Source organism: Zingiber officinale, chromosome 3A (assembly GCF_018446385.1).
Source record: "Zingiber officinale cultivar Zhangliang chromosome 3A, Zo_v1.1, whole genome shotgun sequence".
Classification (NCBI taxonomy): Eukaryota; Viridiplantae; Streptophyta; class Magnoliopsida; order Zingiberales; family Zingiberaceae; genus Zingiber; species Zingiber officinale.
The window spans coordinates 6,187,270-6,259,358 of record NC_055990.1 but is presented as its reverse complement, the minus strand read 5'-3'; the positions used below and the strand labels follow the sequence as shown (position 1 = coordinate 6,259,358).

General features: G+C 37.2%; 3 protein-coding genes and 1 pseudogene across 4 annotated transcripts in view; 1 reads left to right on the top strand and 3 right to left on the bottom strand.

Moving 5' to 3' along the window:
- The first annotated feature begins 31,182 nt into the window (after positions 1-31,182).
- Positions 31,183-46,894, top strand: LOC122051100 (probable magnesium transporter NIPA4). 2 transcript variants are annotated; one of them, XR_006131323.1, is made up of 10 exons: positions 31,183-31,327; positions 31,437-31,723; positions 31,858-31,914; positions 32,935-33,025; positions 33,120-33,280; positions 33,363-33,490; positions 33,591-33,728; positions 37,670-37,807; positions 40,410-40,502; positions 46,138-46,187. XR_006131323.1 is itself a non-coding variant. In XM_042612055.1 (10 exons), exons 2-10 carry the CDS (start codon positions 31,594-31,596, stop codon positions 46,479-46,481), a joined length of 1,056 nt encoding a protein of 351 aa, XP_042467989.1. In that variant the 5' UTR covers positions 31,184-31,327; positions 31,437-31,593; the 3' UTR covers positions 46,482-46,894. The 2 variants fall into 2 exon arrangements, 1 of the variants encoding a protein (XP_042467989.1); XM_042612055.1 differs by lacking the exon at positions 37,670-37,807 and adding an exon at positions 46,342-46,894 and having other exon boundaries at positions 31,184-31,327; positions 46,138-46,255.
- A 12,596-nt stretch (positions 46,895-59,490) lies between these two features.
- Positions 59,491-60,204, bottom strand: LOC122053484. The gene has a single exon (XM_042615537.1). The coding sequence runs from the start codon at positions 60,202-60,204 to the stop codon at positions 59,491-59,493; it is 714 nt and encodes a 237-aa protein (XP_042471471.1).
- A 565-nt stretch (positions 60,205-60,769) lies between these two features.
- Positions 60,770-65,461, bottom strand: LOC122053483 (annotated as a pseudogene).
- Positions 65,462-71,809: 6,348 nt separating this feature from the next.
- The window catches only part of LOC122053536 (chloroplast envelope quinone oxidoreductase homolog), a 2,636-nt gene continuing 2,356 nt past the window's right edge, over positions 71,810-72,089 (bottom strand). The window contains exon 4 of the mRNA XM_042615583.1: positions 71,810-72,089. This exon is cut by the window's right edge and continues 521 nt beyond it. Coding sequence (XP_042471517.1) covers positions 71,924-72,089 — 166 coding nt within the window. The 3' untranslated portion in view covers positions 71,810-71,923.

The window sequence follows — 72,089 nt, the reverse complement described above, 5'->3', positions numbered from 1 at the left end:
CTTAAACATCACAAATGTAAAAGTATTAATTGACAATATAAGTTCAATTAACTTAACCAAGAAACCCTGTGCATCATTCAAGAACCAAACATATTGAAATTAGGCACCACTTTATCAGGGATCATGTTACTAAAGGTGATATTGAACTCAAATACATTGAGTCCAAATCAAATTTAGCTGACATTTTCACAAAACCACTCCCTGAAAGTGAGTTTAGCAACTTACGTCGAAAATTAGGGATGTGCTCAATAGACTAGGATTTTTTTATTATTTTCAAAATAAATGTTTTCAAATTATAAGTTAAAATTGTGTGTTTTCAAAACTTTCCATTTTTAGATTTGCAAAAACAGTTTTGGCCTTAGACTAGTTTTAAATCCTTAGAAAGCATGTACCCATAGGACTAGTTTTTGAGCATCTCACCAACACCTTAGGTTTACCTTGCTTGTGTTTGACAAACATAGAAAGGGGTGAGATGCATAGGTCAACTGTCTGGACTTAAGATGCTTATTTCAGTGCATCAGCATAAGTCTGGACGTTAAATACAAATCAGACAGTAATCAGATTAAGATCATCAGTCAAGTCAAGCACTGACTGTTTATAATCACCTTAATCTGACTAACCAAGTGAAAGCTACTATCTTCTGATAGTTAGTTAGTACCTAATTGGTTAGACAACTGTTTAAATTTGAGTATCAAGTTCAGGGGGAGAAATTAATTAAAATTCTGTGTGTTTGAAAAATGCTTTACAAAAAGTTAAATTTAACTAAGTGTTTGAAAAACTTGGAAGTTTAATCCCACCCAATTTAAACTTATTCAGCTTTGTAACATATGCTTAAAAATTAAACTTTCCAAATTTGACTTTTATCAAATCAGCCTTAAAAATTTATTTTGGCAAATTTAATCTTACTTGTTCAATTTTTACTGTGTTTTGAAAAATTGAAGTTGAAAATTTACCTTTATTATAAAAAGTAAATGTTACTTAAACTTGAAAAGAAAATCTGAAAAACCTGATTTAAAAATTTTACACACTTGAAAAGTTAAACTTGATTAACTTTAAATTTATACTTTTCAAAATTCAACTTGTCTCCCCCAAGTCAACTTGATTTTTTACTTGGATTTAAAAATTTTATCTTTGAATGTTGAATCAAACTCAGATATTTTTTTAAGATTAGCTGTGCTTTTTTTTTTTTTACAGTAACTCTACACTATGATTGCTTACCCTTGTTTTTTTGATGAATGCCAAAGGGGGAGGGTTAGGTGGTTAAGTTAGATAAACCAAAATTGAAAACATTAAAACTAACTTTAAAACCGATGTACCTGTTTTTTGCGTTCTTTCACTAACTTAACCAGGTTGTCATTCCATCAAAAAGGGGGAGATTGTTGGTGCGGGTAGCACTAACGGTCTAACCTAGGTTTTGATGAATGACAAATAGGTTAAGTTAGTTTTGTTGTTGTCTGACACTTTGATCGAGTGTGCAGGGGAAGTCCAGACAGGTCGACAGGCTGACCGGATGTCTGGCACGAAGTCCAGCTAGGTCGACGGGCTGACCAGATAGCTGGCGAGAAGTCCAAGCGGGTCGACGGGCTGACCGGACGCTTGGCGAGAAGTCCAAGCGGGTCGACGGGCTGACCGAACGCTTGGCGAGAAGTCCAGACGGGTCGACGGGCTGACCGGACGTCTGGCAGGTAAGTGAGGTAAGTCACTGGAGGGGAGTGACTGCGAGGACGCGTTCCCTGGAAGGGAACATTAGGCGTCGATCCGGCTTAGATCCATTTTGGATATCTAAGTCGAGATCGTGACTATATTCCGGTCTTGGAAAGACGGAATCTAAGTCATATTTTTACTGTCAATTCTATTTCATAAATTGTGCTAACAATCTGTGTTGCAGAATACATATGTAACTCAGACTAACTCTGTTTTGCAGGAAAGAAAGTTTCTGGAAACAGGAGGTCCGGGCGCTCGGAAGGGATCCGGGCGCCCGGAGGTGAATTTTATCCAGGCCGAGTCGTCGCCACGTGGAGTTCGCTGATTAGACCTGCCACGTCTCACCAGGGCGCCCGGAAGGGATCCAGGCGCCCGGAGCAGCATATAAAAGAAGCCCCAGGGATGGAGCTTCTTCAACAATCAATCTGAGAACTCTTCTACTGCTGGTCCTGCTGCTCTACGTGCCTGCGACGCCAACAAAGCTCCGACAAAGTGCTCCTTCGGTTTTTAGTTAATTTCTTTGTCGATATTACTTTGTTTCACTTGCATTTCCTGTATTCATTTTGTAATTATATTCGAATTGCTAGTGATTGCCCAACGAAAGTGGTCAAGGACCACGGGCCTTCGAGTAGGAGTCGTCACAGGCTCCGAACGAAATAAAAATAACTGTGTTCATTTACTTTTCCGCTGCGTAGTTTTACTCGACTTTTTGAATCGATATTCACCCCCCCTCTATCGAACGATCACGGTCCTACAATAATAAAGTTACAGAACTACATGTCAAGAATAACCGCAGTTCATCGAAGTCCAAGCACATCGACATCAAATTTCTAGTGGTTAAAGAAAGAGTTTAGAGTTGTCAGATCATGGTAGAGCACGTCAACACAAATTCCAAGTTGACCTATCCACTCACCAAAGGCTTGGTGCCTATGGTATTTCATACGCATGTTGTGGATATGAGAGTCCTTCTTATGGAAGAAGAATTTATCTAGTGAGAGTCTGTATTTATTATTTTTATATTTGATAATAAAGATAAATATTTGGTTTTGATTATTGTATGTACTTAAAGTCAAAATATTCATGGGATTTTATTTGTTTGTCGACCACTCTAAAATACAATATCATGACTTACTACTGTTGTTTAGCATTTGATATTTATAAATATAATATAGATTTTATTTAGGAATCATAATGTTTAGATCATGATTTGCTATTGCAGTTTAGCATACGGTATTTGTAAATATGATTAGACCATTTTGGGTCACTTAGGACCAGTTAGATATTGACATGTGCTGATCACATTTCATGTAATTTCCATCTATTCATCCACATCTTGATCAATGTCATTAATGACATTAGTATTGTGATTATTGTTGGGGCTTATTATGATCATATACAGTAGGTATGATATCTTTAGTCTTATACCAATGAAGTTAATGAACTAGATTATTAATAGGGGTATCTTATACCTATAAAACTTGATATCAAATAAAGTTTTACTTGTATTTCACAAACAACTCACATATAGCCCAAATAAGAGATTGTTGGATATAACTATCCCTATTCGGTGGACTTATTTATAAATTACACATGTAAATATGATTTGAACTCTTTAAAGTGATCTAACTTATGTTTAGTGAGTTTCGGGTTATTGGATGTGGGTTGAATGTGTAGAACCCTTTAGTATGATCCATTATCATCTACAGACTGATAATAGATTGGTTTCTTATAAAAGAGGAGGTCCCTAAGGGTTTAGGGAATCATCTTGATCTAATTTCTTATTCTCCATCGATAAGAAATTTTACGGCACCGTCATCCCCTAAACCCCTTAGAAGACCTCTTCGTTTTGCTTTCGCTTCTTCTTCTTCTTCTTCCTCAGGGACTATTTTTGGATGACGCTTTTGGACGACACTAAAGACAAGGATAATGCCTTATATTTTTTATATTATGTTTTCTCCTTGTCATCCAAGTTCAGATTGATTGTAAACGACTCTTTATTTTCTAAAAATCAGATCAAGATTCTTGAAACCCAAGGTAAACCGTTCCAATGTGTCCTTAAGTCCTTTAACTTGAGTTTTCAAATTGGAATTTTCTTTCTCAAGTTGTTGGACTTGGGTTGAACTTCCATTTTGAACTGGCTCAGTCAAAGGACTTAGGTTAGTCTCCTCTTTAAGGATTGTTACCTCCTTTTGGAGTGACTTGACTCGGAAGTTGGATTTGACTAACTTACGCATGAGATAGTTAACTAAGTTATGCAATTTATCTATCTGAGAAATTCTTACAGTGGGATTAGGCCATTCAGAAATGGATACGGATTTGTGACTTCTCTCGGATTCTGTTTCCGACTCGCTCTCGGTTTCATATTCATCGACTTGTTCCTGGGTCATAAGCGCGAGGAAGCTCGTCTGTTTGAACTCTTCGTCAGAGTCTTCTGAATAAGACTCATCCCATGTCGCCTGTAGTGTTTTCTTCTTCCTTTGTTTTTTCGTTTCTTTTTTGGTTCAGACAGTTGGCTTTGATTTGTCCCTTCTTGTTGCAACCGTAGCAGGTTACTTCGGACTTCACTTTTGGACTTGATTGCACCAACTTGGACTTAATCACTTTCTTGATGTCTTTCTTGGTGAATCCTTTCTTCTTTTTGTAGAGTTTTCATACAAGGTTGATGAGTTCAGCTGTAATCTCATCGTCATCGTCTTCTGAGTCCGGTTCATCTTCGGACTCAGGTTCAGTTCTGCGCTTTACTTTTGATTCCCGCGTTCTTCTTGTTCCTGTAATCAAAACAATATCTTTCTCGACCCGAGTAGTATTAGTTTGTTCATGAAGCTCGAATTCAGAAAATAATTCATCTAAGTTTATTAAGGAGAGGTCCTTGGATACTTTGTAAGCATCTACCATGGATGCCCACAAAGTATTCCTCGGAAATGTATTGAGCGCATACTTGATTATACCGTGGTATTCCACCTTCTTACCAGTTGCATGAAGGTCATTCAGTAGGTCCTGAATCTATGCGTGAAGTTGACTTGCCGACTCACCTTCCTGCATTTTTATGTTATACAGTTTATTTAAAATTAAATCACGCTTGCTTACCTTGGTATTTGAGGTTCCCTCATGCAGCTCGATCAGCTTCTCCCATAGTTTCTTTGTGCTTTAAAAGGGGCCGACCTGGTTCAATTCTTCTTTAGTTAGGCCGCATTAAAGAGTGCATATTGCTTTGACGCCGACCTCAATTTTCTTCATCAAGGTTGTGTCCCAGTTCTGGCATGATACTGGCTTTCCAACGTTGTCGAGTGGGAGTTTGAGACTAGTTTGGATGATTATCCACATCTCAACTTGCGTCTTGAGGTGGTACTCCATTCGGCTCTTCCAGTAGCCTAAGTCTTTGCCGGAGAAGAGGGGAGGGCGTGCAATGTTATACCCTTCTTGGTGGGTCATTAAAGAAGAATCTCGCACACAAAAAAAAAATAACAAATGTTCCAAGACTTGGTCTTGTAAAAACAATATGTAATTTTATGTTTAAAAAAAGAATCCCCTACTCGATTGGTGGTTTCATCAAATTAAAGCGACCTCGATCTGATACCAATTATAGGATCGAAAAGTGCTAGGGGATGGGTGAATAAGGATGTAAACGAGCCGAACCGAGTCGAACAGTATTAGGCTCGAGCTCGGCTCGTTTAAGTTATATTCGGGCTCGAGCTCGGCTCGAGCTCGAATCGAGCTCGGCTCAAGCTCGAATCGAGCTTTTATCACAAGGCTCGAGCTCGGTTCGTTTTAGAATTATCAAGCTCGTGAACAATTCTAGCTCGGTTCGTTATTAGCTCAATTATCAAAGTTAACGAGCCTAACTCGTTAAGCGAGCTCGGGCTCGTTTTCGAGCTCGTTTTAGAGCTCATTTTTGGCTCATTTTAAAGCTCATTTTAAGGTTCATTTTAGAGCTCATTTTAGAGCTCATTTTTTGGCTCGATTTAAGGCTCGTTTTAAGGCTCGCGAGCCTATAAATGAACATGTTCGCGAGCTCACGAGCCGAATATCCTTAAGCTCGAGCTCCGCTCAATAAAACTGTCGAGCTCGAAATCGAGCTCGAGCTCGGCTCGATAAGATAAACGAACAAACTCGAACAAGTTTTTTACCGAATCGAGCTCCGAATAGCTCGTAAACCGTTTGGTTCATTTACATCCCTATGGGTGAATAATGCTTGTGGTTAATTCGTTCATTTTGAGTAAATATGCAGCGGAAAACAAAGATAGACAATGCAAACACCATGAATTTACTTGGTTCGGAGTATGTGATGACTCCTACTCCAAGGCTCGCACGTGAGAGTACTTTCGATGGGCAATCACTAATCAATCGAAAAGATTACAAATAGAGTTTTATAAGTAATTAGAAATTTAAAGAATACCGATAACTTTGTATAAGAAAATCTTTAGTAGAACCGTCGTCGGAGCATTCGGGCGTCGTAGAAGTGTTTTCTGAGCAGCTCAACGAAGCAGAAGTCGTTCGTTGTGTTGTTCTCAAGCTCTTGGTCAAAGATGCTTTTATAGGCTGTTCTGGGCACCCGGAACCCCTCCGGGCGCCTGGACCACGTGGCTCGGCCACTCCGCGAGCTCCACATTAGCTTAGCGATAACTTTTGAGTTCCGGGTGCTTGGACTGACCCTGGGCGCCTGGACCAGCTCCGGGCGCCCAGACTCTAGACACCTGGACCCCTTCCGGGCGCTTGGACCAGCTTTTTCCAGCCCCTTATTTTCTATAAAATAAAGTTATTCTAGGAAAAAAAATAATATATATAATCTGAAATTTGACAGCTTCTGACTGTTTGGTTCTGACTTTGAGTTTCGTCGAAAGTCTAGGTCAAATCGGCACCTATTGTTCCCTCTTCGGAGAATGCATCCTCATCTACTCCTCTAAGGAGAAGTTACCTGTTGCCAGACCGGTCCTCCAGATCGACTAGACTTTTGCTTTGCGTTGAAGACTTCTGGTCTTCATGCTGGACGTCTACTCCACGACCAGTACAGACTTCCACCTGGTTCGTGACTACCAGGATTTCAACCTAGAGTCCCCGACTCTAGAATTTTGCCCGAAGTGCTCAACCCGATACTTGCTCGAAGTGCTCAACCTAGAGTCCTTCTGACCCTAGGAGGGGTGGGTTCCTTACCTCTAGTGTAGGAGATTTCAGAAGGAGTAATAGAAATCTGCTCAAAAGTAGCTATGGTGGAGGCAAGTGGACATGGGGAGGAGGCACGAGGTTTCTTACGCTTCACAACGAAGGGATCTTCTTGTTCTGATGAGCTTGATGATTCCTTGGGTTGCTCAAATGGAGGTAATAAACCAAGAGAAGAGGAAGGGTGATTGAGACGACGATCCCTTAATAAGTCTTCCCCCATTCTAGTCAAGACTACTCTTGTTAGGCGAGTATTCTTGTACATGAAAGCAAGAAGGATAGCATCAGCTATAAAAAAGAGAAATTCATGTTAGAAACAATATGAAAATGATCAAAAACATATATAAGGAGAATAATCTTACTAAAGGGAACGTCCAAGGTTGTGTCGGTTGGGCTAAGATCAAAGGCAAATAATAAACCTTCGGCGATTAAGGCAGGTAGATTGAACTTTACTCCTTTAATTTCCCATGGAGGAGCGAAGAAGGGGTTCTTCACAAATATCGCCTAATTGGGGAATGGGAGAAAGGTTTCGATGCCAGATTATCAGATATACTGGGGAGAAGGATGATGCATAAAAAAGAAGTTGTCCCGCCATTCTCCTTGAGGTAGAATTCTATGGAATAGAGTGATTTTAGGGTGTGATTGAAACTTAAAAAAGTTATCTTCCACTTGACGAGGAATGAAGAAATGGTGGAACGACCGAGGAGATAAAGGAAAGTCAAGTAAATGAGAAATGACAAAAAAACTAACCATAATAGAGAATGATTGAGGAATGAGTTGATTCAGGGGAAGGTCAAAATATCTGCTAACAAAAAAGGGATGAATAGAAAACCTGAAACCAGATATGACATATTCCCAAAAGATGGCCGCATTTTCTGGAGGAGGAAGATGAGGACGATCCTTGGAAGTAGGGGTGGCTAGGTACGGAGGAAAGTCATAGTTCTATTGAAGCTCATAGGTCTCCTGTTTCGTAAATTTGGAGAAACATTGAGTATACCACTCATCGAAGGTCGACATTGAAGGATTAATAGGAACAAGAAGAATAGCTAGCAGAAAGCGAAGAATAAGAAATATGTAAACTGGAAGAAGATGAAGTGTTAGAGATTTTTCTCCTTTTTCTCTTTAAAAGGCTTAGCAGAGTATCGAAAAAGGTGTTTTAAATAGGAACGTTAGATCGAGGTAATAAGAAAGGCGGGGTCAAAGAGGAACCGTTGGATGGATTGATAAGACGACGGACATAATGGGATAGGTATATTTCAGATGTCATGGACACACGTGCCACTAATAGGAAAATAGTATTGATAATCGATACAAAGGATTATGTTCCTAAGATATTAAAGTCAATACCGAAGTAAAACTTAAAGGTTCCAAGATCCCAAGAAAGACTAAATATTTATAAAAGTTATATGCTTCTTGTATTATAAACTCGGTCAACCATTATTGACCGATCGAATATATATATATGTGTGTGTGTGTGTGTGTGTGTGTGTGTGTAAACTCGGTCAACTATTACTAGCCGATCAAATTCGAAGGTTATTATGAGATATATGTATACATATAAGTATAAACTTGACCGGTCATGAAAGGACAGTCGAGTATTAAGTCCGAGTGAAATTAAATACAGAAGTGAACTTAACCGACCGGTAAAGGGCGGACCAATGTTGTTATCAAGAAATAACGTATAGATTAAAATAAGGATAATCTGCTTGTAGAAGATTAATAAATAATAACCCTAAAAACAATGAAATAAATCTGAGCGAATGTTAAAACCTAAATGAATGTCAATTCTGATTAAAAATAATAACTCAACCCTTCAGTAATGAAATCAAATCAACTGAAATCAACATAACTTTATCTAAGTATGTAAATCTCTAGGTACTCGACGAATAAGGATAGAAACAAATTGTGTAAATAGTTAGAACATCATAAAAGAAGGTTAATATTTAGAATTGTTCTGCATCACAAAAACATGTTGAAAATAAAATAAAAAATTAGATCAGCTTGGAAAATAAATCAGGGCATATGGTATTAAGCAATCTTTAATGATCGAGGAAATTAGCTGGAGGGTTAGAAGTTATATGTCCTTTTTCTTTTAGTTGCTTTATAGCCCTCTCAGCGCCATGAGTGAAAGCCTTGGCGATCGAAGCAGCAATAGGGGCATTGAATTCAGGAGACTCAAAAAGTATTTTTTTTCCTCTTTTCAAATCGGTCATCTTCACCCACTTGATAATTCGCCAGAGCATCTTGAGAAGCTTTCAATTCAGACTCTTTGGAGGAAATATTTGCCTGAGCTATGGTTAGGGATGAACATAGAGAGACTAGCTCAAAATCCTTAGATTGTAAATCATAGACTTTAATAGCCAATTCTGAAGCATGAGCATCCTTCAACGCTTGCAACTGAGATGATAATTAAGCATTTTAGGTGGTATATTTATTTAGTTTGGATGTCAGTTCAGCGTGAAGGTTAGTCTCTAATTTAACTTGAGACTCAAAGTTATCTGCAAAGGCCTTCCATTGACTCAGATTCTTAGATTCTGCCTCAAAAAATTTTTGAGTCTCTTGTAGCTGGGTGGGCAACTCAGATATTTCTCTAGAAGCGTGAGAAGAAGATGCTTCAGGGGTTTGTTGCCTCAATATGTCATTTTCGCAATCCAAATCATACAATTGATGGACCATACTCATATTAATGACCCAACGCTATAGAAGGGAAATTATTAGTAGAATGCATTAGTGAAGAAACAATGGAATGAAGAGAATGTTACCTTAGTTTTCTCGAAAGAAAACTTATCGGCCAAATCAGCAGAGGTGAGCTTTTCAAGCTGTTGGCAGGCCTTTACCCAAATTATAGTTAAAGAACCTCCTAATAATATTGGAAGGATGGAAGAAGATGTGGAGGAGGACAATAAAGAAGTGTGAAGTGAAGGAGGAGAGAAGAGAAGAAAAGGAGGATCCTGCATTTCTTGGTTAGGTAAAGGAATTTGTTTTGGGAATGTCATAATAAACTCTGGATCTGAGCTAGCACTTTGAATGGAAGGGTCTTCCTGTGGTTGAATAGGTGAGGAAGCGAGAATAGGATATAAGGAAGATAGAGTAGGTTCGGGAGAAGTGGTTTGAATATCTCCTATAGGCATATCTCCAGAAACAGAAATAGCCCGTTTCTTAGGGAGGGACACTAAGGTTAACCTCCGCCCATGACGTTTTCTTGTAGGAGTAGCTTCCGGTGTCTGCTCTTGTAGCTCCAAAGGGGTGTCCTCTGACAAGCGAGGTAAATTTGTGGATGCCTCCCTGGAAATAGTGTGAGAGCTAGAAGTGATTGCGGGTTGGATAGAGAGTTTAGACAAAGGAGTATCAGAAGGTTGAGCTGGCTCAGCATTGAGCTCTCGTTCCTTGGCCAGTAATGCCTCCTCTTCTAGGTTAATTTCTTTGTCAACCAGAGCTCTGAATACAACATCCACTACAACAAATAAAAGAGTATTTTTTTAGTTAGTAAAAGAGTAATAGTTAAAATGTCAAAACTTACAAAAGGAACATTGTAATCTCTTTTGAGCAAAGCTCAGGCCAAAAAGGTATAGAAGATCACTACATATCCATTTGTGAATACAAAAGCGGTGACCCAGCAATCTGTTGTAATAATCAGAAAAGACTGGTTATTAATGAAGTTCTTTTACATCAGGAAGAGGGGGGAAGGAAGATTGCCATAAGGTAGACCATGCAACAGGTTTAGGAAATTTTATGAAGAAGAAGCATGATTTCCAACCCTTGTTGGATGAGAACATGTCTATAAAGAACACCATATTGGGACGAGATTGGAAGAGGAATACTCCTGGCTCTGATTTTTTAGGATAAGAGAACATGAAGAAGTTTTGAGGGGTAGGAGGGATACTAAAAAGGAGAAATAACATGAACAACCCACATAGATATCGAAAATCATTTGGGGAAAATTGTTGTAAAGGAATATTGAAATATTGGCTTATCTCCGATAAGAATGAAGGAATAGGGAAGCGTAAACTTGCTACCAATTGATCTTTGAATAAGGTAACATAGTCATCAGGAGAGAGATGAGGATAAGCCTCAGGGGCGGGACCTTGATACGATATTCTTTAGGGATTTCATACTGAGAGCGAATGGAAATTCGATTGGCAGTACTAAAAGAAGAATGGGTCTAAGCGTACCAAGGATCTAGTAATTCCTCAGCTATGACGGAAAATAGAAACACTTAAGGGATAGGTGACTTATTAGGTCCTTAGGGAAAGAAGGTAGCAGAAGAAGGGTCGGGAAAAATGAAGAAGCGCGGGGTGTTGAAGAAGGTCGAAAGAGAGAATTGCCAGAAAGTAAGTTGAGGAAGACGAAGAGTAAAGAAATAAAAAATATTTAGGGTTTTAGGGTGCTATAAGGATTGCCATTAAATTGAAACAACTTATGAAAGGAGGAGCGTTGATTTGCTAATAAGAATGTGATGTGACATTGATAAAAAAGCATATTAAAGGTTGCTTCAAGAAATAGGAAAAAATACTACATGACATTCACCTATAAAGAGGCATTTATGATAGACAGAATAGACCAAATCATATGTTGAGATGCCATATCTTCGAATATTCTCTTTCCATTGAAGGACCAATTACCGACGAAATAATTTTGAAAAATTACATGACTCTCAAGAAATGGTTAAAAGAAAAGGAAAAAAGAAAGCATAGAATAATGAGTTATACGAGTAGAGCAAACAAACAAAATTGGGACGCACGTCTAGTTAGTCGGTCATACCTCCTTCGACTAAACTTAAAGGAGAGGCTAGTGATATGAGTTATGATGGAGCGACCTGATAAATGAAGTAGAGGTCATGATCAAGAAAGATAGAAGGGATATATAGCTGGGTGAATGTATGATTAATAGGATGATGAACGACCAAATAAAAAGTTTTTTACACGTGCTCGGTCAGGCAAAGCCTGATCGAGTGTAAAGGTATTTAGCCTTATAAAAGCTTTTAGTATGTTATCGGCCGAGTGAAGGCCGGGCGAGCACCCATGTGCTTACACGCGCTTGGTTGGACAGAGCCCGACCGAGCGTAAATGTATTTAGCCTTATAGAAGCTTTTAGCATGTTATCGATCAAGTGAAGGTCGGGCAAACACCCATGTTCTTACACGTGCTCGGTCGGACAAAGTTCGACCGAGCGTAAAGGTATTTAGCCTTATAGAGGCTTTTAGTATGCTACTGGTCGAGTGAAGGCCGGGCGAGCACCCATGTGCTTACACTCGCTCGGTCGGATAAAGCCCGACCGAGCGTAAAGATATTTAGCCTTATAGAAGCTTTTAGTATGCTACCGGATGAGTGAAGGCCGGGTGAGCACCCATGTACTTACACGCGCTCGGTGGGACAAAGCCCGACCAAGAATAAAGGTATTTAGCCTTATAGAACCTTTTAGTATGTTACCGGTCAAGTGAAGGCTGGACAAGCACCTATGTGCTTACACGCACTAGGTCGGACAAAGCCTGACCGAGTGTAAAGGTACTTAACCTTATATATAACTTTTAGTATATTACCAGCCGATTGAAGGCCGAGTGAACACCCGTGTACGTATATGCGCCCGGTCGGGCAAAGCCCAACCGAGCGTAATGGTACTTAACTTTATATATAGTTTTTAATATATTACTGGCCGACTGAAGGCCGAGCAAATATTAGTATGAGTATATGCGCTCGGCCAGGCAAAGCCCGATCAAACGTATAGACACTTAGCCTTATATATAGTTCTTAGTATATTATCGGCTAACTGAAGGCCGAGCAAACACCAGTGTGCGTTTATGCGCTCGGTTGGGTAAAACCTGATCAAGCGTAAGGGTGCTAAGCCTTATAAAGCTTATAGACATTCCCAGCCGAAACATGCTTAGCAAAAGGTATTCTCAATATATCTATGACCGGCTTAAATGACCGGTCGAGACATGTTTAACATAAGTATATAAGTATGACAGCCTGATAAATTTGGTGAGAAATATCTTCTAGAAGCTTCTTCAGTTTTATAGTGGCGTGTTCCTATGCATCCCTCATCATAAATTTGAGTCACAAATGACAAAAGAGATACATCTTGGGTACAAAAAAGATTCTTTAAAAGATAATTGCACGAAGCTTAGAAGATGACTTCATCTCTTAATAAACTCTAACAAACCGGGGACCATTTCATAACTACGGAGGTTATATGAGGTAGTATAAAAGGGGAGATTCTCTCTGTTAGCAAGGTAAGAAAGTTCTAGCATCCAAACTATGTTTCTAAGTATTTCAATTACTGTACTTCTTCTTTTTCCACCTTAGAGAGAGGAACTGACTTGAGCATTGGAGGGCCTAGCCAGGGATCCCCACCCCGATCTTAGGTCACTAACGCTTTGTCGGCTCGTCTCACTATGCGCAGGATCATTGAGGTAGGGGTGATCGCGGATCAGGTTGGTTCGGTTATTAGGATAAAAAATTATCCGACCCTACTAGATCAGATAATACAATATCAGGACCTACATCCGACCCTATATCCGGCGGTTATTATGTATCAGATATCCGACAGGTTGTCAGTTATTTGGATATCCGACCCTATATCCAATGAAATATAAAATATAAATACAAAACAATAAAAAATAAAATATTTTAAAATGATAATAGACATTACTCATTACACGTTGTAGTAGCTAATCGCCAATAGCTGCTACAACGTGTAGCAACTTATCGGCAATAGCTACTATAATGTGTAGCAACTTATCGACAGTAGTTGCTACAAGTAGGGGTGATCACGGATCGGGTTGGTTTGGTTATTGGGATAAAAAACAATCTAGCCCTACTAGATCGGATAATGTAATATCAGGACCCTACATCCGGCCCTATATCCGGCGATTTTTTTTCGATTTGGTTCGGGTCAAAATAAGCGGGTTGGTCAGTTTGGCGGGTTGACTGCTCACCCCTATATTGAGGAGCTCTTCTGGATCTTCAGGAGTTCATCTTCATCAGAAACTGCCGTTCGTCGGAGCTAGCGCACCACCTAGCAGATTTCTGTCAAAATCAACATCAAAACTTAATTTTCAATCTTTAAATCCTCAAACTTTGATTTTTTTTATTATTGCCTTGGACATTATTATTTTTAGGAATATATCTAACTTGTTTAGGGTTCTTGCCTAAATTATTTTCTATCTTCTTATCCTTAGATAATGTTGTTCTAGTGTGATTTATGATTTTTCTTAGAAATATCATGCTTTTTATTTTCATAATAATAAACACTATGATGATAAAATCTATTTCTAGCATGCTTGTTATCATAATACAAAGAAATATCATTAACTACTGATGCTTTTGATTGCTTTTAGAAGATTCCCATTGACTTGAGCTTTTTCTCTAATCTTACTTGAGGACCTCCTCTATAGACATTGATTTTGATTGTCCTTTTTGATTGCACGAAAAGCACAATATGTGCTCCTTTCCTTTTCATATCAAGGTTTCGACATCTTTTGATTTCTCCTTTACCTCGAGTGTCATTTGAACCATCCTTTTCATCAATTTGGGACACTTACTCTTATAATGTCCTTTCTCCCTACACCCAAAGTATATTATATAATCTTTATTTTTATAAATTAAAATAATTATACTTTTATGATTTGAGTTTTCTTGACTTGTAGAGGTGGAACACTTTTTGTCTTCATTGGCTGGAAGTTGAAACTTCTAGTGTCAATAAGCTCTCCTCCTCACCCCTTGAGGTAGATGCCTCTTCAATATTATCCTCGGATGTTGAACACCTCTCAACTAGGGCTGTGCATTCGGTCAAAACCGAACCGACCGAACCGAATAAACGGAAAACCGAACAAACCAAATTTTTTTCGAAGCAACCGAACCGACTGAAATTTAAAAAAAAACCCGAAATAACCGAACCGATATAATTTCGGTTAATTCAGTTTTAAACCGAAATAATCGAATTTATTTTATTTAAAAAAACTCATAAACCGCTTACCATCTCTGACAAGTGACAACGATCTCTCTACCAACTGGGATTGACATGAACATGATTGCAAAATGGCAATCTCCACAGATTCTTAGATTCTTAAGAACTCTTACTGGAGCTTCAGCCTTCAGCTGGTAACTTTAGAAGGCCATATGCAACGACCAATTTCTCACAATGGGTAGACAAGACATACTCTTTTTGCTCAGTCTCAATTATATCTTCAGTTTTAAAATGATCAAAAATATACTTTTTAAAAATCATGTAGAATTTTTCCCTAATCAATAAAATATAAAAATTTGTAATCAAGTAGAGATAAAACAAGATTATCTTAGTAATGAACTGAGAACATGTCTGAATATTACCAAATTTACTGGATTATTAGAGTCATGATAAGGAAATCAAGCTCACTTCATGCAGAAATAAAAAAACTAGTCTCCACAACTTGTTATGTTTACAACAACCAAGACAATACAGATTACACTTTTCTTATCAAAAGATAGTTTCTTATCCAACTTGAATTGAGTAGAAGCATTGGAGGGCTTGACCTTCAGTCACTCCTTTAGCATCATAAGCAGTCGAAGATGATGTATATATTTTTCTAAAGAAATGAAAAGGGAAAAATAAAACAGTTAGAATGGTAACAAAGCATCTTGAATTTGTGTTGGCAGTTTAATGATAAGCAAGCTCGATTTAGAAGTGGTTAGAATTTGTATAATAGCAAATGTTGGGAGGAGTTAAACCTTTCATGATGACTTATGGTCATGACACAAAATATCACCATGAAACTAGCAAAATTTAGTGCATCAGAACCTGATTATAGGACATAAAAAGAATAATGAAGAAATTAATATAATCTAGATAAAGGAACTTTCTCCTATTTATAAGTTTGATTATAAGTAAATAAAAAAAAGAGACAATTCTCTTTTAGGAAGCAAAAAAAAAGCATACACTTTGACATTTTGTCCACCAGCAGTTTCCTCCAAAAATATATGGATAAAACATAGAACCATAGACATAAGGTATTTAGTAGACAAAATATGGAATTTTATATGGGATTGCAATTTGCAATATGAGATTTAGTAGACAAAATAAGGGATTCAATTAGAAATTGAATTTTACATTGCAATATGAGAATAGATATGCTAATTGTAAATCATGAAAAAACAGAACTAATATCAGATTATCGTAGTAGACATAACATACCATTGATTATTATGTCATTCATCCATGCGTCGGTATTGTCGAAGAAGACGAATCTAGTATAATATTTGAAAATTCCGACAAAAAAATATAAGTTAAATAAATAAATATTTTATAAGTTTATAATTATAAATAAAAATCTAATTCTATTTTTCTTAAAAAATAAAAACTTACCACTTTCAAATTTTTCCACATCTTCTAGAATTTCTTCAATGTTGAGTGGTTTCAAACTTAATCGAAGCCAATCTTGAGTACAAATAAGACTTTCTACCACTCTAGGAGTCAATAAACTCCTAAAACAATCAAGTACCCGACCACCAGTACTGAAAGCAGATTCTGAAGCAACTGTTGATATTGGAATAGCTAATACATCACGAGCAATTTGAGCAAGTATAGGAAATCTGTGATAATTTTGCTTCCACCATCCCAAAATGTCAAAAATATCATAATACTCTTCGATTATTTCATTAAGATACTTGTCTAATTCTGACATGTTGCCATCACCAAAAACTTGAGCCTTTTGTTTCTTATACTTCTCAATGATATATTGTCTTTTTAAATCCATTTGACTCATATTTGTTGAAGCATTATCATTAACTGATTTTGAAATAGATGGAATGCTTGTTGAAGTATTGCATTGAGACTCCATTTTTTCCTTATAATTCTTGTACAAAGCAAATAAAAGGTCTTTTATCATCTTTCCTACTCTTGTACCCTCCTCATCTCCATATAATTCAATCAACATAAATTCTACGAAACCCAATTTATGTCTTGGATCAAGCACCACCGCAATATAAATCAACTTATTCATTTTCTTGGGATCTCCCCAATACTTGTCAAATTTATTTTTCATTTTAATTCCCATCGAATACACATCAAGATCATCACTTTCTTGCCACTCCTTCAAGATGGTATGAATATAACTAATCTCATGTGCAAAAGTATTGTATGTGATATACAAAGATCCAGAAACTTTTAATGTTAGCTCATAAAAAACATTCAGTAGAGATGCAAAAAGTCTAATGTTATTCCAATCTGCACTTGTTGGCTTCCTATCAAAAGTCTTTAACTCACTTTTAGGTTTACCATCTGATTCAAACATCGTCACTCCATTTTCATTCAAAACAACAAGCCAATCTGTATATTGAAGATCTAATTTAAAGCATGGATCTTGTTCATCAAACCTATCAAAAGCTCTTTCAAATTTTTGAGCTATATTCAACATCAAGAAAGTTGAATTCCATCTAGTTGGTACATCTAAACATAATGAGTTCTTGCTTTCAATTTTTTCAATCTCTGCACATTCTTTAAACTTGCTTAATCTGGAGGGAGATTGCTTAATATATTTAATCGCATTCCTCACCCTCATCACATATTGATTTATGTCTTTTAAGCCATCAGAAACAATCAAATTGATTATATGAGCTACACATCTCATATGAATATATTCTCCCTTCAAAATAGTGGAATCCCAATTAATCATTTTTTTTTTGAAACTATTGATAGCAACATCATTTGAACTTGCATTATCAACTGTAATAGTGAAAATTCCATTAATTCCCCAACCCCTCAAGCAATTTTCAATGGCTAAACTAATAGCCTCGCCTTTATGACTTGTAATCGGACAAAAATTGAGAATTCTTTTATGTAAATTCCAGTTTATATCAATAAAATGAGCTGTTAAACACATATAGTTGATTTTTTGAATAGAAGTCCATGAATCAGTGGTCAAACAAACTCTTTGTGCTGAATCACGCAATAAATTTTTCAATTTTTCCCTTTCAACTGCATATAATTCAATACAATCACGTGCAACCGTCCATCTTGAAGGAATTCAAAATTTTGGACATACCATGGCCATAAATGTTTTAAATCCTTCTCTTTCTACAAATTTGAAAGGGAGTTCATCCATCATTCTAGCTAATGTTTTTCTAAAAGCATCTTGATCAAATTTCCAAGAAGTCAGAGACACCTCACCCTCTCTTGAACCTACTTGTAAACTTAACTGTGCTTGAGCTGTTTTAATAGCATGAGGGTGTTTTTTACATGAGGTGATATGAGATCTCAAACTTGTAGTTCCATTCTTGTATGGATCACAAAAAAACTCTTTATCACAATATTTGCATTTAGCTTTTATCTCTGATTCAACATTAGTAAACTTTACGAAATGATCCCAAACTTCACTTCTTGGTTTCATTATTTTTCTCTTGGTTACCTTTCCTTTACAAGTTACAGCAGTTTTTTTCCCACCGAAGGATAGGTATCAGATTGTGGTACCGAACAACTATTACCAACATCCATATTTGCTAAATCTCTTTGCATTGACATCAGACAAATACTGATCTACCTACAATAGTATTCAAAATATTACAAGGTGTGATAATTGATAAGACTAATCAAAATATAATAGACTAAAACCAATAGACAAATATGAAACTAAAAGCATGATTGATACTTATCAGGATATCTAATTCTAAACACTGTTAAATATTTGAGTTCAATAAGGATATACATATGACCAAAACAAAATCAATGCAGAGATTACTATAAAATATTGAGAAGATAGAATCATTACTTACCCACACTAGTTGGCGGTCCCTGTTACTGTGGTGCAAGGACGAGAGGGAGATGGGGATATGGAGGAATAGACTCTAGTAAATCACTCTTATGAGTTGTGAATCCAAATCTGAACAGAAGCTATGCCTAGGCAAAAGCAACACAATGGCAGTCTTAAGTATCTTGTTTTCTCCTCTCTTTTGAGCAGAAGCTATGCCTCTAACCCAAGAACAAAATAACAACAAAATAAAGAACAAAATCAGCAACAGAAAAGCACTTACTATTGTGGAGATTCAAGGTTCATGGCGAGAGGGAGACCTTGATTGTGAGAAAGATGAGAGCGACTTGAGGAGGGTTGAGGCTGTGAGAGAGCGACGGTAAGAGATCACGGGAAGGGATCGAGGCTCGCCGTCGCCGGAGACAAGAACGACGAGGATGGGAGGGATCGAGCAGCGTGGAGGGCCGGAGGGGACGCGAAGACGTGAAGTGCGGATGCGGCGGAATATATTTGGGATTTAGGGTTTCTATTTTCTATGTGAACTGTGAAGTGCGGCAGAATAGACGTGAAGTGCGGCGGAAAAAAGTCGCGGATGGTTTCTATTTTATAGGATTTGATTTTTAAATTATGATTAATATTATTTCGGTTTATTCGGTTTAACCGAATATTGATTTCTAAAACCGAAACTGAACCGATATAACAAAAAATAATCGATTTTTTTTAAGACAAAAACTGAATTACCGAACAGACCGAACCAAATTTGTAAATTCGGTTGATTCGGTCAGTTTTTTTGGTTTAACCGAATTTTTGCTCACCCCTACTCTCAACCTCCGAATCCTCATGTTTTTGATCTAAAGAGTCTCCCTCTTTGAATTTGTCTTTGTTTAGCGTTGAGGAGGGATATTCATGGTGGCAAAAAAAAAGATGAATACGCTCGCCCCCAGCGCCCCCGCCAACCTGTCCCAGGACCAACACAGAGGAGGTAGATCACGGGCGGCTACTAGCCTTTGGAATAGTGACTAGCACATAAAGGTGAGGAGGGATATTCATGAAGCTTGACCAAGTGCTCTATAGTTCGTTTGCACTCTTGTAATCCCCTAATTTACATAAGATATCATTAGAAACCAAATTAATCAAAAATTTGATTATCTTGTCATTTATCTCAGACTTTTAGAGTTGCCCTCAGTCCACTTCTTCTTCTTGAGGAGTTTTCATTTGCTATCCATTGGGGCTTCAATTTTTTCCATTCGAACAAACCATTGAATATAACTCTATATTCATCATGAAAAAGCTCTCAAGCCTAACCTTTCATTGGTTGAATCCTCCCAATCGAAAGGTAGAGGTGCTCTGATGTCATATTTGAATCCATCTTAGGAATCCATTTTGAAGTTGAGATCCTTTGATGATTAGTCCTTTAACTTGTTGATATTGATGGCTTAAAACTTCTTCTTTTTCCTGTTCCTCTAGCTCTTTGCTTTTTTTCGATTATTAATCCGATGAAGAGCGACCCTGCTCTGATTTCACTTGTTAGGACTTGTATGAGCTAGAGAGAGAGAGGGGTGAATTACTTGCTTTGTTTTTTTGAATTTGAATGGCAGCAGAAACTTGAAGCAAAATAAGTACAATGCTAACTCCTTCAATTTTACTTGGTATCCACCTCCTTGAGGTGACTAATCAAGAGTTCATTCCTCACTCATAGCATCCACTATGAAAACCTCCTTTTCAGAAATTTTCTGGAAGTGGAGAAACCTCATACAGGCTATTTTTATAAGAATATGACAACGAAATGAGAATGCAAAGACAAATACAATCGAAAATGACTTTACAGTGAAAAACCTTGCTTTGCTTGATCTCTTCTTGCTTTGGATTACCTTTTAGTGATAGAAAATGTAACAACACTTGTCTCTTAAACCCTCAAGAACCTTCAAAACTCCATGAAATCCCCTTTTCTAGGGTTACTTTCTGGCTGAAAAATACCTCTCAATTGATTGGCCTTATCCCTAATTAATTGTCATATCAGATCAACCATTCAAAACTTATAGAATGACTATTTTGTTGGTGCAACATCCCTCAGGTCAAGGTTGACCTGGTTAACCAAGCTGAGTCTTGGTTAGGGTTTAGATGTTTGACAATAAGATATTGATTGAAGAAGAGTCAAGTAGGTCAAAGGAGTGACCGGATACTTGACTGGGAAGTCCTAACTGGGATGTTAGGCAGAATGAAAGTCCTGGTGAGTGAAGCCAGGCAGAAGGAAAGTCCTAGTGAGTGAAGCTAGGCAGATGGAAAACCCTAGTGAGTGAAGCTAGGTGAAAGTCCTGGTGAGTGAAGCCAGGCAAGAGAAAATCCAGATGGATCAAGGATGATCGGACATCTGGTGTTGGGAAGTCCAAGTAGGTCAAAGGAGTGACCGGATACTTGGCACGAAGATAAAAGTCCAAGTGGGTCAAAGGGATTGACCGGACACTTGGTTGGGAGTCCTAGCAGGTCAAGGGAGTGACTAGATGTTAGGCATGATGTACCAACAGGTTAAGGTTGACCGGATGTTGGTTTGGGAGGTTTGGGACTTGGTTTGGACAAAAACTAAGTGCTGGATCGATCAGTGGATCGATCCAGGCTCTGGATTGATCAGTGGATCGATCTAGACCTGTCCCAGCGAACAGAAAGCCTCTGGATCGATCGGTGGATCGATCCAAGCTTTCCCCAGCGAACAGAAAGCCTCTGGATCGATCAGTGGATCGATCCAGAGGTCCCAATCGATCAGTGGATCGATTGGGACGCTACTGCTTCGCGCGATAAGCGCTGGATCGATCCGTGGATCGATCCAGGCGTTTTTCAAGAGCACAGAGGCGCTTTGGATCGATCCGTGGATCGATCCAAAGCCTCCCCGATCGATTGGGAATAATCGAATCGATCGGGATCCGACCATTGGCGTCGATAAAGGCCGCAGGCGCACGATTCCTTCGGCAGAACTTCACCGATTCATTCCAGATTCATCACAACTCCTCCCCAGCACTCTCTAAGCTCCTCACCGCCAGTTCTTGAAGGTTCTTGGAGGTTCATCCAAGTCAAGAGGCGAGTTGCAACGAGAAGAAGAAGAAGCTAGGGTTTTTACTGCATCTCTTGTAAGCTGTTGCTTATTCTTTACTACCCTTTCTTCTACTTGTATTGAGAGTCTTGTAGGGCTTCTCCGCCTTCGGTAGTTACCGAAAAGGAGTGTTTATTAGTGGAGGTGTGTGTGTGTGCGTGGATCCTTGGACTAGTCACCTCTTGTGAGGTGGATACCAAGTAAAATCCTATTGTTAGCATTGTTGTAGTTTGTTTCTTTGTATTCCGCTGCGCATCACTTCGAAGAAACAAGCAACGAAGCACGACAAGCACACACGAAGCTATTCACCCCCCTCTAGCTACTTTTCGGTCCTAACAAGTGGTATCATAGCGAGGCCGCTCTTCACCGGAATCATCGCCGGAAGGGTCAAGCATAACAAGAAGAGCTAGAGGGTGAAGAAGTTGGAGCAAATTCATCAAAGTCAAAGAATTCAAGAAGCTCAACTTCAAGATGCAATTCCAAGATGGACTTGGATTTGACACAAGGGTGGCTCCACCGTACACATCCACAAGCTTCGATTCTTGGAAATCAAGAATCGAAAATTTTCTTATGATGGAGATAGAGCAATGGTTTGCTCTAATGGAAGGCTTCAAAGCTCCAACAAACTCCAAGGGCAAAGCTCTCAAGAAAAGCAAATGGAGCTCGGAGCAAGTCCAAAGGTGCGAGGCCAATGACAAAGTGACCAAGCTTTTGGTAAATTTATTGCCAAGCACCATCCTTTGCAAAATTGGAGAATTTGAAGATGCAAAGGATTTATGGAGCAAATTGGCCAAGCTTCATGAAGAGATCCCCTCCACTGTACAAGAGCAGGAAGTATCCAGAGAGGGTGACTCTTTGGAGCAAGACCAAGAGGAGGACTCAAAGGTTGAGAGATGCTCAACCTCCGAAGAAGGGGAAATCCAAGAAGCTTCATCCTCAAGGGAATGCAACGAAGGGAACAAGGAGGGAGCATACTCCTTGTTTCATATTCAAGATGATGAAGCCTCCACCTCTAGGATTGAGGGGGAGCAATTCTTGGTGACACCGGATCAAGAAGAAGGAGAAGCTTCTACATCCGGGTCAAGAGAAGAAGAGGAGGAAGAAGATTCTACCTCCACAAGTCAAGAAAAATCAAATGGAGGGGGATCAAGGTCTGATCAAGAGGAAGCTTCTACCTCCGGATCCAAAGGAAAAGATGCCACCCCTACAAGCAAAGGTATAAATATTTCAATTAATAATAAAAATCATATTATATGCTTTGAATGTAGGGAACATGGACACTACAAGAGCAAGTGCCCCAAATTGGCCAAGAAAAAGGGCCAAATGGCACAAAAAGGCAAGGAGAAGCTCAATGAGACCATCCCCGGAACAAAGAAGAGCAAGGAGCACATTGTGTGCTTCTTGTGCAACCAAAAGGGGCATTACCGAAGTCAATGCCCCAAGGGGAAGAAGATGGTCAACGCTCAAGAAGGAAGCTCAAGTCAAGGGGGAGCCTCTAAGGTAAAAAGGAAGGTAACATTTATTGAGCCTACCCCTTTACAAAATGGTAAAAAGCATGCTAGATCAAATTTTTATCATTTTAATGCTATTTACCATAAGAATAGAGAGCATGGTAAAATTAAGGAAAATAATGTAACTTACCATTCTAAAACTACCTCACCTAGGATTAGGAAGGTAGATAAAAATCTAGGCAATCACACTAAGGACCTTAGCTACAAGCCTAGAAATAAAAATGCTCATAAATTTAATGGAAAACCAAAAACTAAGGACTTAGTGATAGAAAATCAAGTCTTGAGGTCAAGACTTGATAAAATGGAAAAGACCCTAAAAAGGATGGAAAATATCCTAAAAGGGCAAAATGAGCATGGCCTAGGTCTAGGAGCACAAAGGTCATCTAATGGTTATAGGGGTTTGGGATACAAACCAAAGGCTAAGAAGGATGTAATCTCTTACCATAGGGTTCCATATAGTTATGGAACCAACCCTAGGTCTAGTGGTCAAGCCAAAAATACAAGGGAAGTTATCCCTAAGAGTATTTTTGCAACAAATGTGACTAAGACTTCTAAGAAGTCTAAAAAAGTCACAAAGAAGGTTACAAGGGAAGCAATCCCTAGAGTTGACCTAGAAAAAGTGACCAAGACTTCTAAGAAGCCAAACAAGGTCACTAGGAAGGTATCTAGGGAAGTTATCCCTAGTGAATACCTAGAGCATCCAAGGAGCACCAATAGGTTTTGGGTTCCTAGGAGCATTTTCTCTATCCCATAGATGGGTTAGAGAGTGTCAACTCTGAGAAGAAGGGTAGTTAACCCAACTTTGAAGAAATTGACACTCAAGGAGCATTTTCAAGGTTTTTGTTAACCTTTGAAAATGAAATGAAATTATTATTTACTCCTTGAAAGAGTAAAATGTGCCTAATGGGGGAAAAATTGATTTTATCTTAAAATGACATAAATTGGGAAAACCTAGAGAAATATCAAGTTGGGATTTTGGTATTCTCTTAGAAATTTAAGGCAATCCGAGCCTTGATTTATGTAATTACTCTTGAGGAAAAATGGAATATGCCAACATTTGAGGATATGCTTAATTTTTAAGTGGCACAAACAAATCAAGAGAAATAGAAATGTCAATTTAGGTTTTGGCATTTCTTTGAAGCATTTAGGGTAATCTAGGTTTAACGTTTTAAGTTAAAACAAGTGGTATATTTTGAGTTAGCTAAGTGGTTAAAGATACTTAGATATGTAATCTAGGTATACTTTATTTATGCTAAATCTTGCCATGATTGTTTGCCCATGATATGCCATGACATCATATTTAGGTTTATATTTTGCATTCATTCTTTTATTATGAAAAATATAAAAATATCATGTCATGTCATACATACATCATGTAGTTATAGGAATCTTTCTTTTGAAAGCTATTTCTTTTTGATGTATGCCATAACATTATCATGCATTATGTTTATTTCCTTGAAATTAAGGACAAGTGTTTTTACCAACAAGTGGTATAAACAAATGGCATTTATAAACAAGTGGAATCAACAAGTAACATCATTGTTGGATGTTTACCACTCAAAATGCCTAGATAGATATGCATGATCCCTAGATTAGGGCAAAACCAAAATCTACATCTCACAAAGACTATAAGGTGATTTGTATGTGTTCTAGTGCACATTAGATACAAGTGAGATGTTAGGATGATAAACAAAGCTCAAGATGTTGATTTAGTGCATTCTTTTGAGTTTTTAGGTTCATCGAAACACATAGTTATGTGTTTTCCCATCATTGGGAAAGCTAATGTACAAGTCATGTGCATTATGCCCAAGGAACATGATGAGATATTGGTTTTTGAAAATGCTTTTAAAAATGCTTTTGGAAAACCATGGTGAAGGCTATCTTTTGATAGTAATCACCATTGAATAGTTAGACACAAACTTGAAGAAAACGCTAAAGTTTTAGCAAGTTTTCAAGCTTGTGTCAATCTTTGAAAATATGATGTATTTTCATAGAAAACTATTTTTCCATGATTAAGTATGCCATAAATAATGTCTACACGAAGTTTCATGATTTTTGGATTTTTGTAGAATTTTTTAGGGGTTTCTGAAGTTGACTGAAATGGAATTTCAGCAACTATCAGAGCTCCGATCGATCCATGGATCGATTGGAGTGCCTGAATCGATCCGTGGATCGATTCAGAAGGCAAGTCTCCCGCAAGCAGAAGCTCGCTGGATCGATCAGCCGATCGATCCAGGTAGTCTGAATCGATCAGTGGATCGATTCAGAAAGGTTCAATCGATTGGAACCCAACTCCAATCGATCCAAGTTGCTGATTTTGGCTGGGAAGGCCTGATTTCAGCATCTTTGAACCTCTTTGAGTCTAGGTAACCATTCCAAACTCCTAAAATACATTTGTATACATACAAAGGGTATTTTCATGTGAAAACAAGGATGGATTGGTTAAGGAAGGCTTCATTGAAGTTTAGGTTGAGGTTTGTTTCAAATTTTGAGTATTTGAACCTCAAAACTTCTAAATTTGGGTTTCCTAAAGGTTTAGGGATTCCAAGTCATTGTTGGTGCAATGACAGAAGTTACCACCATGTCTTTAGGGGGAGGGACTCTTTAAAGACATGAAAAATTATTTTTCATGAACCTTGGAAGGTGGTTAACCTTCTTTAAAGAAAATGCTCATGTATGAGCTTTTGAACTTGAAATGGGGAGTGTATATCCTCATTATTTCAAGTGGGAACTCAAGTGGTTAGAAAATGCTCAAGGTTGGGTATTTGTCTACATTGAGGGAGAAGTTAAGGATAAATGAAGGGTATGAGACCTTCATTATTGTGTTGATCACAACGAGTGATGTTGTGCACAACGATGAGCAACTCTTCAGGGGGAGAGTTTTTCAACAATGGATTTGTTGATGTATGCCCAAAATTGAGGAATGGGTTGATATGTGCTCAAGGCTGGGTTGATGTGTGCCAATAGGGGGAGAATGAAAGGATTTATGAAAGGGGATAAGTTAGGCTTTCATTACCTAAGAAGGAGTTTGCCCTCTTAGGGGGAGAATGAAGAGCTTAACTTATGCTTTCATTACCTAGTGGCATGAAGAATAAGGCTATGGGTTTAGCCCAACTTACATGTGAGATTGTAAGTGTTATTGTGGTATTGTCAAACATAAAAAAGGGGGAGATTGTTGGTGCAACATCCCTCAGGTCAAGGTTGACCTGGTTAACCAAGCTGAGTCTTGGTTAGGGTTTAGATGTTTGACAATAAGATATTGATTGAAGAAGAGTCAAGTAGGTCAAAGGAGTGACCGGATACTTGACTGGGAAGTCCTAACTGGGATGTTAGGCAGAATGAAAGTCCTGGTGAGTGAAGCCAGGCAGAAGGAAAGTCCTAGTGAGTGAAGCTAGGCAGATGGAAAACCCTAGTGAGTGAAGTTAGGTGAAAGTCCTGGTGAGTGAAGCCAGGCAAGAGAAAATCCAGATGGATCAAGGATGATCGGACATCTGGTGTTGGGAAGTCCAAGTAGGTCAAAGGAGTGACCGAATACTTGGCACGAAGATAAAAGTCCAAGTGGGTCAAAGGGATTGACCGGACACTTGGTTGGGAGTCCTAGCAGGTCAAGGGAGTGACTAGATGCTAGGCATGATGTACCAACAGGTTAAGGTTGACCGGATGTTGGTTTGGGAGGTTTGGGACTTGGTTTGGGCAAAAACTAAGTGCTGGATCGATCAGTGGATCGATCCAGGCTCTGGATTGATCAGTGGATCGATCCAGACCTGTCCCAGCGAACAGAAAGCCTCTGGATCGATCGGTGGATCGATCCAAGCTTTCCCCAGCGAACAGAAAGCCTCTGGATCGATCAGTGGATCGATCCAGAGGTCCCAATCGATCAGTGGATCGATTGGGACGCTACTGCTTCGCGCAATAAGCGCTGGATCGATCCGTGGATCAATCCAGGCGTTTTTCAAGAGCACAGAGGCGCTCTGGATCGATCCGTGGATCGATCCAAAGCCTCCCCGATCGATTGGGAATAATCGAATCGATCGGGATCCGACCGTTGGTGTCGATAAAGGCCGCAGGCGCATGATTCCTTCGGCAGAACTTCACCGATTCATTCCAGATTCATCACAACTCCTCCCCAGCACTCTCTAAGCTCCTCACCGCCAGTTCTTGAAGGTTCTTGGAGGTTCATCCAAGTCAAGAGGCGAGTTGCAACGAGAAGAAGAAGAAGCTAGGGTTTTTACTGCATCTCTTGTAAGTTGTTGCTTATTCTTTACTACCCTTTCTTCTACTTGTATTGAGAGTCTTGTAGGGCTTTTCCGTCTTCGGTAGTTACCGAAAAGGAGTGTTTATTAGTGGAGGTGTGTGTGTGTGCGTGGATCCTTGGACTAGTCACCTCTTGTGAGGTGGATACCAAGTAAAATCCTATTGTTAGCATTGTTGTAGTTTGTTTCTTTGTATTCTGCTGCGCATCACTTCGAAGAAACAAGCAACGAAGCACGACAAGTACACGCGAAGCTATTCACCCCCCTCTAGCTTCTTTTCGGTCCTAATATATTTTTCACTTGATCAATCAATTGGTGAGTCATACCAATCGATTGTTAACTTCAATCGATTGATCGAATCGATTCCGAAGCCTTCTATTCTCTTAAAAAGCACTGGAAATTGATTAGCCCAATCAATTGACAATGCTGAATTGATCAGGCTAATCAATTTGACAGTCTTCTATTTCCTCGCGAAACATCTACCAATTGTTTTCCTTAATTAATTACCTTAAGCCCTAATCGATTCTTCAATCAATTCTAGACCCCACTGCGCTTCACAAAAAAACACTAACAATCAATTAGACCAATCAATTTTGAACAATAAACACGGAGTTTGAGATTTGCCAATCGATTCTACTTCCTAACAATCAATTTCATACCCTAATTTCAGCTTTTCCAAGACTGAAATCACGTCTTACTTGGTATATGGTTGACCTCTACCTACCAGGACTTCTATTACCCAACATCTAGTCATCTGTGACCTATTGAGCCTTTTCGTTGCCTAGCATCCGATCAATCTTGACCTACCAGAGCTTCTTCACCAAGTGTTTGGTTAACCTTTGAGTATCCGGTCCTCCATTATACACTTGAACTTACTGTCTCGTGCCAACTCCCCATTGAACTTCCACTCACCAAGTGTGCGGTCCTCCATGACCCACTTGAACTTTTCCTTTGTCAATTTTTTGTTGGACTTTCTATCACCAAGTGTTCGATCCTCCTTGATCTACTTGGACTTTTCCCTTGTCGACTTTCTGTTGGACTTTCGATCACCAAGTGTCTGGTCCTTCTTGACCCACTTGGACTTTTTCTTTGCCTAACCTCCAATTAGGACTTTCCAATTTAAGTATCTGGTCCCCCCTTGATCTATTGACTTCTCTCTCATATATTGTCAAACATCAAAATTTAAGTTTGGGTCAATCCAAGTTTGGTTAACTTGGTCAACCTTGACCTGAGGACGATTGTACTAATAATAACAAGTGAGATGATTTACTTGTAAAAGTGAAGTCTTTTTTTGAACTTTGAATATTGACATTCTCAATTTCAGTACTTTATATATTAATAGACGAGTTTTAGTCTATTCTCGTTAAGATAATTTGATCATTGAAAAAAAATAATAATCCCTATTAGTCTCATTGACTATCCCTGGGGTGATCGGCCCGACCCCACGGAAGTTTCTCATCGGCCACTAGAGTAAATCGGGAAACGCATGCGACAGTCAGTCCAGAATTCCAACATCCTTATCAGGTAACCATTTTTTATAATTGTAAGAAATTAATGGACACTTTAGTGATAATGCTATGGAATTTCTCATTTTTAATAATGTCTTAAATCTTCAAAATGCAATGGAGTTTTTTAGATTTATGAATATATGTAAATTAATTGAAAAGTTGTATACCTAAGATTTTATAGGAGATGAAAAAATGTCATTGGAAATATAATTGAAGCATTATTAGTATAATATAGTGAAAGAGTTTGACTATCAATGGTTGATGAAGACTAATTAAACTATTACATACAATCTTAATTTTAGAATGTTCATCTTGTTTTTACTTTTCGAATTTTCACTGCTACTACAGAATAATTATTTGTTGAGATGAATATCATGAAAGTAAGACTTAAAGAGTAAAATGTTTTTCTCTCAAATATGTTAATAGTATATATTGAGATATAAATGTGAGCATAAAAACTATTATTTAAGATTTTGAAAATTTAAAAGAACAACTAATTCCTTTCCGCTAAAGAATTATACCTCATACTTAATTGAATATATTTTTAATATTAACTTTGAGTATTCTATTAATTTTTTAATGATTATATTTTTATTATTAAAAATTATACATAATATATAATAATTATTTTTATCATTTAATATAGCCCTCCAAACCTGAAATATTAATTCCGCCCTACGATCTCATCAAAAATTTACTTTTGATGGCATACTTTCAATTAATGATGGATCCGAGACCTAGAGATACTACGCGAACATACTGTTCAATTTATATTATAAATTATCTATATAAGTTGCTAAGTGAGATAAAATAATGGAGGACTAACAAGACCTTCCCATGATTAATAACAAAGGAATATCTATACAAATATTGAATTCTACCATAGAACATATAATGATTCAAGTTGATTTTGCTAGTTTTGATTAATCTAAAATATAAACCAAAAGAAAAAAAAAATCCAATCCCCGGGACAATGATATAGTGATTAGATTCTTCAAACGGTTAATCAGATATTTAAAAATCAAATTCCAATTATAGCGTACTGTAAAGATTTTCATCTAGTGAGATGATAATTCTAAGAACGCTGATCATTTGAATAAGTCTCCACGAGCAAGCTAGAGGAACAAGAATAAGTTTAAAGTTTAAAGGCTTAAATTTCAACAAGTCAAAGGACTTAGCATAAAAAGAGCTTAAACTTCAAAATAGATTTCCGAAATGGATTTAGATATGACATCTGGACACCTCCATCGTTCTAAATGTGAATCTTCAACATGTGGAAATCAAGAATGGAGATTTTCTTGATAATGGACATAGAACAATTATTTGCTATATGGAAGATTTTGAAATTCTAAGAGATTCAAAGGGAAAACCTATTTAAAAAAGTAGAACGAGAAAGAAATCTAAAAAACCGAGGCAAATAATAAGATAACTAAATTATTATTTAATATTTTGCATAATATGATTTTATGTAAGATATGCTCATTTCAAGATGCGAAGGATTTATGAAGCAAGTCAGCTAAGTTTCATGAAGCTCCAACCTCAATGTCAAGTCAAAATGAATCTAAAGAGGAACTCTTTGGATCAAAAGCATAAGGATTCAAAGGTTGAGATGTGTTCAATATCCGATGAAAAAATTAAAGAAGCATTTATCTCAAGAATTAAGAGGAAGAGATTGTTGATATCAGACCAAGAGAATATCTCTATCTTCATATGAAATGGAGAAGAATATGTTATAGGATCGAAAAAAGTTAGAGGGAGGAGAGATGAATAGTGTAAGTCACTTTTTTAAGTTTTCATAAATCAATCTACCTGATTTATTTGGTGGCAGGAAAAATTTATTTAGGGCTGAATAATAATCTATAGAATTAGTTGGATACTAGATTATTAAAAAAAAAATCAAATTGATTAATTAAATTTTCATAAATTGAAAATGTTGAAGGATTTTCTCAGTATCAACCTTGTCCAGTATATCTTTCTCTATATAATGATAAAACAAAAACCACAGTTTTCCCAAAAATCAGATCCAAACCGTCGTTTCATGATCAAACGGTGAGGGCCCCCAATTTAGAATGAGCCGACGAGACACCTCATCCCGTGTTAAAGAGCCAGCCAGCTAAGCTCAGAGTTCAACTTGAGACACCTTTCACCATATCCCAACGCCTATTGTCCTCCGATCTCTCCCCACGTGGATAACTGATAGGTTCTGCTTCCGGGCGCCACGGTAGTTATGTCCAGCTGTCTGAGACCAAGTAGCCGATCCGAATCAGCCATTAATAATTGCTCGGAACAAAATTGACGACCTTGGCCTGCTCCGTCGTCTTCCTCTCCGCGTTCTCTGGCTTGTCTTCCTGCTGCCGGACGCTATTGGATCGATAGCTTCTCTGCAACTGGTAACATGTTTAACTAACTTTGTTCTTTCCTCTCTCTCGAATCCCTTGGAGGAGCACCTACGGCGGAGCCAGAATTGATCCGTTTTGTATGCACAAAAAAATATTACAGAAAAGGGAATTCAAGGTGCGACAAAAGGAGCAATCTTCCAGTATCTGCTCATGATTCGGAGAGATTTCTGCGTGTACCTTGATTAAAATTTTTGATACCGTGAGAGTATTGATCGAGGAAGATAGGGAAAGAGTGGATTGTGGGGGAAAGTGAAGGAATGGGATTCTCGACGGACAATCTGAAAGGCTTCACTTTGGCGCTGCTGTCTAGTGGATTCATTGGTGCCAGTTTCATCATCAAGAAGAAGGGCCTCAGGAAGGCGGCGGCTGCTTCTGGAGTGCGAGCAGGTTAGCTCCTTCGGCGTCTTCATCTTGCTGTTGATGTTTGTCACGTTAAATCTCTTAGTAGATTTTATTTACCAAGGCATGCCCTTCTGTTTGATCTGTCTTGAATTATTGGGTTATATGCTTCTAACGCACAGGGGTTGGTGGATATGCTTACCTTTGGGAGCCCCTGTGGTGGACTGGTATGATCACAAGTAAGCTACTCTTCCTTCCACTTCTATTCTATACTTGTAAAATTCCTGGAGCGACCTGTTTGGTTAGATTGATGCGGTTCAATCAGAACAATGATTGATCCAGGGGTCTAAAATGCAGAAATCAAGTATGAGCATAAGCATGAGTCATGCAACGAGTGACACATGCATAAAATTAATTAAACAATAAAGAAAATATCTCATTGGAAGTGGAAGATTTAAAAACCGAGAAGGGAATCTGTTGACTGTGGTAATTGCTAAAGGGATGGTGCAGGAAGGTAAAGTTGTTGGTGAACTACGAGCTTCACATTTTTAAATTCCTAGAGGGGTTAGCTGCTGCTGGTCTAATGCCACGAGGATGGCAAACAATCATTGGAATTCAGTAGTTACAGGGAAGAAGACAATCCTCTAGGTGTCATAGAAAACAAGAACCAAAGGAGAAAAAAATTGCTTCCCATAATCTTAGTACTCAAACATCTTCCACAAACATCATCTGTATAGGTTTAGCAGTCAACTAAATCGTTTAATTAAGTGATTGTAACAAAAAACTGGTACAACAATTCAAATGAAAAGAAAAATAAATATTGCCTTGTTTTCTCTGAATAGATTGATTGGGATTGATTACCTGAATCAATTGGCAAGGTTGATTGACTATGAAGATGAACATTTCGATGCATATTGATTGTTAGATTGATAGTTCTATGGACGTGCTCAAGATTTGCAAATTGCAACCCTTTGCAACCATTTATACCATTTTTTCCTAAATAGGGAACACTCAAATTGAATTTTTTTTCTTCGTTTTGGTGGATGCCAATTCTATTCATTTTTTCTATTTTTCTTTTTCAAGAGTTAAAACACTTTCGTCTTAGGAAGTTAGATACAACTTGTATCCTCTACTTTTGATTTCTGATAAATAATGTATGTTGTTATGTTGATTATAGATTTTTTTCCATGAAGATGCTATTGTGACTGTAAGTACAGTAATATGTTTAGTTGACTAAAGAAATGATTTCTGATTTTCAGTGATTGTTGGAGAGGTGGCCAACTTTGTAGCTTATGCATTTGCCCCAGCAGTTCTTGTCACTCCTTTGGGTGCTTTAAGTATAATTGTTAGGTAACTTACTCTTCATATCTATGGAGTTGATTGAGGTGAGGATCAACTTTTTGTTGCTGCTATGGTGTTGATAGCACTTCACTTGTGCTTGTAGTGCTGTTCTTGCTCACTTCATTTTGAAAGAGAAATTGCATGCACTTGGAATTTTGGGCTGTATTATGTGTATTGTCGGTTCGGTGGTTATTGTTATTCATGCACCACAAGAGAGAGCAATCACTTCTGTCCAGCAGATATGGCAAATGGCAACTCAAACAGGTAAACTTGCTTACTGAATTTCTAGTCTCCGGATATTGTTTGAATATCTAGATATTCATTGCTATATTTGGTTATTTTTCAGCTTTCTTGTTGTACGTAGCTTCAGTCATCGTAATAGTCTTCGTTCTTATTTTCCATTTTGCTCCACTATACGGAAGCTCAAATGTTTTGATATTCACTGCCATTTGCTCTTTAATGGGCTCCCTCTCGGTAATTGTTTTTGTCCATCATACATTTTAGCAATCATAAGTATGTGGACAGTTGATAGTGTTTTCCGCTATTTGCAACTCAATTATATATTAATATGCAGGTAATGAGTGTTAAAGCTTTGGGGACTTCTCTAAAGCTGACTTTTGAGGGTACAAATCAATTAATATATCCACAGACATGGTTTTTTATGCTGGTAGTGATTACATGTGTGATTATACAAATGAATTATCTTAACAAGGTCAGCAATACTTCTCTCTTCAATATAACTTTGATGGAAGATTGCTCTCAGTCTATGTTTTGCCACATGGTCTATTGGTGTCTTATGATATACTATAGGACCTTTAGCTTAAGCTCATATGGTTACTTAAATTTACATTTCTATACTGGAAATATGAGGTTTTCCATATATATATATATATATATATATATTGTTTTTGTATCATGCCGACGTTGCAATATATGGTGTCGTTTGTGAAATGGAGAAGTAGGAAAAAAAGATAATACAACTTACAACTATATACTTTGATATTATGTCGTATAAGATAATTTACAAAAAATAAAAATATTATCTCAGTTCTTCTTAACCTGAATTGTAGCATGTTAAAAAGTGTCGAGTGTTGACATAAGATCATCAACATGATTGAGACAATGACGTATGAGATATTGCGTGTGCTGGGTAATTTCGAGTTTCGGTAATTTATTAGGTGTTTTGACGGTTTCTCTTGGCACGATATGAGATTTTAAACCATGGTTTTTTACCCTTCTCAATGTTTATGGTTTTTCTCTATGTTGGTTCTTTTGGATTCATGGCTATTGTTGTTTGACATTGTGTTATTGAACGGCTTGCCTGGCGTTATTTTACTAAGAATCTTTACTAAGGTTTTCTAAAAAATGAATGTACCTTGGTTTTGGATTTTTTAACTTCCAACTCCATACATTGTTCTTGTCAAATTGTGCACTCTTTTTTTTACCTAAAGTACCCTTGTTTATGAAAATTAAAATCCTTATCATTTTCTCAAATTATTTTAATGGTTTCATGATGCAACATAAATAACAAAGAAAAAAAATTCAAACTCTTAACTCAGGGAACAGGAAAATATATTATTAAACTGAAAAATGAATCAAGGGGATCCTGGCCTCTTTAATAAAAAAGAAATATCTCTAAAAAAGATCTAACAAACTCTAAATAAATCTGAACAACTTTTTTTTAAAAATTTAAATAGTAAAATTTATAAAAATCCCTAACTTTGTCGTTCTTCTTCACCAAGAAAAGTGTGACTTCGTCGAGTAGGTGAGCAAGATGTTCCATCAAGTCTTCAGATGGCTCACATATGTGCAAAGCAGATAACAGGGATGCCATTTGTAGATGGGTTTGACACATGTGCTATGTTTTTAGCTCCTCTTATGTGATCCATATGCCTTCCCTTTCTAGGATTCCGTTTTAGTGAACTTATTATCTTTTATTGCTTTTATTGGGATGCACCCTCTTAATGATATGGTTCGACTTTGACAAGGGAGGAAGAGCTAGCGCCAAAGTGACTAGAGCACTATATGTGAGAAAATCAGTGTTCAAAGAAGGGGCTAAATGTTCCTTGATAACATATTAGATACTTTAAAAATTAGACTAATGTGTAATTCAGTTGGTAAATCAGCAATATAAATATTAGAACCATATTTTTCTCACAGTATGGAAAGAACTAGAAGTAGATTGTGTATAGTTTCTTATATGAGTTTTTATCAAGCTGCTTAGCACGGATACAAATAAAGAGATAATCTTAACATTGTCTCTACTATGTGCATCTATATAAATTTTATTAAATGCAGGCTCTCTATAACACTTGCATGTATCTCTTAAATATGCTCAAGAAGCTCTAACTTAAAAGGGTAGAAGGTGGTAGCTAAGAAAATCACTAATACTAAAACCAAATCAATTGGGCGAGAAGCTTTATACCCATAGACAACCTCAAAAATGGACTTTTACATGCAAAATTATTTACACAAGTAAACTCAAGTAAGATAGAATCTCAAATCTCAATTTTTTCACTAATAGATATCTTACTAGATTTCTTAAACTATGGTTAACAACTTTAATTTAACCATTAGATAATGGGAAAAATACTAAAACTAGATTTATATTCCAAATAATTTTCAAATGGTCTTCCAAAATCCTAACCATATACTCATTTGACACTAGCCTCTTTGGAGAACAATTAGCTACATGTGATACATCATTTAATTATTGCATGAAATAAACTGTGCCATTTTAGAAAACCTTTTTACAACAATTAACATACATTCATAAAATGGATTGATTCGAGAGAGTTCTTAAGCAAAATCCATACTAAGGTCCTTCTATAACTCTTGAGGAATTAGTAGGGGTGTATAAAGGCTCATGTTTTGCTTGATTGTGTTAGCTCTCTAACACGTGCCCTAGCTTTGCCACATCTAAATGATGGCCAATATGTTTTGTCCTTTTCAAAATATCATATGAGTCTGCCTACGTGGGCTCCCATATTAAATAGTTGTGTATAACTAATGTTTTGTCACATCTAAATGATGGCCAATAAACAAGGAGTATGCTTTATAAATAATGTTCAAGGAATAAATAGGAGTGTATCCTAAAACAGGTAACCGCTTTGATAACAAATTTGACTAAATTATGATGATTTTATTTGGGAAGTCTTGAAAAATCATTCCAAAGGCAGTGCATGTAGAGCACATGTAAGGGTACTTAGTCTTAAGATACTCAAATCATATTGCCATGGTTTCCATCCTGTTTAGGGCAGTATGAGTCGACTTAATGTGTCATCAGATTTGGGATTCCTCCTAGATTGTGCATTTGGACAATAATATACTCTTAGAGGAACTTAACCCACCTAGATTGTTTGGAGCTCAACTTCACTTGTAATTAAATCTTCATTGGACTCCTTGTTTAATCAACTTAAGCCTAACAGAGAGTATTCTATTTGCAAGTAGAGAGTTTGCAATTGGCTCAATAATCGACTCAACATTCTCAACCTCAATCAACTCAATTTGTCGAGGATTCAACTTTACTCGCTTATGCCTTTGTAAGTCTATGTAAAGATCTAGGATCAAGCTTGATCACCAACTACAGCCAGGAACCCATATTCTTAGGCTAAAGGCTCTTTGAAAGCTAAATTTACATTTGCACAAAATACATAAAGATTACAATCTCATATAATTTCTAATAGTTCATTGGATTTCACTTGCTTACCTAAGACTCCAAGAGTCCATGTCTTTTTGGATTTTCTTCCACAAGCCCAAAGGTTGCACCCTTAGGATTCCTCAGTTTGCCCAAAAGCTTTACCTCTTGGACTTTATGCTCATTAGATATCTCGCACCATATTTCATACTATCAACTAAACTCTATGTGCAACTTGCTAAGTCTTTGGGAAATGAATGCACACAAAATAGTAACACGGACAAACTTAACTTAAACTCTTTGCCTGACAACAAAATATTCCAATTGAATTTAAAGGCATAATTGTGCCGATGGTATATTAGTTCATGTTTGTAATCATGTTCAAGTTCTATAGGGAGGACCCTATGCAAACATGTTGTTGCCATGTAATCTTTGCCTAGGCAATTATAACATTGTAGGTTTTAGTTTTATGGCCAGGTCTCTCTATCCTTGTTTGATTTATAGGTTGGCTTTTTCACATTAGATAAGAATAAGTTTAGGCACTGCACAGTTTAAAATTTTGAGTCGTATCGGAGTTTTGGTTTATGTCCAAAACGATATGATTTTGGTATCGTATTGTGCTATACTGATATAGTTTCAGTATTTTTAAAATATAAAATATATTAATTTAAAATAAAATTTTAATCTAAATATTAAAATATATATAATATAAAAAGTAATATTTTTTTAAAAAAGAAAAAATACGGGATCACGACGCCTTCATATGATAAATAAATAAATTTTTTATTATATATTTTAGAAATTATAATAAATAATATATATATATATATATATATATATATATATATATATATATATATATATATATATATATATATATTAAATTAATGGGATAATTTTATTAGGCTTTGATAAGCCTGTTTAGATTATTCTTTTATAGCTAGGAATTGATTGAAATTATTAAGATAAGTTTAATTATTAACATAAGTTTTTTCCTTTTGGCATCATCGCACTAGCTACTTGCTTGCAACCCACGGATTGTGGCGACCTCTGCGGGCCTTTGCGACCTTGCGGAGTTTGTCTTGGGATCGTGGTGACGTCGACGACCTCAATGACCTCGTGGCAACATCCGGTGCTGGGCGGTGGGCGGAATGGTAAATTTCATACGTTTCATTCAGCACAGAACGAAATTTTAAACCATGGTTTGGCACAAAATGAAATTTTAAACCATGATTGTGCCCCAAGTGGTTTGGGTTCGACTTTGGGTTTTAATGTATATGTAAAAGATTAAGTTAGGCTTTGCATGTCGTATTTAATATGTATATTTGAGTTGACTAGGGACTTGATAGGTCATTCATGGAGCTTGTGACTTGACATAGTCAAATGGTGATGGATGATGACTTGGCACGGCTAAGGTAGTACGTTCAATGGCTTAAAGTTCTGTGGAGGTTGGAGAAGGTTGCATGACAAGAAACACTAAGATGTTGTTGGAGTAGCTTGTGGGGCATGACTTAAAGCGACCATGTTGGCAACTAGCTTAAAGTCTATAGAGAATAAAAAGGAGAGTACAAGACATTTGAAGGAGTGCTGGACTAGGAGCATCGAGGCTTACTATTTACAATAGGCAAAGGAGGCAAACTACATAGATGGAGAATGAAGGATTACATGTGGAGTGAGCCAAGGATTCTATACATCCAAGGGATGAGTAACCTTATAAGAAACGGCCATGGTGGCGAAAGCAAACTGTGGAAGGTAAGCTCTCATGGTGAGCTATGAGAGTTGAGAGAATGTACTCTTAGGAAAGGGTAGATGTCAACTTAGGTGAGACTCAATCATTAGGATGATCGTAGTTGAGTTCAAATTGACTAAAGTTGAGTCCAGGAGGTTGTAGAGCTAAGTCATCGAAGGAGTTAACTTTGAATAATTTGTTAGCGAATAAAATATTTCTATTCGGGGTTGAGTCAAGTTGATAGTCAAATGATTCACGGTGAGTCGACTAATGAAGAATTTTAATATTAATGATACAACAGAAAAGTCGAAAGATCTGTTGATCAAATAAAGCTGCGTTGCAACGATTACATAACTTAAGGTTACAGTAGTTTAGTTGATTGATGGTAGAATCCAATCAACTCAGTTGCCATTAATAGACTTGAGATGAGACGATCTGAGAAAGCAATCTAAACAACACGTGAAGAATGAAGGGAACGAAGACTATAGAAAGGTAGCAAGGTGGAGGCTTGAAGGTAGGTGAAAACAAAGATTGGTTAAATCACTTTTCTTGTATTCTTAGCATTTCTCTTTTAAGTGCTTGTAATTGTTTATACTGTAAGAGGTTTTTCCACCTTCGGTAGTTCACCGCGAAGGAGAAAGATAGTGGGCTCTCCAAGAGTAACTCACCAATGAGGCATCAACCGTGAAGTAGGAATAAGGGTGTTGAACCATATTACATTATTTGTTAGCAATTAGTATGCGAATTATTTATGTTTGGTTTATTCCACTGCATTAACCATTGTGACCTTGCTAAAAGCCTAAAATATTAGCAAAAGTAGTATAATTTGTAATTGCAGGTACAATGACTATTCACTCTCTATCTCATCTGACTATCCATCACATTCAGTCCCAATGTTAACTTTTGGGAGGATTGAACCTGTTCAACATGTAGTTAGGAGTTAAGATTAAACCAACATGATTATAAAATGATTACTAATTCTATTACTGATATTTGCTAAAGTTACATTTGGTTAGGAACCTAGTAGTAATCCCTTTTGGTATGGTACGTCTGGAGATTGAGATTGACCAAATTTATTAATGCCAAAAGTTGTACTACAAATATTTAGATGTATTGGGTTGTGAGAATCAGAGGTATTGGGGTTCAGGTGAATGTTCAGAGGGCAAGACAACAAAGGACAGCTAACATGCAACAATTCCAGGATCTAAGATGCTTTTGAAGTAGTTATATACACTGATAATTAGATTTCATAGTGAGAAACTAAATGGTGTTGCAAAAAGTATATTGCTTAGTCTATTTCTTCATGTGGTGCCGGTGCATGGTGCAGTTTTTGACTACATTCAATGAGATTATTTGATCAGGGATCAATATCCACTGGTACCATAAAACTAATTAACTAAATGTAGCCATATATGATATGTAATGTATGAAAACATTTCAAATGGAATGGAGTAATGCCAAGTAGAAGTATGTTTGAGACATTCAAAAATACATATGCATATATTTAGTAAAGTAAGCAGATATTTAAGGTGCCTTCATGGCATACTTATATTGTTATTAAAGTCATTTGTTACTTCGTAGAAGATACTTCAACATCTCTGATCCACATCATAGAAACAACTTTCTATACATGTAACACTAAAAATTATTTGTTTCTAACCTAAAGTCCCACATGAGATGAGAAATTTCTAATGTCATTATATGGTAACAATCTATAGCCTATATCATCGTTTTGCGAACAATAAAATGGTATGTTCCAGTGCTGCAAAATTAGTAGTTCTCCATTTGCTAAAATGTACATGTTCATAAATTCATTAAAGTCTTTGATACCTTTTAATTTATGGAATTTCTTCTCCTGTCTCTCTGATATGTCATCTTAACTCAATTACACAATATATTTGATGTATTTCAGCTTGGTATTCTGTACAAGTTATCAATTCTTTTGAAACTATTTTTCCTTAAATTTGTAGATACTTATATGGATTTCTTGTGCTTTTTTACATTGTTTATTTTTTCCATACCTCCAGGCTCTTGACACCTTCAATACAGCCATTGTGTCACCAATATACTATGTGATGTTCACCACGCTTACAATCTTAGCAAGTGTTATAATGTTCAAGGTACGGCTTGCATATCCCACAAAACATCATGGGCATTCTTTTTGATATCAATGGTTGTTTGCATGTGCCATCAATATCCAAGTAAATGTATTGGTTAACTCATGTTTAATTAGTCTTTCCTTTTGCCTGAGACATTTGTGTTTGCTGTTTGGATTTTCTTCCACTATTTTTTTCCCAACAATTAGGCAGTGTGACTGTTGCTCCTTGATCACCAAATATGCAACATAACCTATACTCATTATTATTTTAACACTCAGGTTGGAACATATTTGTCTGCTAAAGTTGATTAGCTAAAACTTATCCAAAAGCTCAAGTCATTAGGAAAGTAATAACTAATTTGTATATTTATATTCTTAATGATAGATATTGAGCTAGAGAACACTATAAAAATAGAGAAAACCAAAATATAATGGATTATCTGATATTGAGCATGTTTGTGGCACAACCACTGCAATCTTATAAATACATCAGATAATTCTAGAATGATATTAGTTATTGCTTAATTAATTTGATCATCATCTACTAGGTTCTTGAAACCACACAATGCATGCATCCGTTTTGATTCTCAAGATGCATATGCATTAATTCTATGCATGCATGTGCATTAATTCTCAAGATTAGCTTTTAACACTCCCTCTTAATTTTGAGAGATCTAAGACTCCCAGTTTTTCACGCAAGTAGAGAAATTTTTCAGTTGAAAGTGGCTTTGTGAAGATATCTCCAGTTTTGCAGAAAACTAATTCAATTTCACCTTTTCTTGATAACTCTCTGATGAAGTGATGTCGTAACTCAATGTGCTTTGTGCGACTGTGAAAAACAGGTTTCTTGGCAATGGCAGACATATTGTCACACGAAAGTATGGTTGGCGCAAATTGTTCTTGCTTCATATCCTTGAGAATTCTCCTCAGCCAGACAACTTCACATGCTGCTCCACATGCTGATATATACTCAGCCTTGATAGAAGACATAGCCACAATATTTTGTTTCTTTGATGACCAAGAAATACAGTTCGTTCCTATGAAGAAAACATAGCCCGATTTACTCTCGCAATAATCTATTGAACCTGCCCAATCACTATCAAAAAATCATGCAATTCACTATCTTCTTCAGCTTCAAATATTATTCCATAATTCTAGGCTCGCTCCTAAATCTTGAGACAACACCAACAACATACATAAGATCCGGTCTTGTATTTGTGAGATAAATGAGTGATCCAACTAGATGGTTTCATCAACCTTCTTAGCTCCATCATTTTTGGAAAGCTTTCATTGACTACCATAGGAGTATAAGAGACTTTGCAGCAAGTCATGTTGAATTTCTTCATCAAATCAACAACATATTTTTCTTGAGAGACAATGATTCTCTCATTCTCTTGCTTCACTTGCATCCCAAGAAAATATATTATAAGTCCTAGATCTGTCATCTAAAATTGACTCATCATGGCTTTCTTAAAATCTTCAATCATCATCAGATTATTGCCCATATATATCAAATCATCAACATAAAGGCATGCTATAAGAAAAATTTATTGTACCTTTTGTCTTCACATATAATGATGGCTCATTTGGACTTCTTTGGAATCCATTTTTATGAAAATAATTGTCAATTTTGCTATTTCATGCTCGTGGAGCTTGCTTTAATCCACAAAGAGCTTTTTGAAGCTTATACTCCATATTTTTTTTGAACCTCTAATTACATATCCTTGTGGCTAATGGATTATACTTCTTTGATTTCTCCATTCAAAAACGAAGATTTAACATCTAGTTGATATATCAACAACTTGAGTTGAGTAGCAAGAGCCATAAATGTACAAATAGTTTCCAGGCGAACAATTGGTGCAAATGTCTGGCCGAAGTCAATTTTGGGCTATTGACCATATCCCTTAGCAACAAGGCAAGCTTTATGCTTTTGTATAGAACCATCTTCGTTGTACTTAGTCTTGAAGACCCATTTTAAGTAATATCTTTGGATGGTGGCTTTTCAATGAGCTGCCAAGTGTTATTTTTTTCAATCATCTTTATTTCTTCGTTCATGGCTTGTACCCAAACTTCTTCTCCAATAGCATCATCATAATTTTGGGGCTCACTAGCAGCAAAAGCAACATCATATGCTTCATATATTTATTGTAATGAACGAGTCTTTGGTGGTGAGTCGGTTGTATCCGAAACCATTTGATCATGACTTGATGATGAAGAGCTTGGAGTTTCTAGATTTGGAGAAATTAAATGAGTGACTTCATTGGCTTGAGGAGGTGTTGCATGTGAATCCAACTATTTTTCTTCCTATTCCCATGCACTTCATCAAAAATCATGTCTCTTGAAATGGTCAACTCTTGAGTGTTGGGATTATGCAACCTGTAGCTTTTGGAATGATCCTATAGCCAATGAAGATGCATTTCTCTCTTTTTCCATAAAACTTTTCTATGTTTTGAGGAATAATGTAATAATAAGCTAAAGAACCAAAGATCTTACGATGACCAAACCTTTGGTTTTCGTTGGAACCATGCTTCATAGGGTGTCATGTGTTGGACAACCTTTGTTGGAGATCTGTTTAAAAGATATACGATTGTATTAACAACTTCTACCGAGTAGGTGTTTGGCAAACCTTTGACTTTCAACATGCTTCGAGCCATCTCCACAATGTTGTGATTTTTCCTCTTCCCAATGCCATTTTGTTAAGGACTTTGTCTATGCCCTTTTCTTTGCAATGGTTCGAAAATGGCTTTGAAATAATTTTTCCTCCTCGATTTGTTCTCAAGTCTTTAATGACTTGTCCACTTTTTCTTTCAACATAAGCCATGAATTGGAGAAATTTAGAGAAAGCTTCAGATATCTTCTGAAAAATATATCCACATCATCTTTGAATAATCATCAACAAATAAAAGAAAATATCTTCTATTGTTCAAGGAATAAGTTTTAGTTGGACCACAAATATTGGCATGCAATAATTCTAGTGGAGTTGTAGCTCTCATGAGAATTTAGGAAATGCCATTTTATGGATTTTTCCAGAAGTGCATCCTTCACAAACTCTTCCTCTTGTGTCAACCGAAGGTAGGCCAATAGCCATAGCCTTTTTATTCAACAATTTAAGGTTCTCATAATTTAAATGCTCATAACTTATATGCCAAAGCATTGAATCATTTATGACTTCAGACTTTAAAATCAGATTTTCTTTATGAGACATGCACATCGGGAACACTCTATTTGATGTGTTATTGTTTGATCCCTTTCCTTATCAATAATTGTGCATTTATCCTTATCAAATGTGAGCGTATAACCATTTTCAACTAGTCGACACACACTCAGCAAGTTTTGAGATAATTCAAGAACATAAAAGCACATCTTGAATAAGTTTAGAAGTATCTCCTTTGTTTTCACCTTTGCCTTCCACCTTCACATACTTTCCATCTCCAAGCTTCACTTTGGATTTAAATGAATCATCCAGGTATACTGGATTTTATACTTGTCATATGGTGACTGCACCAGCTATAGAGGTACCATGTATCTCAATCTTCTTGCGTACTCATGCAAGAGTAGAACAATTGTTCCGAGGATTCATCAATTTTAGTGAAGTTGGCTTGATTTTTTTACTTCTTCGGGCAATTGATGTAAAGATGGTCAAAGTCTTCACAATCGTTACATTGTTGAAACCAACAATCATTGCTTTCAAGATTTCTCTTTTTGCATATGTGGCATCCTCTGAAATCTTTGTTGCTCGACTGATTTTTCTTCCACTCTTTACCTTTTGATTCATCTCTTGAATTAGAATTCCGATGTTGATACTTTGGGCATCTATCTTTATTCTTTCTTTCTGTCACATTCATTTTAGATTGGAGAGCCTACTCTAATGGTTTCTCTGTATATCTAACCATTATTCTCATGAGCTTCAAGGGAACCCATCAGTTCATACATAGTAAGTGCAGACAAATCTTTAGATTCCTCAATAACAACAACAATATGTTGAAATTTTTGTGCTAAATCTTTAAAGTTTTGTCAACTGTTTTCTTTTCTTATATAGTGTCACCACAACTTCTGATCAAATTAACTATCTCAGTAATTTTTGAAAAAAATATCTCGTACCCTTTTAGTTTCTTTCATGGACAAATTAGCAAAACTGGTCCATAGAGTCCGCATTTTAATGGCAATGATTCTCTTTAAGTCTTGAAATTCTTCATTCAAAACTTCCCAAGCATCCTTAGTCTTTTTTGTGCCGAAAATGTGAAGGAAAATTGACTTGCTCAATCCGTTGACATTCTCTGGATATTACCTTTGTTGAGCATTGACAAGCCGTTGGCGGTTCTTCGTAACTTTGTTAAATTACTTCCCTGAGATCATGTGAGATGAAAGATGTTTCCATCCGACTACTCCAATAATCATAGTGCCCTCTATCAAAAATTGGAACTTGACTTGGAGAGTATTGGAAGAGTGTGCTTGCCATCAGGAAAGGAAAGTACGTAGACACACTAATGCCACTAATAGATATTGAAGTAGAGAACAATATAAAAATAGAGAAAACCAAAATCTAATGGACTATCTGATATTAAGCATGTTTGTGGCATAGCCATTACAATCTTATAAATACATCATGGATAGTTGGAGAATGATATTAGTTATTGCTTAATTAATTTGATCATCATCTACTAGGTTCTTGAAACCACACAATGCATGCATCTGTTTTAAATCTCAACATGCATGGACTAATTCTATGCATGCATGTGCATTAATTCTCAAAATTAACATGAATTGATGAGATAACACAAGCGAGATTCAACCAATGAACCTCCTATGATATCTTGTTGAAGTTGATTAACTAACCACTTATATCAAAAGCTCTAGTTGGTAGTAAAATGACTAATTTATATATTTATGCTCTTAATAATATCCAACATGTGAACTTGGAGAGCTAGATGGAGGTTGAATTTGACACTAGAATCTCATCATTGCTAGGCAATTACTTAGACTTGGATACATGCATTTAACATGATATGAATCCATGTGTCCAACATGATTTTCTTAAAGTCCTTCCATGTGAACAACTAGGATTTTAGGTATCAACTAGGAGTATCTATGATAAACATCAATATGCATCACATAAATGAAGAGTCCAAGTTTTAGAAACTACTAGAGTTGTTACTGAGTCCAAGGGAGCTTGAACTTGGTGTTAGGTAAGTAACCTATCCGATTGGCCTGTTAGGCATAGAGAAGTATCACCTTGTTTGGAGAAATTGAAGTGTTGATATTTAAGGGAGAAGTAGCTTGCCAACTTTGTAAAGGGATGCTACAAAGCCTCATCTCAAGGTGGTGCTAGGATCGGGAGAGATGTGAAGGTTGCCTCAAGTTGGAGTCTTGAACATTTGAGTTAGCCAGTGCTCCTATCCTTCATATGCAAGGTGGGTGGGAGATCAAGCTTGCGTCAATCAGGGTGGGTTTTCTCCTTAGAGAATTAATATAGGAAATTCTAATCTTAGGATATGATTGTCTCTGAAACCATGACAAGGAATGAATTTTTATTAAACGGAGGGAACCTTTACATCATGTAGAATATATTCTATAACTAAATGTTCTGAGGGATCAACCTTTTCAACATATAATTATAACATTCAATAATTCTAACGGACATTATAATATGCCTGCAGGATTGGGATGGGCAAAATATCGGAAACATCGTATCTGAGATTTGTGGCTTCGTTGTTGTTCTTTCAGGGACCATTCTGTTGCAAGTCACGAAAGACAACGACAGGAACGCCTCAAGAAGTGCGTAATATAGCTCATGCCATCTTATTAGTTTATGTTTCTTCTGTTTAGCATTTGGCTTTCATATAACTCGAGATATTATGCAGGTGTATACGCTCCATTATCCCCAAGGTTACCATCTTTGACGACTCGACTTTGTTCTGGGAACGGGGATTTGTTGAAGCATGTCGAGGAGGACATGGCATTTTCAGAAGATGCATTATTGAGACGGCAGGAGCTATACTAACATCATTTAGAAAGCATAAGTCAAAGATCCTGTCGCGGAGTTTCTAACAAGGGTGCTATCTAAAAGAGCCTTTTTGAGGCTTTTAAAGACCTACTGAGTCCATCGCTGGTTCTGGGGGCAGGAAATGAAGAAATCCAATGCAGCTGCTGCTCCAAATCCAATGAATGCAACAATTTGCTTATATCTTGCAAAATGATTCGTTAGCTGCTCCAGCTATAACGCAAGTTTGATAGAAGTATATAGATCCTTTTGCGAATTCCAGCGACGTGTGAATTAGGCGATTTCAGGTGTAGCTTCCTCTCTATAGCATTTGTTGAAATAATGATTGAGTGGGTCGTGTGATGAACAGTTTGGATGTGGCATATTTATGAAGTTATCGTCTATACAAAAAAATCAATAGTTCACTCTGCTAATTGAGGATGTTGTGGTGTTTTAACTTAATATCCCTAAGTTCTTAAAGATAAGATTGTGTATAATAAATTCAATGTGATCCAACTTTTCTTCAAGGTTTTGCATTGATGAGAATTTAATACACCGAGCTCTCCTTTTAATTAAATTGTTTTGACTAAATATCATTTTTAACATTAAAATATTTACTTTCAATTTTAGAAATTAAAATATTACTTTGAAAGATTCATAGAAAGCTTATAACATCACTTTTGCTAGATAAATTATTTTGGAAATGAATAATTTTTTGCCGAAATTTATTGACGGGTGCTTTTAAATAAAAAATAGTTCTTTTCAACTTTTTTTAATATTCTTTGAATGACATAATTTTGCCCGGCCAAAATGAGTTATTTTGTATTAAAGGGTTTTGCTCAAATCTCCTTCATGGATTTAGATTCTCGACGAGTGTTTAACTAAAAAAAATAAGTTTTCTTTTCGATTAAAAAATTGAAATATTAATACTGAGGCTCCTTGGAAAGTTATTAGTTTAAATATTTTTAGTCAAAACAATTTATTTTAAGCTATCAAAGACTTTTTCCCTAAACTACAACTTAATGGTGTTTCTAAATCAAAAATTGATTCTTTTCAACTCAATAAATCTCAAATACTTTCTTGAAACTTCTAGGAATCCTTTTCTTTAGTATAGTATTTTAATCAAATCGAGTTGTTGTGGATTACAGAGAGAAGGCTTTATTCAAACTCTGATTTTTTCTTGACTCTTATAAATTAAACTGCAATATAATTTTCAAGTCAAAATGACTTGTTTTAGGGCATCAAAAACCAAAAGGTTTGATCAAAATTCTTGGATGGATGTGTTTAACTATTTTTTTTTCATATACAAAATAAAAATATTATTATTGAGACTCTTAGCAAGCCTTTAGTGCATGCTATTTTTTAAAACTAAAATAAATTATTTTGGAAACCAAGTTATTTTGCTTAAATGACTTGTTTCTTTAAAAAAAAAACTAAAAATGGTTCTTTTCAATTAAAGAAATTTATTCTTAAAATTTATATAAAGACTTGATGAGTGTTTTTAAAGTGAAAACTTATTTTTTATTCCTTGTAAAGCTATATTATGACCATAATCAAAACAACACATTTTATATCAAATCTTAATGGATCTCTTCCACCTTTTTCCCCTTGAAATCTTTGAGTGCTAAGATAGTCTCCATTTGACATATTGCCAACCTCGAATGTAAACCTCTTTCAGGGGCTTGAGGTTCATGCTTTAGTCAAGTAAGCGATTCCTATTAAGGGAGTGCTTTTTTCCTTGCTCTCCTCTTTGGTTAGTATACCATGAAGTTGAGTTGGTTCCTTCGGGATGATGCTAGAGGTATTGGGTGGTTCAAGAATAAGTTGAGTTATTTGAATTGGTGGTGCAACATTTTTATTTGTTAGGATGCTTCCTAGTCAGAAAATAATACATTTTAACACCTTTGGATCATAGAACATTTTTTTGTTGAGATGTTTGCTTTTCCAACCTATGAAATATTTATCTAATGGCAAAAATACATATCGTTCAGAAACTCTCACAACTCACATGCTAAGAGAACTCACCTCTAGGGCTTTAGATGTGCTCTGTATTCGATCAACTTTAACTTACTAGGTATTCGATCATCTACCAACTCCTATTACATTTTCACCAAGTATTTAGACCTTAGTTGGATTTTCTTTTCTGCCCAAATTTGTTGGACTTTCCACTGCTACCATCCCTTGTTGGACTTCTTGTTTATCAAGTGTTTGGTCCTTAACTTGGATTTCTTGGTTATCAAGTGTTTGGTCCTTAACTTGGATTTCTTTGATTGTCAAGTATCTATCAACCTCAGTGCTTAGACTTCATTCATTTGTACCTATACTTGGACACTTAACACACACTATATCAATAAGCACAATATCTGATGATATATATATATATATTAGCATTATCTTTGCATGCGTTTGATGCATTCATGATCATATTTTGGATACTTACATCACTTCCCAACATGACTATGATTCGGTGGCCGCGCTCCCCTTTTTTTATGAAAATTTTGTATTTTAAAAAAATGTCCCCCAACTTTTTAGGAAATTTTATTAATTCTTGATATCTTTGGAGGCTATAAAAGGACCAAGGGACATCTATTTGAGGCATTTGGGAATCAAGGGATTTACTCCTTCCCATCAAGGGTTTCCTCATGATAGGGAACCCTAGGAGAGACGTTTTTAAGGAGTCATCAAGATTCGGTCCACATGAGCTTGGAGATCAATTCGATGATGACTATCGACACAACAACTAAGTCTTTTCTCTTTTCTTTTTAATTTGAGTTGTAGAATGCTTCTTTTCATATCTTTGGCTTGTATCTCCATCTCCATGGAGTAGTATCTTAATTCTAAGATGAGAGAGTAATCCAATATAATTGTTGTCACTTTTTAAATTTAATTCAATTCTTTTATCGTATGACGTAGTTGATTTATGATCCAACTTTAGTATGATTACTTGACTACGATACTAACATGCGTTTTCATAGCACAAGGATACGGAGAAGGACCGAAAAGTGAACCCAATTCTCTGATCCCTAAAGTTTGAGACTTGAGGGGTTATTCACGAAAGTAGTTCAAAATCCCACGAGGGTACCATTAGCTATCACAGAGCTTAATGGGTGTATCCCGATATGACTCAACGAAGTATAGGATAATACCTAGAGGATCATGTGGCATTGTGATAAGAGCGTTCTTGAGAAAGCAGTCACTCTAGTAAAATGCCCTGAAAGTAGACACCGTATTTGGGTAGATCCCCCCGATATTATTTGAGAAAAGATATCAAGTACCTTGGGATAGATCACCTTCATAATTATTGAGCATAGATGTAAAAGGATGAATAACGATTTGGATATCAACGATTATAATGGCAAAATCAAAGTTTTATAATTGCTTTCTCAAATTGGTTTTCCCCCACAATGCTTCTTGTTTTCTTCGTTCATTTTTTTTCTCACACAATTTTCTTGACTTTGACTGATTTAGATAGTTTGCTTCTCAATATGAATTAGTATTCGATTTAATAGTTTAGTGGATGATATTTTAGTACTTTATGACAATCGTGCATTTGCAGTTTACACACATCATGTTTTTTGCCGGAGACTTTTTTTAAATCGATATTAATTCCATTACGATTTAGTTAATCTATATTTTTTTTCCTTCTTTCTTCCTTTTTTTTTTTATTTTTCCTTTTTCTTTTATTTCCTTTTATTTTTCTTTCCTTTTTTTTTTTTTTTTACCTTTTATTGCTATTTTTGTTTTTGTTTTCCTTTTCAGGTGAACAAATCTCTAGTGCACAAAGATGAAAACTCTAACTCAAAGGTTTTATGAATCCAATGTTGTTAACTTCATAAACAGTTATTGTAAGATTTGTGGTACAACAAGTTATGCAGACGATAATTTTTCAATAATTTTTACACCTTTACCACTTGAACAAGTGGATGACATTTTTTGGCCATAGAGCAATCAAGAAGAGAACAACTATTGGTCATCATTTATATTCCAATATGCACGGAAATCCAACTTGAAAACTTTTCTAGAAAACTTCATCACAACTCAAACTAAACTTAATGAAGAGTTTAAGCAACAATATCGAATTTATGTAGACGCAATCAATCAGATGGAAGATATATTCGATAACTTACTTAACTATACTTAGATGTTGGGAATTCAAACTTTGTAGGATGATAGTTTCTCTTCGAAGGCTCCAGATAGAGTCTCAAATCAACTCGAAACCAATCCTTTCGAATGTTTTGACGCTATCATTTTGAGGATTAGTTAATCTTTGGAGGAGCTGAAGGTGAGCCAGGAGGAGGAGGATGTCACTAAAAACGAGGAAGATGATGCCATTCAGACACCACTTAAAGAGAATCTTGAGGAATATGAATTTGCGACTTTGATAGAGGAGTGTGGTTCTTTAACTCAAGATGAATTTCCTCCAAAGTTCAAGGATCCAAGAGAACCTTTTCTATCCATCAACAAATCCATAATAATCGATATTTAACTCTCTTTGGTGAAGATGAAATTTCATTTGAGCTATCTAAGACTACTAATCAATTTTCTGTTGAGGATGTTTGTTGAAGGTTGCATTGGTCATAGTAGGTTGAAAAAGAAGAACATCATGGATGATTTTGTGATGACCCTTTGAAGCTGAGTGTATTTGATAAATGCATAAGACCTGGAGTTAGCAAGTATTTTGTTCATAAATGAGCAAGGTTTAAGACATATGACCAGATTGTGAGACCGAGCAAATTTGATAAAGGGCAAAGAATCATTGGCAGGAGAGTACGTAAGTACATTAAACTGACAAGAGCAAGATTTAAAGGTAACTCTCTTAAGGGCGATTCGCTCGCCCCCAGCGCCCCCGTCAACCCGTTCCTAGGCCAACACGGAGGAGGTAAATCACGGGTGGCTACTAGCCATTAGTGCAAATGGCCAAAACATGAGGGAGGTTATGCTCGGTCACGCCGAGTTTCGACCCCAAGACCTCATGTGACAATACCCCATGTCTTAACCATCGCACCGCCCCGAGGGGACAAGGTAACTCTCTTAAGGATCTCATTGAAAGAAGAGGGAGGCACAATTAACTCAAATCATGTGCTTTCGATTGAAGCTGACAGGAGGTTAAGCTAATGATATAAAATAAACGTTTCTTGAGAGGCAACCCAAACTCTTTTTGTTTTTTATTTGAATTTTTTCCCTTTATTTGTTCACCTTAATTTTTTGGCTTTGTTTTATTTTAGGGTCGGGAGTATCCATGAGTTGGTCATGATAATCGCCATGAGCGTGGTAAACCTTCCTACAAGAAACACTGCTAAGCCATGTAGACAAGCACAACCATGCTACACAACAACTCTGGCAATTCAAAGGCTCCAGCAAAGAACACGAGCCATGTGGGAAAGCACGACTGTGGCCCATAACGGCCTTGCCAAAAAAAAAACTAGCAAGCTCCATGGCTAAGTTGTCTTACCTGACTCATCCATGTTGACTTGATGCAGCTAACTTTGAGATACCATAATTTTTTACTCGGGATGAACTATGGGGCCCACAACCTATCAAATTGAAGCTCGTTCAATAATCTAAAATGTGAACCCCATAATGACCCTATCTTAGGCCCAAAAAATATCATTTAAAGCCTTTTTAGATACTCATACATACTTGAGAACTTTAGAAGGAAAGGTTCAAGCTCACATGCGAACGGGAAGACCACATCATCCTGAAGGGGATGCCTTTTTAGAGATCCGCACATTTATTGACATCATTATTGACAGGAAGAAGATCTAAGCCAATAGATGAATGACTTGTAAACTTGACGTTCATCACTTGGTAAGCTTCCTAACTTCCCTTTTTTTGTGTATCCTCCGCAATAGATTTTATTATCAATGAAGACAATGCTTTATTCAAGTCTAAGGGGTTTAGTTAGTTTGCAAAATATGTTCATGAGCATATTTTGCATATTTACATCACTTTTGCATTTTTTTTTACTCTTTTAATTTGAAGACCTGCTCTTTATACATTTTTATTGACAAGACGTGAATTCAGAGCCTAATTGAAGTCAAGAGGCCTTGGAGTGTGCATTTCCAGCATGGTGCATGGTCTGGCCATATCCCTTGACACGACAGTGCACCGCCTTTGGAGTTAGGCAAGCAATGGAACAACATTTGAACCACTAGCACTGAACATGGGCATGCTGTGCCAGGGGCATGATCGTGCTTCTTGCTGTTGCTCGACGAGAAGGGTTCCAACAGTCGACACGACCGGGTCGTGTTTCCCAACACGATTAGGTCATGCTTCCCAACACGGCCATGGTCTGGTGGTAGCACTCCCTTTTTTTTATGAAAATTTTATATTTTAGGAAAGAGTCCCCAACTTTTTAGGAAAGTTTGTTAATTCTTGGTATCTTTGGAGGATATAAAAAGACTAAGAGGGGCATTTATTTGAGATATCTGGGGATCAAGGGATTCTCCCGTTTTCATCAAAGGTTTCCCCATGACAGGGAACCCTAGGAGAGAGTCGTATAAGGACTTGTCGATATTCCATCCACTGAGGAGCTTGGAGACCAATTTGATGACAACTACGGACACCATGACTAAGCTTTCTCTCTCTTTTCTCTTTGACTAAAGTTGTAGAATAATTCTCTTCATGTATTTGCCTTGTATCTCCATCTCCATAGAGTAGTGTGTCTTAATTCTAGGATAAGGGAGTAGTCCAATATAATCATTGAGACTTGTTTTATTTAATTCAACTTTTTTTTTATTACATGACGTGGTTGATTTATGATCCGGCTATAATATATATACATGACTATGAGACTAGCATGTGTTTTCATACCATACGGGTGCGGGGAAGGATCGAGGGGTAAATCCAATTCTTCAACCCCTAAAGTTCGAGGCTTGAGGGGTTATTCATGAAAGTAGTTCAAAATCCCATGAGGGCACCATTGACTATCATAGACCTTAATGAGAATATCCTGATTTAACATCATGAAGTATGAGATAACACCTAGAGGATCATGGAGTATTGTGTCGGGAGCCTTCTTAAGAAAGCAGTCGCTCTAGTAAAGTTATCCTGAAAGTAGGTGATGTGTTTGGGTAGAAACCTTGGTATTATTCGAGAAAATATATTAGATACCTTGGGATAGACCACCTTCATAATTATCGAGTGGAGAGGTAAAAGAGTAAATACCAATTAGAGTGTTAATGATCATCATAGATAAACCAAAGTCCTAGAATTGCTTTCTCACATTAGTTTTTTCCCACAACTCTTCTTGTTTTCTTAGTTCATTTTTTTTCTCACACAATTTTCTCGATTTCAATTGATTTAGATAGTTTGCTTCACAATTCGAATTTATACTCAATTTAACAATCAAGTGGATAATATTTTATTACTTGACGATAATTGTGCACTTACGATTTGTATACATCATTAGCCTAGCTTAAACTATTTGACAAACATATTAAAACATATGCTTAAACTTGACCACTTGAGGTATGATTACACAAATAGTTTGCATAGGCACTCCACCAGGATCTTATCTTCTTGGATCATCCATTCCTTTTTCCTTGATGCATGCTCAATGCAAATGCAACTGAATTAGATTAAGTATATTGATAAATCAATTGGTTTTTGACAAGGAAAATTCCCAAACCGCGCTAACAAGTATTCTTTTTAAATATTGATTGGATGCATCTCCTAAAGTATCCTCCCATATCCCACCCCCACCATTTAATTTTTCCATCCTGACCCACATCTAAATTGGCTCCAACTTGACCTTTCCAACCTTACGACGTATAATAATTATTTTTGCCACTTAGTATGTGACCCCCAAAACTAAAATCCTAGATCCACCCATAGCTAATTCAATTGAGCAAATCACATATTGGAATGCTCTCCCTCTCTCCACCTCATATCAAAACCTTTTCCACTCCAAAATTTGGAAGTTTGCCACTTTTCCACTCCAAAATTTGCCTATAAACCCTTGGCGATGATGGCTTTATTGCAGTGCAATGAAAAATGATTTTGTTCTAGTGCTTGTTGGTGTAATCATGCTTGAGTGAGATTATTAGTTCAATTATATCCTAAGTGGTTGTATTTGACTAAGATATTTTGATATATTTGGCAAAAAAAAAAATTAAGTTAGATTTTCCTATATTACTAATGTGTTGATGGAGTTTGCAAGAACTTGGTAGATTGAATATGGAGCTTGGGGAGCTTGTGACTCGATGATGAGTTGTGTTAGTTGACTTAACCTCAACAAGTTCAAACTTGTTAGTTTCCATGAGGAAGTCAAGTGTATTGTTATTTGCGACAAGTATAGGCATAGCAGAAATATAAGAATTAAGCATATGAATCGAGCTTAGCCGTAGACTATGACTTGAGTCCTATTGTCCAAGGTTTCATTCAAGCCACTTGGTAATGTAGCCCTAACTAGCTATATACATCATCCATCGATGATGCTACTCAACGACTCACCGAAGATTACATTACGCTTGTAATATCTCACAACTTTCTTACCTCCATATCTTCAACCTTGTCAATGTTTTTCTTTGCCCTCAAGTTTAACTTGCATTAGGCTTCAGTCTCTTCGATGCACCAAGCCCTTCAAGCTTGTCTCAATATGGCATCCTTCATTATTCATCCATGGAATTCACCTTCTCTTGGGCTACCTTAGAGGTCACCTTGGAATTTTTTGTTTCCTTGAATTTTCCAAGCCATCCTTCTTCGATCACCTCCAACTCCCAACTCATTATAAGCCACCAAAAAATCAAATCAACAATGACTCCACAATCCTTGTCCTAGAGTCTACCTTATTAGGAATTTTCAATCTTTCATACGCTCCAAGTCATCTTCTTCGATCAACTTCAAATCTGCCTCATTATGAGCCTTTGAGCCATCAAGCATCACCACAGCTTAACCACGTCAAGACATAATCTCTGTAAGCTCTATGTGACATTGCCATGTTTTTACAAACTTGTTACACACATGAGCACACTTAATTTAAACCTTTTACAAAACACATCATAACCTAGTCGAACCTGACTGTTTAAGAACATCATTGCACCAACATGTAATTTTTCAATAATCCCATATATATATTTGTCTAGACTCACTATGTCTGTCTGTGAGATCACCTACTATTATAACATAATAGAAATATAACATAAATTGGGCATACTATAAAATTAATTATTATATTCAATAGTATCACTCTATATACTTGGTCAATTACTAAAAAATATTACAATTGAAATATTTTACTATAATATATAAGACAGATAAAAAAATTATGAGATTGTAAATACAATATATTGGGCCAACGTCCTTGGGCATGAGGTTGTCATGATGCAATATGCAGCATGAAACCCTGCTCTCTATCCTTTGAAGAACTTGCTGCAGTTTCCATGAGGCAGTTTAAATTTCCATCTCATCAGACATATCTTCACTTTCACCCTCTGAGCTATTTTCTTGTCAGGATATGATGCTCATGAAAATTCTTTTTACCTGGTCGATGACACGAGAAGTTTTCCTTGCAACACTTGCTGTTGGCTTAGAAACTGTTGATATCACACCCAAAGACACGTACATTCACTAATGTGAAAAATGAATAGAGCGAGAAGGAAAATAACTGCTATAATACTTTCTTACAATGAGAAAAAATGAATGATTTTCTACACATCTCTAGGGCTCTTTAAATACACCACAAACTAACACTACTAACTCATGAAAATAGGAAAAACTAATTCCACTAATTTGCTCCATGAAAATAGAAAATCTTATCACCACTAATGCAAGGAAAAACAAAAAAAAAAAACCGTGGTCACTACGTGCCATGTCCGGATTAATATGCTCACATTATCCCTCCTAATCCTGACATGACTCTAAATCACGGGCGCTGAGTAGTTGTCGTATGGCAGCTAACTTCACTCCTGACAATGCTTTAGTTAATATATCGGCTCGTTGTTCTCCGATATTAACGAACTCAACCACAATCTGTCTCATCTCAATACATTCTCTGATAAAATGGAACCTTGTATCTATATGCTTGCTGTGACCATGAAATATCAGATTCTTAATGAGAGCTATGACAGATTTGTTGTCGACAAACAGAGTCACCGACTTTGGCTCTACACCGGTTAATTCGCTGGCAAGGCTCCTTAACCACAAAGCATGACAGGCTGCAGTTGTGGCTGCCATAAACTCTGCCTCAAATATGAAAGTGTCACTGTCTTCTACTTCTGTGAATTCCAGGACACCAAACTTTCATTAAAATAGAAAGTCATTCCACTTGTGCTTTTCCTTTCATCTAGATCGCCGGCTAGATCATTGTCCGAGTAGCCGAATATACCAATTTCCTGGGATTCCTTCATGTAAACAAGTCCAAAGTGAATTGTACCATTCAAATACCTGAGAAACTGTTTGACCACCTTATGATGCATGATTCCGATAGAATATGATAGGTCAGACCGTGTGTATAGCAAATATGTCAGATAACCAATGATGTGCTTGTACTCCGTGGTGTCAACTGGAGTCCCTTCCAAGTCTTTATGCAACTGTGTCTTGGGTTCCATCGGATGCTTTGTGGCATTACAATCTTCCATCTTGAATTGAGACAAGATTTTCTTGGCATAAGTTGATTGTATAAGTAAAATTTGGTTCTTCTGTTGTTCTACTTCAATTCCTAAGTAGGAGAGAAGACCCAAATTACTCATCTTAAATTCCGTTATCATTTGTTGTTTGAATTTGTTGATTTCTTCCGTGATACTTTCTGTCGTGATGAGATCGTTGACGTACGCTCCAATAAGTATACTTGCTTCTCCTTCACCACTTGTATGTACTGCATGTTCTTGAGTATATTTTTTGAAACGAAGCTCTTTCAGACTCCTGTTCAGTCACATGTTCCAAGCTCATGGAGCTTGCCGCAGTCCATAGAGGGCTTTGGACAACCTGTACATCTTGTGTTTCTGATTTTGTACCTCAAACCCTTCTGGTTGACTGACATATATTTCTTCCTTTAACTCTCCATTAAGAAATGTTGATTTCATGTCTAGATGGTGTACCTCCCAACTTTGATTTGCCGCAAGCGCAAGAATGACTCGAACAGTGTCAAGTCTATCGACAGGTGCAAACACCTCTTGAAAGTCGATGTCTTGTCTTTGTACATAGCTTTTAGCCACTAATCTTACTTTGTGCTTAACGATTTTCCCCATTGAATCTTTCTTCAGTTTGAACACCCACTTTAGGCCGATAGGTTTGTGGCCTAATGGGAGCTCAGTTACGGTCCAGGTTTTGTTCATCTCAATAGATCTCAGCTCTTCCTCCATTGCTTCGTACTAGTAAGCCTCGGTTGCAGCCTCTTGGTAACATGTCGGCTCTTCAGATATCACCATCATCACCTCATTCTCTTCTTCGTCAACACGAACCACTTCCTCAGTGTTGGTATAGATATTAACAATAAATCTAAAACGGACTGGCCCTTCATGAGACTTGGGTGTGTTTGTTACTGGAGGCGAGGTAACTGCATGGGCATTCGATGGTGGTGTAGATGGACTTGACGCTCTTGGCATGGGTACTACGGATGTTGCCAGTGGTGTGACATGTTCGCCCCTGCCTCAACGTCTGCTGCAATAATCACCTTGTCGGTGTCGAATGCATCCACAACCATAAACTTTGGTAAGTTTTCGTCCTTGTTAGCACTTGCATTCCATGTCCATTCATAATTTTCTTGAAACATTACATCTCTATTTATTTGTAGCTTGCCATGACTTGAATCAAATACACGATGAGCTTTGCAGCCTTCCTCGACACCCAAGTATACCATAAGTGAACATCTGTCGTCAAGTTTCTTAAGATGAGGGGATGTATTTTTCACATATGCAACATAACTGAATACTCTCAAGTGGGCGAGATGTGGCTTTCTCCCTATCCAAGCTTCAAATGGGGTACATTCTCCCAGTGCCTTAGTTGGGTGACGGTTTAGCAGATAGACAGCATGCATAATCGGCTCTCCCCAAAACTTTATCGGCATGTGTGTACCCTTGAGGAGAGATCTTGCCATAGTCATCACGGTGCGGTTCCGACGCTCCACAACACCATTCTGTGGGGTGTGTAGGGAGTCATGAGGTGTCATTCGATTCCTTCATTTTCACAGAACCGAATGAACTCCATGGATAGAAACTCGTCGCCCTGGTTTGTCCGGAGTGTTCTGATCTTGTGCTCAGTCTTATTCTCGGTCAATAATTTGAACTTCTTGAATGCTTGGAAAGCATCATTCTTTGCTGCCAATACAAACACTCACATCCACCTTGTGAAATCATCAATAATAAAATGGAAATACTTGTTACCGGCGAGTGTACATGGTGTGATTGGCCCGCAAATATCAGCATGGAGAAGTTCCAATGGCTTCTCCGCTCTAAACTTTGCTTGGCACGGGAATGGTGACCTTACATGCTTAGCGATCACATACACCTCGCAAAGCTTGTTCGGCTGGAGCAATAGTGGCACATCGACCACCAATTTCTTCTCACCCAACAACTTCAAGTCATGGAAATTGACATGTTCGAGTCTTGCATGTCATAACTAGGTTGGGTCTTCTAGTCTTGCTAGGAGACAGACTTGCTTGAATATCTTCAAGGTTATCTTGTACAAGCGATTCTATGTTCGCTTTACCAGCATTAAGAGCTTCCCGCTCTTATCAATCACCTTCATGGTATCTCCTTCCATATGCACCTCATTCCCAGCTTTTGTCAATTGACCAAGACTTATGATATTACTACATAGTTTTGGAATGTAGTATACCTCGTGGAGAGCCTTCTGATCGTTGTTCTTGTATTCGAACACAACCGTCTCCTTGCCCATGATCTCAATGGTTGATCCATCGCCAAACCTCACCCTCCCGGTGATGGTTTCATCTAGTTCTTAAAAATTCTCGCGATGGCCAATCATGTGGTTGCTGGCACCGTTGTCAAGGTACCAGACGTCTTTTATCTCCTTTCTTAACGTCGCAGTACATCTCCGGTAGCAACATATCTTCACTGAGCAAAATGGTATCCTACTGCTCACGCCTAGTGTGAGACTCCTCGTGGGTCACGGTCATCATCAGTGCTAGCTCTTCATCGGTGGCGCAAGTGATGTGAGCCTCATCATCACGACGCTTGTTGTAGCATTCGAACGCATAATGCCCCATTTTCTTACAATTAAAACACTTTATATAGCTCTTGTCATGAGTGCCTCTGCCGTTGCTGCTAGTGCCTTCTGCACTTTCTTGGTGCGGTGTACCACGGCCACGACCGCGCCCTCGCCCATGCCCACGCCATTTTCCACGACCAGGGCTCCTAGACCCACGCCCCTTGCCTCTTGAGGAAATGTCCTCGTTGCTCTCCTTCTGTTGCATTTGCCATGTGGCATGAGTAAGTAGGAGCTCACCTTTGGTGCTGTTGGTATTGCCGCGTAATCGTAATGCTCGTTCCTCGTACACCTTCAGTCGTCCTATAGTCTCCTTAAATGGTATTGTCTCAAGGTCGTGGAACTGCTCAATACCAGCAACAATAGGAAAAAATTTATCAAGGACAGAATCGAGCAACTTCTTTACCAAAGAGCAGTCTTCAAGTGTGACACCAAGAGTCGAGAACTTGCTGCTCATGACACTGAGTTTGCCAGCAAACTCATCAATCGTCTCGGTCTCTTTCATCCGGAGGGCGTCGAACTCGCTCTTCAACGTCTGTAACCATGTCTTCTTCACTCGATCACTACCAAGATACCTCATCTTGAGGCTGTCCTAGACTTTCTTTGCCGTCTTTTTTTTTTTTGCGATCTGGAGAAGGATGTCTTTGGGGACACACTGCAAGATGTATGTACGCGCCTTTTTGTCCTTCTTTGCATCCAGCTGGGCTCCTTCCGCTGGCTCCACCGCCTCCCAAACTCCCTCGGTATTAAGAATCGCTTCTGTCTTGATTGTCCACACAGTATAATTGTGAGGACTTAGCATTGGATAGGGAAATGACACTCCGCCATTCTCCTTCACAGCAGCTTGTGGGACACCCGACATTATTGTGGAGTCGTGGATTCTTGGGTTTTCAATACTAACTTGGGAATTCTATACTAACTTCACTCTGATACCAAATATTGACTTAGAAACTGTTGGTATCACATCCAAAGACACGTACACTCACTAATGTGAAAAATGAATAGAGCGAGGAGGAAAATAACTGCTAGAATACTTTCTTACAGTGAGAAAAAATAAATGATTTTTTATACATCTCTAGGACTCTTTAAATACACCACAAACTAATACTACTAACTCATGAAAATAGGAAAGACTAATTCACATGTCATGTCCGGATTAATATGCTCACACCTGCTACCATGGGTTTCAGAGGAAGGACTGGCAAGTTTGCCCTTTCTTGTATTAAGGTTGTTTCTGAATATGAATGGAAATCCTAACTGTCAGCAATCACAAACTGTAAGAAGTATATTAATCAACAATTCAGAATAAACTTACAAACTGTTTGTTGCCTAGCTATAAAACCAATCTGTCTGATTCCGGCTTCTGCAACTTGAACAGCTTGTGCAGATTTGTTGATGCCATAAGCTATTTCTAGGCTAGTCAATTAGAAACATGTAAAGTGGTCAATATCCTCAAGAGTTTGTCCCAGAGAAATATGCAGTCATTATGGTCAACATAAAGAGGTCATACTTGAAATTTTGAATTTGAAATTGCGTTATGCAGTCATTTCTCTTGAATTATCTCCCACAAAAGTGATAATTTAATTTTAGTTGTTTTAATCTAAGCATTTGTGGCAAAGATAGCGATTACTCATAAAAGAGTGTTTTAGCAATGTTAGCAGTCGAATACAGGACTTAGATGCTAGTGAATGAGAACTGCAACAGAGTAATTTCTATTGGCCCATTGATTGGGATTGGAAAGCCAATAACTTTAATATAAATCAATAGAAATCCTTATGACAAACAGGGATCGCATACTACCACAGAAGTTCAGGGATACAATGACATGAAAATCCTTAGGAATTCATGGTGCCGTGAACCAAATAGCTTGTGTAAGCGGAGTTATCTATTCCTTTCCCTTTTCTTTAATATTAATTTATGGCACAAGATGGGAATGATGTTGGTGGAAAAATTAAGTTACTCCTCACCTAAGTTGTAGTCTTTAGTTTTATATATATTATTGGTAAATAGACATATTACATATAAGCTCCAAGCACTTACATATTCTTGCATATTTCTCTAACAGTCTCCTTCCTCTAAAGATCTACTTGTTATAAACATATTCAACAAATATATTTGCAAAATGACATACATGGAAAAAGGATAGATCCAGCTTGAGATGTTCGTGGAATGATGCATGTGGACAGAGAATGATTGATCTGGATTAAGGTATCACAAAGAGAAAGAACTGATCTAGTTTAAGCTCCTTGGAATGAAACATTTGGATGACACTGTCACTATGTAGTCGGTTGAAAATGATGTTGCATGGAATACCATACACATAGGGGGCTCAGTCGATCACAATGATGTGTGCACACATAGAAGGGCTACAACTTATATTAACTCATGGAATCCTAAAAACACTTGCTTGATGAACCAAATTAATCCATAGTTATTTAAGACGCGAAACGCCCAAAAGTACATACGTGCTATGAGGCCTAAGGCACACGACGCAAAGTGAGGTGCATGCTTGATCGAAGTAAAATATTCCGAGTATAAATTTTTATAATTCAAACATATAAAGAATTATTCTACCAAAATATTTTAGGAACAAAACTATAGTCCATAAAATATTAAACAATAATGTAAATATAAAATTTACTAGCAAATAAATACGTTATATGCATAATTCAATTTTTTTAAAAAAACTTTAAATATCTAAATCATCAAAATCTTTATCATCTTCCTCAATCATATCATTTATATCATGACTAGATGGTTCAGATTTGTATAACCGAATCTTCATTAGTTTCCTCAAGGTTGATTTCTTCCTTTTCATCAATAAGTTGACTAGTATAAGACCTTCTCTTAGTTCCTTTGGATGTAGTTGCCCTTACTTCTTTTAAGGAAAATGAAACTCAAGATCTAAAATTGTAGGCATTTTCACCAACTCCATAAGGTCGTGCAACTTCACTCCAAGTCATATTATCAGCATTTTCTTCATAGCTATTATCATTCAATCCCCCCATCAACCATTTATTATTATCGTCTATCTCATCTAAATAAATATGATCGATCATACAATCCCTCCATCGACAGCGTCATGCATATCATATCGACGCCTCAAAGTCCTATTATACTTAATAAAAACTAAATCATTTAATCTTTTTGCTTCTCTTTTTCTTTTGGAATGAAGATTCACACAAAATAAAAAATTAATTTTATTTTAATTTTTATATTAATTTTATTTAATATTTTCTGAAGCATTTATACTTATATGTTCAAAAACACTCCAATTTCATTCACAAGTTGAGAAATAAGTGTCGTATACATTCTACATAATTAATTAAAAGGGTAATTAAAGGTATAGACTGACTTTAAAAAGTTTATTTTGGGCTTGATTTGTATCTATATGTCTCACTTCAATGAGGTGATAAAAATCGCGCCTCAAGCACGCTTGTCTCCTTTCACAAGGTGCACACTTAAGGCAACTAAGTGTAAGAGGTTTGCGCGCCTTGTGCTTAGGCGTAGCCAGGCGAGCATCTTTAATAACTATGCCAAATCTAATACAAGATCAAATTACCATAAAGAATCAAATATAAAATTAATAACCTATAAGGTTACCTTGTATTGTGTACTGATACATATAAAACGAGTGAGATGTTTAAACACATATATGAGAATTATTTTTAGAAAAGGTTTTAAAATTCCCAAAGTACTCTATTAAAAATTATTTTCAAATAATCATTGACATAATAATGTTGGAATAATTTTTCATGATTGTCTGAATGCTAAGCTCTTATAAAATTGTCAAACCACTTATATATTTTGAAAACAAAAATTGTTGACCAATGCTTAGCTTCTAACTATTTTAGGTCATCCCTAAGCACCTAAGTATCTCTAACCACCTATGTGGGGAGTGTTAAAATTAGGGGGAGCTTAACTTCTCGAAGGGATTTTTTTTTTCAAAATTTAAGGAGTTTTCAAAGTAAGTTTGAAAAATCTTTTTTCAAGAAATGCTTTGAATTTTTTATTTATTTTGAAAAATTCTTTTGAAAAATATTTTCAAGATCATCTTTTTTGAGGGTATACTTTTGAAAATATTGTTTTGAAAGATATTTAGAAAATATTATTTGAAAAGTATGTTAAAATTCCTTGCAAATATTTTCAAAATTATTTGAAAATGTCCTTTTGAATAGTGTGATTTTGTTGAAAATACATATGGAAAAAGTGTTTTGAAAGGGGAGAGATTATCTTTGTATAATTACCATTTCAAAAAGGGGATCTTTGAAAAACTTACTTTTGAAACTTTTGCTTAAACTATTTTAATGTCTTCCAAGAAGTTTAGAATTTCCTATAAACTTAGGAATTCCAATTGTTAGTGCAATGACTAAGGGAAGTCCTTAGGGTTTTGGTTTAAAGGTAGATAATCTTTAACTATCTTGATTTTTTAATGTATGTCAAAGGGAGAGATGAAGGATTTAAGTCAGAAACCTACACAAACAATGCTAAAACGATTGTTAGCATTCATATTTCTTTTGTTTAAGTTCCTTTACGTATTTTCTTTGAGTATAACTTTACAGGAACTTCTACTATTCACCCTCCTCTAGCTACTCCAACAATCTCTACACCAGTCCTAACACCACTTAAGAGTTGCAACTTGACTCCACCCACAAGGTCGCCCCCCATGGAGTCTTATGTATCTTAGATGCACCAAGCCTACAGATCACTTCACATGTCACTCTTCATTTCTTACCAACATAATTCACCTTTGTTTAGCTACTGTCAACACTGCACCTTGATGCTCCTCATCCTACGATCCTTCAAATATACCATTCCATCTTTCTTTGAACTCCATCAGACCTCAAGTCATAAGCCAACTAACTTGGTCATGCAAAGTCAAGCTCCACGAGCTTCACCAATACCCAACTTGATGCTTCTAATCCTAGGATCCCTCATATGCCTCATGTAATCCTTCTCCGAACTTCATCAGTCCTCTGAGCCATTGAACATATCTCCTTGATCGTACCAAGTCATCATCATCCACACCCGACCTAATCAAGTCACAAGCTCAGTGAGCTCCACGTGCATCCTGTCAAATCCTTGCCTAACTTAACACACGTATCAAATATATAAATAAAAGTTTAACTTAAATCCTTTGCTCAAATATCAAAAATTATAATCAAGTATGATCATTTAGGACACGATTGCACCAATAATATTTTTCTTAATCTCTTTATCGTTTCTACCTTCCACTCTAACCAAATCAACTCAAGAAAGAGAAACAAATACCAAATCATAGATATCCAATAGTATTCCTAGCAAAGTATTTGGGGAAAGCATGTGCCTTGACTCTATTATCAGCAATAGTTGCACTTTAATTAGTTGTGTTTCCTGGAATATTCAAAACTAAAATCATGACTCACAATTGTACAAGAAAGTCATTGAAGACAAGAAACATGAATGTTGATATTGCGGTCCCCTCGGGACGGTGCGATGGTTAAGGTATGAGGTGTTGCCACATGAGGTATTGGGGTTGAAACTCGGCTTGACCGAGCATAATCTCCCCCATGTTTTGGCCATTTGTACTAATGGCTAGTAGTCATCCGTGATTTACCTCCTCCGTGTTGGCCTAGGGACGGGTTGGCGGGGGCGCTGGGGGCGAGCGAATCGCCTTTTGTCACATGAATGTCGATATTGCTCTTTTTTGGAACCATAAGCTTAGGTATGTACCTTAAATCACTCAACTCCAAAGTAAGATCACTGATCTCCATGCCTGAGAGTCTTAATATTGCAGCCATGGTACTAGGAAGTTCCTCTCGTGCAGTATCTGCAAGTCTTGCAAGAGATGCTCTCATTTAAAACATTGGCCTTCAAAATATAACCTTATTTGGGTCTAATCAAAACTCCATAAACTATTAGTCAAGTGAGAGCCACAATTGCATTGCTGCCCAAACTTCTAGCATTCTTTGCTATGTGTCTGGATTTTGTTTTTGGGGGCTTTTCTCTGTAGATGAAGAATCTTTAGCTCTTTATTATCTTCAACAAGAGCAGATACTAATTTGTATACATTTAAGCAGAACATCGGGCTTGCATCCTTGTTTGTACAAGGGTAACATTTAGAAAATATTGAATAGATATTTAATTGTCAGTACAATCGCATTAGAGTTTTATGTACTAGCATTCACTTAGACGGATAACTACTGATTCATATGACTGGTACAAACTGCTATAGGATCTAGGATCCAGGATCCACAGTCCTAGAGAAATATTTATCAGCATTGATATGGTGCATGATAGTGGGGTCGGACAGCGGATGTGATCGGAAGTCAAGCCTTTGGAGTGGTCAGAAGTCAAGCCCGCGTGACAGTAGGAAGTTAAGCTCACGTGACGGTCAGAAGTCAGGTCTACGTGGTGGTCAAGAGTCTGGTCTACATGGAGGTCAAGACTCCGGCCTACGTGGAGATCAAAGGGTCATGTTACAAGATGGTCTTGATCAGGCACAAGTGCTAGTCCGAGGTTAGACCTACGCGTCGAGTAGGAACTCGGAAGCAAGGATACAGGTCAGAATTTATAACCTTGCGACACATGATACTTGGATCAAAGCGTACAGGTCGGGATGTACCAACCAAGGATACATATCAGGATTTATAGCCTTGCGGCATAGGATACCTGGATCAAAGCGTACAGGTCGGGATGTGTCAACCAAGGGTATAGGTCAGGATTTATAGCATTGTGGCACAGAACACAGGGACCAAAGCGTACAGGTCGGGATGAGCCAACCAAGGATACAGGTCAGGATTTATAGCCTTGCGACACAGAACACAGGGACCAAAGCGTACAGGTCGGGATGTGCCAACCAAGGATACAGGTCAGGATTTATAGCCTTGCGAGACATAACACAGGGACCAAAGCGTACAGGTCGGGATGTGCCAACCAAGGATACAGGTCAGGATTTATAGTCTTGCGACACAGAACACAGGGACCAAAGCGTACAGGTCGGGATGTGCCAACCAAGGATACAGGTCAAAATTTATAACCTTGCGACACATAACACAGGGACCAAAGCGTACAGGTCGGGATGTGCCAACCAAGAATACAGGTTAGGATTTATAGCCTTAAGGCACAGGATACCTGGATCAAAGCGTGCAGGTCGGGATGTGCAAGCTAAGGATACAGGTCAGAGCTTCTGGCACAGAACACAGGGACCAAAACGTGTAGGTTGAGATGGGCTAGCTAAGGATACAGGTCGGGATTTCTGACATAGGACACATGGATTAAGGCATACAGGTCGGGATAGACAGAAACGGACTAAGGCATACAGGTCGAGACAGACAATATCGGACTAAGGCATACAAGTCGGGATAGACGGAATCAAACTAAGACGTACAGGTCGGGACAGACAGAATTGGACTAAGGCGTACAAGTCGGGACAGATGGAATCAGATTAAAGTGTATAGGTCGGGACAGACGGAATCGGACGGAGGCGTACAAGTCGGGACGCAGGATAAGTGGAACCAAACCAAGGCAGGTCAGGAGTTCACACGACAGGACACGTAGGACATGGTGTGCAGATCTAGATTTGTGAAGCGGCAAACACAGGTTAGGAAATATAGGTCTACGCCCCACAAAGCGAGGCCGGAAGGCATAGGAACCCAGTCCAGGGTTAACAGATCGGGGCAAGCATACACTACACGACAAGCAAGCCAGGGAATCGTAACAACCTGTCAGAGAATAATCACTGTCTGTCAGAGAATATGCTAACGATCTGATACTCACCACCTGCTGATTCCTTCCTAGACCTATAGGAGGACACCACGTGTTATTCACCGCTAGACAAAGCCTGACATCCGACATTCCTTGACATCCGTCAGACTCCAGAAGCATCCCTTGCAGTATAAAAAGGGAAGCTTTGTCCCTTACGTAGGTACGCTCACTCGTCTTTTCACACTCATATTTTACTTTTCGTACTTTTCTCTATGTTTCTGGGGAAAAAGTACTTGATTTGAGCGTCGGAGAGTCTGACCCGAGGACTTTTTTCTTGGTTCTTGGTCTCTAACATGAGGCAGCTCGTCTGAGTGTGCGCAGGGTCCTTACTGCATCATCTACGTCATCATCCCCTTGTCATCCACTCATGTGAGCCCTTTCGGCAGGTGCCAGATCGACCCGGCTTCGCAACGACTTTCCGTCAACACCAGTGACAGCATGGCCCGCCTCAGTCCGACTCAGCTTCCGGACGGGATCAAGCATCATCCAATGAGATGCATTAAGTTTCAAAGTAACCAAAGATTCCAAGCTAGTTGGATGTAGCAAGAAACTACAACACCATTGCTGCCCTAAATCTGCCTGCAATTCATCTTCCCTCTTTATTTTAGTAAGTGGATGGTGTTAACGTAAAAATATTGATTAGTAGAACCCCATTACATGAAGCCATTGAACCCAATCATAGTGAGACCAAGTCAATTCGAGCACCACATGACACTAATCCTCAACAAGCCCCATTTTTCCAATACAACACACTGACATAATGGGCATTCCACCTCGTTGCGGGCCTTCGCAACCATCCTCAACTGACTACCCAAAATATGAGTTTTTCATCTTCTCGCATTAATGACTTAGCCAAAATGAAAGAATTTCTAAAGACCTACTCTCTTGCTCTATAGCTGTTAACACTTCGTTTACGTTTTATCTACTTTCTGTGCTTAGCATTACAGCTACAATGAAAGTTGGAAGGTCTCCCTGTCATGGCTCCTTCCCAAGCTAGATTAGGCTTTCCCTACAAGGTCTTCTCAAACATTGGGATAAGTTCCTCCAGCATCCTTAGCTAATGGCTCAATTGGGCAAATTTGACCACAATAGAATGGAGCTAAAACAGAGAGAATTCTGTCCCCGAGGCTATGATGCAGTGGCAGGGTATTCAGATTGTCACCCAGATATCCACGGTTCGAGTTCCAGCTATGACGAATTTGTAAGAATTTTTCTTCCAAATGGGGCACGCAACTAAAGGATGCTGGGCTCCTGGACTGTCCCTTGCGAGTGTTTCCCGATTTACCCTGATGGCCGGTGGAAAACTTCCGAGGGACTGGGCCGGTCACCCCAGGTTCGACGTTACCCAGCCTGGTTAATCATTTTTTTTAAAAAAGGGAGAAAATTCAATCGTATAAGAAGGAATTGCCTAATAAAATTTCACAAAAAGAATAGGGCTTTCAGAATGCATGGCTCAACGTATCCTTTTTCTATAACTTCCCAAACATTATAAGCTCTAAAAAACACCTTCAACTTGATACTCCAATTATCATAATTACTCGAGAAGAATTCACTCTATCTACATGGAAGAGGAGGAGAATAAAACAAATAAACTCAACTTGTTTCTTAGAAAAGTTATATATTTATAGGCTTATTGGATAAATACTAATCTCAGATACATTGAATCTAGACTTTTTTTTTCTTTATTCTATCTCCACGAAACACTTAGGGGGTGTTTGGTTCTTTCTTAGGAATAGGAATCGGAATGAGAATCATAGTATTGTGAAATGAGAATGAGTATGAGCATGAATATCACTCTTAAAAGTAATGTTTAGTTAGTTGAATATTTTCTATCAGAATAAATTAAAATTTCCTTTTCTAACCCATAAAGAAAAATAAGAGAAAAAATTAGATGTGAGAGAAAGTTGAATGTGAGAGAAAAATACAATGAGAGAGAAAGTGTGATGGAAAATAATGAAGAGAGAGAAAGTGCGATGAGAGAAAATGAGGAAAGAGAGTATAATGGGAGAGAGCATAATGATAGAAGATGAGAGAGAAAATATGATGAGAGAGGATGAAGAGAGAAAAAGTGTAATGAGAAAAAAATGAAGAGAGAGAGAGTGATGGGAGAGATTGAGGAGAGAGAAAGTATGATAAGAGAAAAAGTGTGTTGAGAAAAAAAGGGAGAGTGTGATGAGAGAGATTGAGGAGAGAGAAAGTGTGATGCGATAGAAAGCATGATGAGAAAGACAGTGTGATGAGAAGAAAGAGAAAAGAGAAAAGAGAGTGTGATGTCAGAGATCGAGGAGAGAGAAAGTACGATGAGAGAGAAAGCGTGATGAGAAAAAAGGGGGAAGCGAGTGTGATAAAAGATATTAAGGAGAAAGAAAGTGTAATGAGAAAAAAAAAGAAGAAAATGTGATGAGAGAGATTAAGTGGGTGATAAAATGAGGAGAGAGAAAATATGCTGAGAGAGAACAAGGAGAGAGAAAGTGATATGAAAAAAAAAATATATATTTTGATAGTTGATATTAAGGGAGAAAATTTTAATTTTTGGTCAAAGGCATTTTTGGAATAAGGGAATATTTTGATTGTTAAAAATAAAGTAATGACTCGTTGAAGGAGGGAGAATGAGAATGAGTCATTATGCAATAATAAGGATTCATTCCCTTATTTGTATTTCCATTTCTATAATCCAAACATCAACAATGACAATCAATGATTGTAATTTTCATTCCCTACTCTTATTCCTCTAAACTAAACACTCCCTTATTCTTATCAAGATTATCACTTCATCAAATTCTATTCTATCACGAACTCTCATCAAAAATTACCATCTCATTATTCTATCTTCACAAACTCTTATCCTTATCAACAACGTTTATCTCTATTAAAAAGTAAAGTTTAATTTCCAACAAGTGGTGCCTTCCCAATTTCATGGTCGGCGATGATACAACAAGTGTTGTCATTGGAAAAGAAGCGGACTGACGCCACCGCGGTAGGGAAGAGCATGGCGGCAAAGGCATCCTCGATGTCGGTTCCTACAGCAACGTCAAAGTAGTCAGAGATTCTCGCATCGGGGTCACTAGACTTGGACCTGAGGATCTATTCGAGATAGGGGAGGGCTTTCCAGAGAAGATCCCCTCAATCCATCGTGCGATGTAAGGATTCCCTCTTTCTTTCTTTTGTTTTTCCCTTGTCTTCTGCACACACACACAGGGATTTTCTTCTCTTCCCTCATTAATTTGTTTTTTCTTTTCTCTTCCTTTACGTGAAATAATTTTTTTTCCACATAGAATCATTTTCTTTCTCTATCCACATCTCAAGTAAATAGAGCATTAAGGAGGGGGTTGAGCCGGGATCGATGTTTCCACAAGGCGTCTGAGTCGAGCAAGATGTTCCCAAAGATAATATAAGTTGAGAGGAGAAGTTCCCATAGGACATATGAGTTGAGTGGGGATGTTCTCGGACAAGATGTCCTAGATGTATCAGATGAGCAAGAATATATCTCATATGGTGTATGAGTCGGGCATAGATGTTCCCAGGAGATATATGAGCTGAGCGGGGATGCTCTTGGACGTGGGATGTTCCCATAGGGTGTCTGACATGGATGTCACGCATAGGCTTCTGTTTTTTTGCGGAGTTATAGAGAGAACGTGATCCCTATATGTCAGGGCATTTATAATGCTATCTAGTTATAATATTCATAATCTCATCAAAAAGCATAGGGTCATATGCCAGGGCATTTATAATGCTATCTAGTTATAATATTCATAATCTCATCAAAAAGCATAGGGTTCACTGTCACATACTCATTATAACAACCTCCTTCTTTTACACACATTCCTTTTAACATCCACACTCATTATTTATGAGTCCCACAATCCACTCAATCATTTTAAAATTTATATCATATTAAATACATATATTTTAAAATATTTAAATTATTATTATAATTAATCTTACTTTTTAAAATATAATTTTATAATTTTTCAAAAATAATATTAATTTTTTAATATATTTATTAAAATAAAAAATATTATTTTTAAAAAAAAATTTAAAAAAAAATTATACGCGTGTGGTGGGCCAACCTCATGCATAGCTTGAACGCGTTCAAGCGGATGAACGTAGACGCCGCATCTATAACGTGACGTTAAATAAACAGTATCGTTATAACATGACATTAACCCCGTGTTACAGATGCCCTTAGTCATCAACCAACTTATAATATGTCCTTTTTTATTTATTCGTTTTTTTTTCAAAGGACATACGTAGATTTTGAGCATTCTTAAATTACGGATTACATTTTGATTTTTACCAAGGACAATAGTCTTCTATTTTTTTTTATTTATTTCAGTTCCAAATTAAAATAAAAAACCGATGTTTTTATTTAAATCTAATCAACCGAACAAAATCGAGATAAATAAATTAATATCATTTACTATTAAACCATTTTAAATTTATTTATAATTTTTTTAACACAACAAACTGCTCACCGCTGTATTTGCTATCATATCATACACAGTATGGGGCAGGAATACCGGAAGCAAACACACCTTAATTCCGTTACTTCCTCACATTTCAACGACAACCTTCCCCGTTGCACGGCCAGACATGCTCTTAGCCCAAGCCTCCTCTGCCTTCTCCAGCCCGTACTTTGAATCCACAAATGTCCTGAGTCTCCCTTCCTTGGCCAGCTCCACCACAAACTTAATGTCCTCCACCTTCGGCTCTAACAAC

Coding starts and splice junctions, on each gene's coding strand:
- LOC122053484 (XM_042615537.1), bottom strand. CDS start 60,204: ATGAGGTATCTTGGTAGTGATCGAGTGAAGAAGACATGGTTACAGACG.
- LOC122051100 (XM_042612055.1), top strand. CDS start 31,594: ATGGGATTCTCGACGGACAATCTGAAAGGCTTCACTTTGGCGCTGCTG. Junction 31,915..32,934: donor GTGGACTGGTATGATCACAA/GTAAGCTACTCT, acceptor TCTGATTTTCAG/TGATTGTTGGAGAGGTGGCC. Junction 33,026..33,119: donor GCTTTAAGTATAATTGTTAG/GTAACTTACTCT, acceptor TTGTGCTTGTAG/TGCTGTTCTTGCTCACTTCA.